This window comes from Triturus cristatus, chromosome 10 (assembly GCF_964204655.1).
Source record: "Triturus cristatus chromosome 10, aTriCri1.1, whole genome shotgun sequence".
NCBI lineage: Eukaryota > Metazoa > Chordata > Amphibia > Caudata > Salamandridae > Triturus > Triturus cristatus.
In genome coordinates, this window is record NC_140593.1 from 294,763,496 (window position 1) to 294,835,584 (window position 72,089).

A 72,089-nucleotide genomic window follows, 5' to 3' on the forward strand; every position below is an offset into this window, starting at 1 on the left:
CTTCAGCGTCATTCAGGAATTCACCAACCTGCGCAGCGAAGCCACAGACATCACCCTGTACCAAAACCTCTGCAATAATCTTGGAACATACTTCCACATCAAGATCAAAACCCTCTAAAAACAGCTTCACTGACCATCCTTGAGCCTTGAGACCCTCATGGGTGAGTAGCACGCTTTATAAACCCCCTGATTGATTGATTGAGTGATCCTTCAGATGCCACAGACACCCCACCACCCCCCAAGAACACCAGCCAACCCACCATCTCCAACTGGACACCCATCACAAGTCACGACCGAAGACACTTCCTCAATCATGAAAGGCATCCACTCAGGGGCCCCCACGGCCCCTGCCCTACGCACATCTACCACAGAGCCGTGGCCGCCATCACACCCGAACTGCAACGCACCGTCAACACCACCTTCAAAACTGGCACCTTCCCAGATATCTAGAAACGTGCAGAAGTCAGGCCCCTACTGAAGAAGCCCACAGCAGACCCCACCGACCTCAAAAACTACCGGCCCATCGCTCTTCCCCTTTGCAGCCAAAGTTGCAGAGAAAATGGTCAACAGGGAACTGACACGTTTCTTTAAAGAGAACTTCTTCTCGACCCATCCCATTCTGGATTCTGAAGCAACCACAGCACGGAGACCACCCTACTTGCCGCCACAGACGACATCCGCACCCTCCTGGACCAAGGCCACTCTGGATCACTCATCCTACTCGACCTATCAGCGGCCTTCGACACTGTCTCTCACAACACACTAGTCACCAGACTGCATGACTCCGGCATTCAAGGACCAGCCCTGGTCTGGATCTGATCGTTTCTCACCGGAAGGAGCCAGAGAATCAGACTACCACCCTTCCTCTCCGATCCTATGAAAATCACCTACGGTGTCCCACAGGGATTATCACTGAGCCCGACCCTCTTTAACATCTACATGGCCCCCATCATCTGACAATATGGCCTCAAGATCGTATCCTACGCTGACGATACCCAGCACATCCTCTCCCTCACCCGAGACCCCACCATGGCCAAACTCAACTTCCAGAAAGGAATGCAAGACATCGCAAACTGGATGACCAACAGCTGTCTGAAACTCAACGCTGAGAAGACAGAAGTCCTCATCCTTGGAACCACCCCTTCAGCATGGGAAAACACCTGGTGGCCAAACGCCCTTGGGAGACCACCTACCCCCTCAGACCACGCCGAGAACTTGGGCATCATACTCGACTCCTCATTCACCATGAACGGACGGTCAATTCCGTCACATCCAGCTGCTTCAATGGCCTCCGCATACTCTATAATACCTTCAAATGGATCCCCCCTGAGTCAAGGAAGACAGTCACCCACGCACTCATCACCAGCAGACTGGACTATGGAAATGCACTCTACGCCGGCATCAACAAGTCCCTACTCTACAAACTCCAGACCATACAGAACACCGCAGCCAGACTCGTCCTCAGCATCCCCCGGCAAGAACACATCAGCCAACACCGACGAAGATTCCACTGGCTCCCTGTGGAGAAAATTGTCACCTTTAAAATAGTAACCCACGCCTACAAATGCCTAAACAACAACGGACCGAATACCTCAATGACAGAATCAACTTCCACATACCCAAAAGAAGCCTCCGATCCTCCAACCTCGCACTGGCCAAAACCCCCACGCATCCACAGAGCCAGGGCAGGTGGAAGATCTTTCTCTCACATTGCAGCCAAGACCTGAAACGAGCTACTGTTAGACATCAGATGCGCACCCTCCCTGAACACCTTCAGAAAGACTCTCAAGACCTGGCTCATTGGCTAAACAGACCAGCGGACCCCCCCAGCGCCTTGTGACCCTCACGGGTGAGTAGCAACCTTACAATTCCCCTGATTGATTGATCGATTGATTGATTGATTGCCCAGTCAGTACATTTTCTTTAGAAAAGGAAATGTTCATTTATTATGCACAAACTATTAAATAATATGTATTAATTTACAAATACATACAGCGGACAGATAGAAATACCTTGGTGAGACTCTGAAATCACTTTTAACCCATAAAGATTAATTCCCCCTAAAAATCTTAGTACTCCCCTACATACACCGAAGAGAACATCCTATTACAGAGGGTGGGTGTCACATTAACGAAAACAGTCCTATTGGCCAAGGGGCCGCCACGATAACATATCTGGCAAGCCTGTAGGCCTTGTCAAAGCTTTACCATACTAAAAGACAAATAACCCTCATGTTAAAAATCCTCATTTTACTGTAATCAATAACGTGTATTTACAATCATTAATGTCAATAAAGTATTTTAACCTCTTAACTGCTGAGCCTTTTCTCCCCTGGTGCTTTTTTTGGCTATACAAGCTAGTTAGCACTTAGGGCTACATAACCTTTTCTCTAAATAAGGTATCCATAACAAATTTACATCCATTTTCCCACATCCTGGGGATTCTAAAGCTGCCCAGGGTATGTGGATTCACTGGCGGGGACTGCGAAAAATAGGCACAATTAACTACATTTTGATTTCGGGGGGGGGGGGAAGGGGAGTGTCTGTTTTTTCCCTAAACGGGCATCAACGAACGGTTTGCTGTGTTAAAGTCACCATCTTCCCAGCTTTTAGAAACATACAGAGCTGAATAAAAAAAAAAATATTTTTACCACCGTTTTGACATTTTTCAAAGAGACAGCCTATTTTTTCTACTTTTCGTGCTCTCAATATATTTCTAGTTTATAGTGGAAACTAGTGTGCAATCCATGGGTGAATCTAGGAAGGATACAGATTTCTGAAAAGTAGACAACATTTTAAATTAAATCAGCAAGGGGTCATTGTGTAAATCCCTCAAGGTTTTCCCAAAGAAACTAATATTGAAAATGAGTAGGAAGAAAAGGCCATTTGGGACAACATATTCATCTATAACTTTTTGTCATAATGTCTGATGTACAAAAGCAATATACCATTACATCTCCTAAACCTTTCTGGTTCTGGGGATATATAGGGTGATGTAGGTTCTCCAAGATCTTAAGGTACCCAAAGCTGACAACTGAGATGCACTGTACAATGGGTTTTATTTGTATACCAAGTATGAACCTATTCATATGGTGATATATGTAGAATGAAAAATAGGTATCAAGGAAACCTATGCTTTTCTGAAATGGGAATATGGAGTTAAGAAGGAATATTTATTTCTACATCTCCGAATAGGTGGGTATCCATACTAGCATACGATTTAGAGGGCATATTTCAAAATGTCTTTTTTCATACTCACAGGCTTACGTTTGGAAGTATCAAATGCATTGATATTTAATTGGTAATAGTGAACATTCTACTATTCTCACACGTTGTCCGATAAGAATGGTACCTCACTTGTGTAGGTAGGCCTTGTGTCTGTGGGGCACTGGGGATTTTGGGTCTAGCTAACTCAGCAACTAGGGAAAGTAGCAAACGTGCACATTTTTGAAAAACAGACACCTAGAGGAATCCTGGGTGGGGTTGACTTACGTGGCTTTCACCATGTTTTCATACCTAGAATCTGTTGTAAACCTCACACCTTGACTAAAAAAGACAAATGTTCCTCAAATTTCTGTGATGGAAAGTTTGGGAATATGTCAGGAGCCACAAACTTCCTTCCAAACAGCATTTCCCCAAGTCTCCAGATAAAAATGGTACCTCACTTGTATAGGTAGGCCTAGTGCCTGCAACAGGAAATATCCCACACATTTTTCTACTCAAACGTTGTTGGGAAAGTGGGTAGCTGTGGATTTTGGTCCATAGCTCAGCCGGAACCTAGCAAAACCTAGCAAATGTACACATTTCTGAAAAACAGACACCTGGAGAAATCCAGGGTGGGGTGACTTTTGTGGCTCTCACAAGTTTTTATTTTACCCAGAATCCCATGTAAACTTCAACCTTTGACCTAACATTTCTGTGATGAAAGTTCTGGAATCTGTGGGGAGCTACAAATTTCCTTCCACCCAGAAATCCCTCAGGACTCCCTGTAAAGATTGTACCTTACTTGTGTGGGTAGGCCTTGCGCCAGAAACAGGAAACCATGATAGATAGGCAAGAGAGGTAGCCACTCTCTGTAAGGACATGCTGTGGTGCCACCCAAACAGACCCATGAACCACAGACATTTCTGATAACAAGACAACCAGGGGATTCAAGGGTAGTGTTCCTTGCATGAATTCCATGAGGTTTGATTACCAACAACACCCTGCAAACCTTATACTTTGTCTCCAATCACACATTTTCCTTATATTTCTGTAAACGAAACTTCCAGAATTTTCAGAAATCCACAAAATTGCTACCACCCAACGTTATCCCACTTGTGCCGATAATAAGGCTGTGATACATATATGGCTGGGCCTAGCGCCCAGAACAGGAATTGATCAAACCAAGGTCAATGGGAGCCCTTGTGAGGGACTTCCATTGACCTCAGTTTGATTCAATAGGAAGGTGAGTTTAATTGACAAGCCAAGAATATTATAGTTTTGTGGTTACGCTCTAAAACTCTGCTTAGAGTCCCAGGGGATGATTTATGAACTTTTGTACAGTGTTGTGCAACAACCAAAGTTGGTGGACTGCATGAAAAAGGAGAGAGCAGATAAGGGCCATATCAAGTAAGATATGGCACTGTTTTCCTCTATCCCTGTGCTTCCATGCACCAACATACTTCATAGTGCTAGGGTGTGGGCGTTCTATCAAGTATAGGATTTCTTCTAGGTGGAGACCCATAACCCGGCCCCTTGATGGAAAGTAGCTGATAGTTTTGCATTATTTAAGCCTACTTTTCAACACAAATCTGGATTAGCATTGGAAAGTAAATACCACCACAACACTTTGTGCCTGGTTTGTGTTTGTAAATCTGGGTCCAGGTCTCAATTTTCAAGAGTCAGAAGTTTGGCCTAGTGATGCATCTTAAGGATCATTGGTTTCCTTGAAGATTTGCAGAATATAGTGATGTTGAACTCAGAGGAAGTGAAGTTAAATATGAGCCTGTAATTGATGCAAATTTCTTACACAAGTCATTGAGAATATGTTATTCACTAATATTATAAACAACAACTGAGGAGTAAATGCCCTAATTGACAATATGTCAAAATGAGCATGAATTACATTTTAAGCAAGTCTCCAGGTCATGTTCTTTCCAATATGCCTTTGTACTGGACCCTAAAATGTATCAAATAATTCAACTTCTTCACAATCGTATTAATTTAACATAATTAACACAGGTATGTTGCAAAAACGTAAGTCTAATCCTTCAAATCTTCTATTATTTCTTCACTTGATTTATGTTGTCCATACATCTTAATTAAGGCCCAATGCCTTTCTTGGAGCCCTTCTTTAGAGAGCAACATTAATTAGGATGGCTTACCAATTACTAAAAACCAAAACACAGAAAAAACTATGAAATGCTACCCACGTATAAACTTAGTAAACCCATGCATAACTTTATCATTATCTGTAATATTACAATACATTGCAGAAATGTCATCATGGAAAATAAAGATTTACACTTGAAATTGTAGTGCATTACCACCCATAATCCTCTGTACCCAAAAACGTTTGGATAACAGAAGCAACGGATAGCTTGAAATAAAGATAAGCTAACAGATGATAAACAATATTGGGCTTTGGGGATGTGGATTGAAGTAAACCCCACAAAAAAGCTAAAAGAAAACCTCTAAGGATTGATAGATGTGCTGCACAGCCTAACTGAATAATAATAAGCCGGGGTGCTGAAACAGTGCAATTTAATACCAAAAGTATCTTGAAAACCATGTTAGACTGTGTAGGAAAAGGGGTGAGACAGCCTCCACCAATAAAAAAGGCTCATGTTTTGTATCCTGCAAAATGATCCAAAAGTGCTCAATGGTATACAAGGGAGGTGTGCTAATATGGAGGGTGATTTTCTTTATTCCAATTAAAAACAATGGACATCCTGTAAAAGTACGTACAAGTTCACCCCTCTTAGATGGAAAAGAGCAAGATAAGAATTATATTTGGAGTGAGAAATATTCAAGATTATATGATGGACAAGAGTACTCCTGGAAGCCTGTGAGAGAAGTAGCAATTTGCGAATACGATGGGTATACTTTTATTCATACAAAGCTATTTCCACATGCGCAATCGGACACTGTGTACAAGTGCACTTGTGTGAAGAATCTCGTTGTTAAGCAATTGCGTTAGAAATGGCTGGTCTCTAGTTGGCAGAGGTAGGTACCTTTGTCCAAATAGGGACCCTTGCTTCTAGTCAGGGTAAAAGGGATAGACACGTTAGATAACCCCTGCTCACCTCCCTTGGTAGCTTGGCACGAGCAGACAGGCTTATGCCAAAGGTACTTTGTAAAGTAATTGTACCAACAAACCGAGTTACACAGTGAAAACACCACAAAAGGACACCACACAAGTTTAGAAAAATAAAGTATATTTATCTAAACTAAACAAGACCAAAATGACAAAAATCCATCATACACAGTTAAAAATATGACTTTCAAAAGGTTTCAAGAACTTGTACCATAGAAAACTTTGGATGCGCGACTTTTTACCAAAGTAACTGTATATGTGTCAAAGTTTGCCAAGCCAAACAGCTGCAGTATCGGAAAACAAAGAGATGCGACACTCCTGAGACTGTAAGGAGGTGTTACGACAGTCCCACTGCACGCAGAGGAAGGGTTGCGTCGATTCCAGTCTCTATGGGGAGTGATGCGTCGATTCTTATTGCCGGTTTTGGTCCACAGGTGATGCGTCGGGAAAGCGTGCCGCACATGTACAATGAGTTGATCTTTGGGATGCGTCGGCAATCGATGCGGCGGTGTTGTGCGGCACTGAGGCGGCCCTCTACAGCCACAATCCTTTGATTCCTTGATTCTTGCAGTGATGACAGGCGCAGTGACAGTTTTCGCAGCGGTGATGCGTGGACATTTTTCTTGCGCCGTGAAGGTGCATCAGAAAAACAGCTGCAAGAAGAGTGATGTGTCGATTTCTGTAGTTCTTTGAGGTTCTTCTCTCTTCCAACTCCCAAACAGCAGCAGCAACCTCCAGAGGTCCAAAACTGGCACAGGCACCTCAAGGCAGGTCAGAACTCACAACAGTAGAGTTCAGGGGAGCTTGGGGTGAAGTCTTTGTATCCCTGTGACTTCTGAACAGGAGGCCAGCTCACTTCAGGCCCTTGGAGATCCCCTTCAAGCACGGGACACAGCACACAGCAAAGTCATTCTCCTTTCCTTGGCAGAAACAGGAACTGCAGGCCAACCCCAGACACACAGCAAGGGCAGTACTTCTCCTCACTCTCTCCAGGTCTTTTCCTCGACAAAGGTTCCTCTTGAATTCCAGGAGTGATCTAAAGTTCAGGGGTTTTTGGTCTAATACTTAAACCCCAAAATGTCGCTGTTCTCTTTGTGCAAGGGGCTCTGAGCCCAGTTCAAACCAGTTCTGGGGAGCACTCTGCAAGTATACAGCAACATTCATTGTCAGTGTGTGCCTTGGCTCCAGACACACCACAGGGGGTGGAGCCAGCATCGTAGAAGGCAGACACAGCCCTATTCAGGTACAGGTGCTACTCCTCCCACCTCTCCAAATGCAGATCAGGCCTATTCAGCCTAGTGCTGACTCATCCAGACTCCAGGAGCCACTGCACCTCCCCAGTCCCTGTCACTCCAAAGCCAGACAGTCAATCCACAAACAGGCAGAGGCGCACAGGATGGTTGAACAAGAAAATAGCCACTTTCTAAAAGTAGTATTTTCAAACACACAATTAAAAAACATCTTTACTAAAAGATCTGTTATTAAATCCTGAGCTCAGGGATACCAAACTACATTTTTCCATAGTATTCCTATGGGAAGATATGCTTGTAAAATTTTACAAAGCATTCCCCATTCTGTCCTATGGGGCAAGAAAGCCTTTCAATAGTAAAATATGAAATTGGCAGCATTTCACTATCAGGACATGTTACACACACCAGTACATGACCTACCTTTCACATACACTGTACTCTTCCCATGGGGGTACCTTGGGCCTACCATAGAGGTGTCCAATGTGTAAGAGAAGGGAAGGGTAGGGCCGGGCAAGTGGGTGCACTTACCAAGTTGACATGGCAGTTAACAAACTGCAGACAGGCACCGCTTTGGCAGGCCTGAGACATCTTTTCATGGCTACTCATGTGGGTGTCACTATCAGTGCTGCAGGCCCACTAGTAGCATTTGATTTACCAGCCCTGGCACACTCAGTGCACTTTACTAGGGACCTACTGGTAAATCAAATATGCCAATCATGGATAACCAATCACAATAATAATTTATACAGAGAGCATATGCACTTTAGCACTGATTAGTAGTGGTAAAGTGCCCAGAGTCCTATAGCCAACAAATTCAAGTCAGGAGAAAATAGGAGGAAGAAGGAAAACGTTTGGGGATAACCCTGCAAAAAGGGCCATTTCCAACACATTGCAATTCCATTTCTTTCTTTTATTCTAATGTGTAGGATGTCCTTTTGAATAAACCCCATCCAACAGTACTCCGAGATATCTGTGTGGATTGCTGGTAATTTCACTTGGAAAAGGAATTTACTCCTGCCTATGACAGAATAGACCTCAGAAAGATTCGTGAAATACACTCAAAAAGGTTTGTTTATGAGTGTCCACAAACTTGAGATCACCTACTTCTTGACCAGTAGACCAGATTTACTCCAACGTAACATTACATCATTTTGGAATAATATTAAATGTGACTTAATCAATTGATGAGTGCAAATTGATTCTTTGTGAATTTTAAAGGTTTAGTTGGACTCAGATGCCAAGGCGTTTACACATATGATTTACACCCACAAGTGGGTTGGTGAATTGTTATGTGCTAACACAACAGAAAGCTTTGCGCAACTCAAAGTAAGTATATAAGTATATCAGTATGCAAATAGCAGATAGTGAGTCTAAAAATCAGTCGGCAGTTACATTTGCATCTGAGACCTACTGTTCCAAAAATCTTCCTCTGTGGTGGAATTGTTTCTACAGTGATTTTAGTGGAAAAGGTGGAAACATGACGTTTACCACAGTGGTGTTGAGGCCAGTGGTCTTTGGGAAGTACGAGAAAACTCACCCAGTCCTCACTTTATGACGATACATATAACTTTCCAAGTTGCTTGCTACCCAATTACACAGTCCACATAAAGGTAGAAAGGAAGGATTTAATATGGTGTCCATTTCTGTAATTAGCCATAACCTTTATCCCATTCTTCTTTCTATATGGTGCATACAATTTGAAAGGCAATCTTCACTCCACCAAGATTTATTCTAAAGCATTCTAAGCATGACTCACTTTTACACATTTATAGAGAGTAGGGCAAGGTCCAAGGGTGCCTTTTAGAGTTCCACAGACCAGTCGCTGTAATCAGAGACTCCACCTCTGTCAGCTGCTGCGGTACCACTCTACTTCAAGTTTCTTACTTGTTTGGTAGGGTATATGTCAAATGTGTTCCTGCAGACATAGTAAATAAAAGCTGTCACCTCTATCCCACAACATAATGGTGGAATGGGGGAAAGGTTTTCACTTATTTATTGGTTAAATTGGGATTGTGGTTTGGAAAACTACAGATATCTTTTTCTAATGTATTGGGACTTTATCTCCAAGAGCATGCTTCCATTTGAGTGCAATGTTCATCCTCAAGTTCCCAAGATATACATTGCTCCCATGTATATGAAAAAACCAACAGCAGGGATAGGAGGGAGGGTTTTTCCAAATGCCGAACCTGCTGATGATCTGCCACCAGAAATTAAACAGTTCTATCACACCCTAATGAAACAGAGGAAGTAAGCCAGGGCATCTACACATTTTTGGCAGATGAACATTACTCTTACTTCTAGGGAACGTCGATAAGTGCCAGAATTGTTCTCTTTGTTGTTTGTCAGTGAACCTCTTAGGACAATCTGCAAAGATGATATTGCAGTTAGCATGGTGCTCCATTACAAATGTTCTGGTTGTTCATGCATTTATCCAACTTAAGTAGTGGAAGAATTTTCTAAAGCTGGGAAGGTCTAATTGCCTGCCACTGTGTTAACCTGTGGTGTAAAGCAGGGTTTTGCAGCCAAAATAATCTTCCATGTCTTAACTTCTCTGAAAATTTCAAAGAGCTACATCTCGATTAGTAAGCAATTCAAACCAGATTAATTTTGGTGAATATATTCTCCTGCATTATGATTCTATTTCCGTTTTTTTACAAGTGCTCTACATCATCTATTTTTATATATTGTCAATGCACTCGGTGGCTCGGTGAAGTTTCATGCATATCCAAGATATTCGTAAACCAGAATAAAACCTCCATTTCAAAGTTCACCTAGCATTGCACCAACATCTGCAACATTGGGTATAAATAGATATCACTCAATGGTGATGACAAGGAAGAGCTCTGTGGACTGACACTTTTCACTTTTAAAGTAGACAGTGCCAGTGCAGCACACATAGAAGGAGCAAATCACCATTCAAGATTGTTTATGAGCAGGAAGGTGTCCCTTCCTGCACATAAAAAATCATCCCCCAGTGCAGGCACATGGAGCAAGGGTGCCTGCACTGGCTCTAGGCAGCTTTATTAGCGCCAGCGCTAGGGGTAAGACAGAGGTGCACCATATTTGTGTAAATACGGCACACCCCTGAGTTTTAAAAATTTCAGAGCGCAGAGTCACCTATTTTAGCATAACACTGTGCTCCGAGATTTTGTTGTATATATGCCCCTGAGTCTCAAAAGGCTTCCTGCAACATTCTCCTGTGCAAGCTTCTCCCCATAGAAATCCTTAGTGCAAGTTTGCTGGGTGGGAGGGAGGATAGGAGGAATAATAGGATCACTGGACGGGGTGTCCACTTAAATAAAAGAACACCAGGAGCCAAAGTCAAATACAAAATGCTAGATTGGAAGAAGAATCTCACAGTGCTGCTTTGTTGATAGAAAGATTGCTTTTAATGATGTTTTGTTAAAAAAAAAAACCTCAATGGAATTTGTATTGGAAATTGTAATTTGTTTACTAGCACTACTTTACTCATATATGTTGTGGCAGTTGTTGTTTTTGTTCAGTGTTTCGGAGCCAAAGTACGCAAGCTAGAGTCAAGATGGATATCTTCTCAAATAAAAGAGAAAACATTTAAAGAAAAGATATTTGACTTTTAAATATGTATGAGAGAACCTTCCCCTATTTTAAAATATTTAGATTATCAACATTTAGCAAAACAACTTTGACAATGAATAGTACTTTGCATAAACATTGTTATCTCTCTGCACAAAGCATTACATCTCTCACGTGCTTGTGAATTGTGATATGATTTCTGAACAATCTGCCTTTTTTAAAGGATTGTTTTTTTATTTTAGGCAGAGTTCTAATAATATACTTCCCATGCTGATGTGTGAATTACATCTTTAACTGATATTACACCTGTAGACTTTGTGCATCCATGCCAAGTGTTACCGAGCACTGCAGTAAGTACTCATTTCTAGGAGAATTATCTTGGTCGTCAACCCCTATCACAGTCACGGGCTAGGTCAAAAAGCAGCTCTGTAGATAGACCCTAGGTAGCCCAAGTTCACCATGCAGGGGGGGCAACACCTACTTATGTAGACCTGACCTCTTGAATCCGCCATCTAATGGCATTACTGTGGCGACTAGAGGGTTTTCAGCCCTACAAAAGAGGAATATAAGACCAAACTATTGTAGAATTAATCTCCCCCCAGAAGCTACCCCTTTGGTAGCTGTTCTAATAGGGGTGCCTCCACTTGGTGCCCATGACAATGAACCTACACCTGCTCTGATACGAAAAACCAAAAATTGGTGTGACCAATAATGCACCGGTAACCCAGAGATTTCATCTAACATCATAATGCTAGACGGGTGGGGTGGGTTGGTAATGGTCCCAAACAGGTTAACGGCGACTGTATTATTGTTAATTTTAACAAACGGGACATAGTCGACTGGCTGTTCTGGGATGCCTCTGATCTAGAGGAGGGGGGTATTAGGGCTTTGCCGCTGGGCTTTTTCTATCCTCCAGCAAGGAGACCATCAGTATTTGATAGACCTTACACTGAGCCTCACTTGAAGAGGACATACCAGAAAGGCCCTGTTGGAGAGATGTGACAGCCCCACAACTGCTATCCTCGTCATTAGGGCTCGAAGGAGACGGCTTAGCTCTAACAAACAGATTTCTCCCACTGTCCCAGTTGGATGTGAACGATTGACTGGAGGTTCCGGACGATTGTTCACCTGTATCTAGTCATAACGATCGGGTCAGACTTTTAGAAATTCCCTCCAAATGAAAAATTATCAGCTGGAACATTGCGGGTCTTAGAACTAAAAGAGTCGATCCAAGTTGGGTGAACTGTATAAAACAATATGATATAATCGCCCACCAGGAAACGTGTGACAGGGGGGATAATTTCTGGTTGGATGGTTCTATATCTTACTGTTTACCCGCACGCCCTGCCCCAGCAGGTAGAGTAAAGGGGGGTCTAGGGTTACTTTTTTCCTTAAAGCTAAATGGTTCACCAAAGAGGTTGGAGGCGCGCTCCCATAACTGTCTGATAATAGAATTAACCACCCCTAATTATCCCAAAATATTATTTGTTAATTTTTATAATTCCGGGGAATGTGATGTCATGAATCAAAATCTATGTTTCTTGAAATGTTTTTTAGAAGATTTCAGGTCGAAGCAATCTACTTTTTATCATATCGTACTTATGGGCAATTTTAATATTCATCTGTGTTATTTCAATTGTTATATTGATGATCATTTAGGGCATGCTCATTCAGTTACTCCCCACTTCGAGCATACGTATCAGGGGGAGGCCTTGGAGGACCTCCTGGCTGGAGCTGATCTTTTTGAACCTAGTTTTAATGATCGAACTGACCGGATCCCTACGTTTAAAGCCGGGGACAGTGACACCATTATTGACTATATATTTTTGTCCCCCTCGAAGCTAGCTAAGGTAGTGTTCTATAATGCTAGGTTCCCCCCCTTTAGTGATCACAATCCTGTAATTTTAGAGTTAGATAAAGATTGTGGTCTTCTGGGATCAGCGGGAAAGCAAGTGGTCGCTAACTCTGTGGCAATAAGCAACCAGGGTAGGAGGCTTAAATGGTCTAAAGTAATTCCTGATTCCTTTTTACAGATCTTTGTATGAAGGCCGAAAAACCATTGTAAAATGTGCTGATCATACCACCCCAAGGGTTGAGGTTCTTAGAGCCTTTTGAAGGTATTTGTGGCCAGATAGCATTTGACCTGACAGTTACAACCAAACCCAGACTAAAAAAGGGAGAAAGGTGGTTTGATAGCAACTGTTCACGGGCCCATCGTAACCTACTTCAGGCCCTGAAAAATACACCCCGAGATAGGGAATTGATATCCAGTCTACCAAAGCAATACAAGTCAGCGGTTCTCATACGGAAAAATGAGATTAAAGAAGAGGCTTGGAATGCACTTTTATCGGTTGAAGTCTTAAAGGATAGCTCGAGATTTTAGGCAATCGTTAATACCCCCTTTTTCACTGGCCTAGAAATTGACGCCCTGGAAAGTAACATCACAGAGGCACAGTGGCTTTCTCATTTTGAGGGAATTTATGGGTCTAATGTGGTTCTGGACCCTTGTCTTAGCTCAGTACCTCAGAGGGCTTCATTTCCGTTTGTTTTTAAGGAGGAGGACATCGAGAAGGCGATAATAGAGATTTCTAGTAATAAAGCAGCTGGTCCCGACTGTGTCCCAGCGGACTTGTATAAAAGCCACCCTAAATTTTGGGCGAAGATACTAACTAAAGTTTTTAATGCCTTGGGTGCTCCGGGGTTTCCTGCATCTTGGTCCCAGTCAACAATTATACCGGTTTTTAAAAAGGGTCAGAGAGTGGATCCACGGTGCTATAGACCAATATCATTTATTGATTCCGCTGTCAAAATACTAGGCGAAGCGATCTTAGCTAAAGTCATGGTTTGGATGAAGGACAATGAAGTTTTGTCCAACCTACAATATGGCTTTAGACAAGGCAGAAGCACAATGGACCAGTGCCTTAATCTATATTTATTAATAGGCAAATACACTATGGCTAAAGAAGGTTCACTACAGATGGCTTTTATGGACCTCTCTTCAGCGTTCGATCTGGTTAACAGATCGAAGCTGTGGACCATTTTGCTTGATATGGGCATTGATCTTTGCCTTGTTTACTTTTTGGCTGATTTACACCGGGATCTTTCAGCATCAGTTAGGGTCACTCAGGAAGTCAAATGCACAAGGCACTTTAAATCGGGCAGGGGCATCCGCCAGGGGTGTATACTGGCGTCACTGCTTTTTACCCTTTATATTAATGTGCTAGATACATCTTTAGCTGTGGCAACCCTGGACGTTCCGCATGTAGGAGAAAGGACTATTCCGGTTCTTCTATATGCGGACAACGCCATGTTACTAGCCCGTACTGCTGTAGGCCTTCAGAAGCTCTTGGATGCCTTTGGGGCCTACATGCAGTCCCTGGACCTGATGGTGAACCTCTCGAAATCACATGTTATGACAATGGGCCGAGGAAACAGAAAAGCTAGATCCTTTTTTTGTAATGGAGCAGAAGTGACCAGGGTGACGTCTTTTACTTATTTGAGGGTACTATTTGATGAAAGATGCACTTGGGTCCCCCAACAGAAAGTTTAAAAAAATGCAGTAGTCAGATCCACTTCAGCGTTATTAGGGTTTGCACAGCGTTTGGGGGCTAGGCCACTAGAGGCCATGCTTAACATCTATAGATCCAAATGTTTGGCTATTGCTATGTATGGTTCATCTATTTGGGGCTATAAACAACAGAAAGGGGTACAGATAGCAGAAAACAGATTTTTACGTGCCCTCCTGCCTGTACCACAATTATCCCCAAGCTTTGCTATTCACAAGGAACTGGGGCTGGGTTATGTGTCGGACTTGCTGAGACTAGCCCCGTTGGTCTGCTGGCTTAACACCTGGCTTAATCCAGATATAACACTGAATCATCAGATCTTGCGGGATTGTGTTAACCTTGATAAAGCCAGTAGCATCCCATGGCTGTCTTATGTTAAGCTTATGTCTTTTAAACTGGGGCATCCTGAACTTTTTAATGTTCCTGAAGGGATTAAAAAAGAAGATGTGAAATGGGTTAAATCCCAGTATTTGAATATATTGGTGATGGAACATGAGGAGCAGGAGTTACAGTAACCTCAGGTTAGGGCTCACTATTTTATAAAATCCTCCTTGTTAATTGAGCCCAATCTGAGAATTGTGACTAAGTCTTTCCATCAATGGCACCTGATCAGGTTTCGTTTTCATTTCATTCACTTCTAGCTGGGTAACTTGCCGGTGTGGTGTAAACCAGAGGATGCAGCCCTGTGCCAGTGTTTTAATCATTCACCACAGGACACACTGCATTTCATGATGTTTTGTGGTTATTATAATGAAATTCGCAGGAAGTTTAGTCCCTTTATTGAAGGGCAAAGGCTTTTTACAGGTAAGACCAGCATTGCTTTACCTTCAAATGCTTAGTAACACCTGGAATATTTATAATATTGCCTGTTTTTTGTTGTCGCTGCCGTACGTCTTAGGAAAAGGAGATACCCTATGATAGACTACGTATAAATCGCCTATTTTATAACTCAAGGAAATTTTATTTAATTTGATATATCATGTTTTAATTCAGATGAATTATATTAATGATGTTGTTGTTTTTTAATATCGCTCATATGTATTTATTGTTAATATGATAGTGTTTACTGTATATTGTGTCTTGTACTGTTATGATTTTAAATAATCGAATAAAGTGGATTGACTGACTAGTAAAAACTATCAAAACAGGGCTCACAGATAGATTCTAATTGAAAGTGTCTGCGAGGCTCGTTTTTGTAGTTAGAAAAGTGAACTTATCTATTTTGGGAATTTCTAAATTGTAGAACACAGAAAAGTTGCATTGATTTCAAACTGGTATTCCCAATGTAAAATAAAAATTAAGATAAATAAATTAAGATTAAATAATTTTATTCTAGGGAACGGGTTGTGAACTGGGACAACAGCACTTCCAAAAGCAAAAGTTCAATCCGTTGCATAATAGGTTGTAGGAAGGAAGCAGTGTTTGACATGTTCATGAATGAGCCAGGGCGGTTTTATAATTTTTAACTTGATTGTAATGTGTGACAAGCTAATTTGACAGGGTTATTAATAACTATATTTGTATGTGATTGCATTGCATCTTAAATGAGTTTGCCGTCACAGTGAAATATGTGCACAGTAATCTCGGTGATAATGGAATATGAATGCTTTTTTATTCAACTCATCTATGCTGATGGGAAGGTTAATATAAAAAACACACATAACTATTTAAACAAGGCCTTGTTGAGGGACAAACACACTGCATGTTTCCCTCACAAGAAATGGCTGCAGGGAATGGAGTATTGGTGACCACAACGAAGTGCAAGCTACGGTTTGAAAATTGGAAAGAAGGATTGATGTGATAAAAATTCAATTAATTGATATAATGTGAATGGATGTAGCATGTTTTCATCTCATATCACTATCACTTAGACATACTTTTGTAGATTTTTTCAGATACCCTAAGGAAGTTACACTTCAGCTCGAACATGAATATTTTAAAATCCACCAATAAGATGAAAATGAGAATAGAAGAGAAAAAAGGACGCTATTCCTGTGAAACACACATAACACACATAAGATAAAACTGTATGTGACATTTACTATACAGTGTTTACCAGAATGGACTTTAATACAGGAAAATATTTCTTTATAACATGATTTTTATGTCACTTACATAAAAAAAAGTGGTTTATAAAGGTCAAAGAATGGGTATTTAGCGGTCATAGGAGGATTGAGGAAAAGGGGGTCAGGAATTTTTAGGGTGCAGGTTAAAGAGGGTAAGGGGTATTTCGGGTTCAGGCATGGATATAGTGAAGGGAAGTAAGAGATTTTTAGGGTTCAGTTGCAGGTAGAGGTGAAAAAAGGTAAGGGTCTTTTGGAGTTATGGGGTGTGTAGAGCTAAAGGGTGGTAAGGTATTTTTGGGGTTGGTTTAAAAACAAATATATATATATATACATCCACACACACACTGACAAAAATGCACACACATATCTATCTATCTATCTATCTATCTATCTATCTATCTATCTATCTATCTATCTATCTATCTATCTATCTATCTATCTACATATAAATATGTATATATATATGTATTGTAACACTTTAAATGGTGTTTTTCACTGTGACTGGTGAGTGTGATTAAAGCCGTGAGGCAGTACTGCATTGCCTTCCTGAGTGTGCATTGTTGTACAATGCTGAAATGTGAAACTGGGTCTGTGCCAGGTAAAATATAATACCCCTACTATGGAAGTAAGCAGGAGCGGACTTATCATGATATTACCTACTGGCAGTCGCCAGTAGGTAGTTATAGTTAGGACCTATTTTCCATAGGAAATCCGCAACATTCTATTTGGAATAACGTTGGCGCCGATTGATGAATCTTCGCGAAATTTTCTAAACTTTTGGCCAGCTCCGGTCCGCTCCCATCCTGAAAGTCTCAGGATGATTCATATAGCGGCGGCGGAGAAAAAAGGGGGTCCCTAAATGTGTTTTCCCCATCAATTTCCCATAGGACCTTTAGCCGCAGCTACAGCCCGAACTGCTCAAAGGAATTAGACCACATTTGGCAGAAAGGTAGACCTTGGTTCAGAGTCGTGCCTTCTGTTTAAATGGTGTAAATTTGTTGTAGTTCTTGAGAAAATCAAAATCAAAATCACATATATATCTTGGCGGAGCCTAACCACACTTCTCATCGTGAGATCTGATTGGCTGTCAGTACTTCATCCAAGAAGTGTTGTCAGCCATCTTGGGACCAATATACATGATAGCACCTCATTAAAAAGCATTGCAGTTAATAAAAGGATTTAAGACTTTAGTTACATTATAAATCATTTGTTGATGGTATCATACTCATTTTGGGAATTGTGGTGTGTTCTAAGGGGATTTTACCATGTGAAAAAGCCTTCTGCTGTGATATCATGAATCATGTTTGAGAGAAAACTATTTTCTCATGCTTTTCCCACAGAGCTTTGAAAGGTGATCTATAAGCTAAACTGAGAGCATATTTTCTGTAAATTTACATTACCTTTCTCAGTCATGTGAGAATGAAGTCTGACATTCTCAGTAAAACATGTACATCCAACAAGGGCAGAGACTGTCAGTTTATTCCTTTGTGTTCTACTGCAGCTTCCCAGAGTGTTCTAAAGAACAACTAGAGCGCTAACAGTCCTACTTATGACAAACGTATGGCACAACTGAAGCCATCTTGATTGGAATAAAGTGGTAACTCTTAAAACATTTAATTTAAAAAGGAACAAAATGAGGGGGTTCATTTTGCCATAGAAAGTATGATTAGTGCTGCAGAAAGAAAAATTAGGGCACATTTTGAGTGACTTCTCAAATCCTCTTCTATTTCATTAAAAAATTCTGACATGCAGACTGAAACATGCACTTTCAATACCAGCAGCAGACTTCCCTGGTGAGCAGGAGCTTTACTACAGTGATCTAATAAGCAACTAGAGTGCTAACATTCTGAATTTATGGCAAATGTGTGACACATCTGAATGCCATCTTGATGGAATCAAAGTAAAAAACTGAACGTATTTCCTACTGAGGAGAATGTAGTAAAGGAGGAAATTAGGAAACTTCATAACAAATAAGTCTCCCAAAATGGCCACCAGAGACAAAAGAGCCCAAATGTAGCACAAATATCTACCAGATGTAGCCCAAGTATAGCCCAATGACAGAATGTCCCAGAGTGTTCTAACGAACAACTAGAGCGCTAACAGTCTTACTTATGACAAAAGTATGGCACACCTGAAGCCATCTTGATTGGAATAAAGTGGTAACACTTAAAACATTTAATTTACAAAGGAACAAAATGAGGGGGTTCATTTTGCCATTGAAATTATGATTAGTGCTGCAGAAAGAAAAATTAGGGCAAATTTTTACTTCTCAAATCCTCTTCTATTTCCTTAAAAAATTCTGACATGCAGACTGAAACATGCACTTTGAATTTCAGCAGCAGACTTCCCTGGTGAGCAGTAGCTTTACTACAGTGATCTAATGAGCAACTAGAGTGCTAACATTCAGAATTTATGGCAAATGTGTGACACATCTGAATGCCTTCTTGATGGAATCAAAGTAAAAAACTGAAAGCATTTCCTACTGAGGAGACTGCAGTAAATGAGGAAATTAGGAAACTTCCTAACAAATAAATCTCTGAAGATGGCCACCAGAGACAAAAGAGCCCAAATGCAGCCCAAATATCACCCAGATGTAGCCCACATGTAGCCCAATGACAGAAGTGTGCAAAACACTTATTTTTGTGTATTTGCAGTTTTATATAGTGCAGACTTGTCAGGTATTGGAGTGCTTTACATGAGCATTGGTTACATCACATAATTTTCTGCACATGGAAACAGAGGGCTGGGGGCAAGGGGGCAGGGCAGGAGCATCAAGATGACCATGGAGGTCAGGCAGGATGGGCACTAGAAACAAGACACACCATGGAGAGCAACAGTGAGACTATGATGGCATACACACAGACCATGGAGGGAAGGTGGGATGGCGTCAGTGGCAGCTAGCTGACCACACAGGGAAGGTGGGAGGGGCCATGGCAGCACAGAAGACCATGCATGGCAAGCAGGAGGGTTAGTGGCAGCACAATGGCTATGATGGGCAAGAAGGAGGGTGCAGGGGCATGCACAAAGGACCATGGAGGATAGAAGGGAGGGTCAGGACCTGGGCACAGACAAGAGAGTTCAGGGGAAGGGGCCTCACAACAGACCCCGCGGGGCAGGCAGGAGGAACAGTTGCAGCACAACAGACCAGGGAGGGCAGAAGGGTGTGGCAGTAAAATGGACCATGGAGGACAGGAGGAAGGGGATAGGGGCATGGCATGTGGACAGGCAGGGTGGAGGTGGCAGGGACAGGTTAGAGTCATCTGACAATGATAGGCAGGTGGGAGGGGAGTGGCAGCTCAACAGAACACTCAGAGTAGATAGGAGTGGCAGGTCCATGGAACATGGTGGGCAAAAAGGATGAAGCAGGGGCATGCACAAAGACATCGGAGGGCAGGGGGAAGGAGAATAGTGGCAGCAAGCTAAGCACAGAGGCTAAGCAGGAGGTAAATTATGGGCCATAGAATTGGGCAATGGAGGGCACGAGGAGTGGACTGGTACATCATGCTAAATGGAGGGCAGTGGCAGCACATCAAACCATGCATGGCAGGAGGGAGGAGGCTAGTCCATGGATTCAGACAACAGAGGATAGGGAGGAGGTGGATGGGGCAGCAAGCTAACCATTCAGAGAAGGTGGGAATTAGGAACTTTATTGTTTTTAAAATGTGTGTCTGTGCGAACTACTTAAAATATGAACAAGTATGCAGCATAATCTCACTTTTATTCAGTAGGAAGAGGACGTTTGTGACTGTGACTCCGGGCTCACTTGGCAGAAACACCCCCTGACCCTCCACCCCCATGGCAAAATGTAATGCCCGTGAAAAGGATAGGTGGACGCAGTGGTATATAGAACATAGTCCTGAGAGCACGATTGAAAATGAAAACTAGAGATAGTATATGGTATAAACTATGCACCAAAAATTTGATATAAGATGAACCGGGGTGTGAAATATAATATGCAATACATTGTGCGCAATGACAGATTCATTGGAGAGCGCGAGATAGCACAGGGACTAGCGCGTTCTATGCGATATGTGCCTTGGAGTGTAATAGGCAGTGTTGTGTAACCTTAACTAGTCTCTAAAGTTGTAATATAAATTATGTGTTGGGGAGTGTAACGTTGCATATGCACTGTGACAAAGATATGGATCCCAGATTGTAATATGTATGGCATAGCGCTGTGCATTATAACATAGGCACCGAGGAAGGCACGTTAGATGGGGCAATATAACCCGTGCGAAGGCAAGTGTGGCATGACATATTCACGGGGTCGTGTTACAGTGCACATGGGCTAGGGAGAGTCATAGCATACGCACTAGATGGTGGAATACAACACAGAGGTGTGTGGCACTCGGCGGACACTGGTGGGTGTAACACAGCATTGGGCTCAGCCAGGAGCACGCTGTGACTCTCAAGTGAGGTTCGTCTCCTTTCCAGAAAATAAAAAGTATTACACATCCGGCGGTGAATGTGTGTTTTATTAACCGTGAGGGGGGTTTCTTGCATAGTGTGGTCGAATTTTTGTCTAATCCCCTTTGAATGGCTTGGTGTGCGTGTGTACTAAATGTGCCCATCAATAGCTACCCATGTTTGTATAAATAAACGACAAGGGTGTCTACTTGGAGAGTACCCACCGGCAGGGGCGCCGGGATTAGGCACGGCAGGGCGTCAGACACGTCAGAGCTTCACTAGCGGTGTAAATACATTCCACGTGGATTCATTGTATGCATAGTCGCCTTTTAATGAATATCACGCAAATCGTCATGGTGATAGGTACATACGGTTTGTCCAGCATGTCCTAAGTGTTTCTATAAATATATATATTTTTTAAATAATAAAAAACAAAGGCCATTACCCGGGGGTTGGGGTCCCCGGGGCCATAAGTGGCCCGAGGAGGGGGGCAAATGTATTCTTTTCAACAAAAAAATTAGGGTGCAGGCCCTGGGGGATGGGGTCCCCAGGGCCAATACATTAGAAAAAGAAGGGGGGCCACACAGCCCTCCTTCTTCAAAAAATAAAATAAATAAAAGACAGGCATCGCTCGGAGGCCATGCCCCCTCCTTGCAGCACTCTGCAAACGCGCCCCCTGGCCAGTTGTAAGTTGGGGAATAAATTCCCCTTCAATACTGAGGGTCCCTAAGGGTCAACTAGCCCAACAAGTATCTCCAGTATGCACCAGGGAGCTGTGTTGCAGACAGGTGTTCTGAGGCCATGCCCTTTTTACACCTCTATGCAAACAAGCAGCTCTGTAGCGCTTACTGGAGGTACCTAGTGTGCTAGTTTGTCTCTAGGGACCCTTAGGATTCAAGGGGACTTAATCTCTCAACTTAGAACGGCCATAGGGCACGTTTACACAGTGGGGAAGGGAGGGGACGGTGTCTGAGGTGACGTGTGCAAACACGCCCTATGGCGTGTTTTAAGTTGGGGAAATAATTCCCCTTCAATCCTGAGGGCCCCTGGGGGCTAACTAGCCCACCAGGTGCTTCCAGTAAGCGCCACTGAACTGTGTTGCAGAGAGGTGGTCCAGACCGTGCCACTTTTTACACCTCTCTGCAACGCAGCTCTGTGGCGCTTACTGGAGGTACCTAGTGGGCTAGTTGGGACCTAGGGACCCTCAGGATTCAAATGAACTTAATCTCCCAACTAAAAAAGGCCACAGGGCGTGTTTACACAGTGGTGAAGGGTGGGGACGGGGCCTGAGTTAACGTGTGCAAACACGCCCTGTGGCGCGTTTTCAGTTGGGGAAATAATTCCCCTTCAATCCTGAGGGACCCTGGGGGCCAACTAGCCCACCAGGTGCTTCCAGTAAGCGCCACTGCGCTGCGTTGCAATGAGGTGGTCTAGGCCATACCCCTTTTTACATCTCTCTGCAACGCAGCTCTGTGGCACTTACTGGAGGTACCTCGTGGTCTAGTTGGACCCTAGGGACCCTCAGGATTCAAGGGGACTTAATCTCCCAACTTAAATCGGCCACAGGGCGTGTCTTCTGTGGCATTGCAACATTCTGTGTTATATTATTCACGATTATTTCTATATTCCTGCTTGCTAAAACACTCCATTCGAGCCTTCGGACCGGTAGGGGTGAGTAGTTTGCTTCCCACTCCCGCTATAGTCTAAACCCATACTAACACCACTTGCACAGCTATGCTACAGCGGCCAGTATGCTACAGCGCCCAGAGCACATCAGTTTACAGCAATCAGCTCACAGTTTCATCCCGAGTGTACTGACACCTCACCTCAGCATCATCTCACTCTGGTCAAAACAGCACTTTCACACCACTAGGGGTGAATACTTCACTTCACACTCCCTGTATAGCACACCCTAACCACCCCAGAGAGCTCACACCGCTATAATCTAGACTAAGATCGAGACGGTAGAAGGTATAAAGGTTCTGCCCCTGATTTATTTTTATTAGCCAAACTCTCTAAATCAGTACTCCCTTTAACAGCCCTGTAATAAAATGACTTACAACATAGTGGTGGCAAATAGATTTAGACGCCTCCAGTCTCTAGATGCGAACGATGGACTCCAGGATAGTGTTGACACCAGTATCTATTCAGATAGTGGTGTACATCGTAATCCCTGGGAGAATACGTTACTGACCATTGCTGGGAAGCCTAACTCGGCCCAAAAAGAGATAATGGTTACTAGGGACGAGATAGTGGTACCCCCAGCAGCAGAAATTGGTGAGGCAAGTATACACTACGCTATAGAAGGGGTTGAGATGCTTGGACACGTTCAGATTGATTATGTTGTTGACACAGGCTCAGGGAGAATTAGAACCCTTTTTGGGCATATTGCTGGCTTGCAATCAAAAGTAAATAATCCCATCTGGACCGACTTTATATACAGTTTTGATATTCTGTGCTTCCAGGAGGCATGGCTTTTGAATAAAATATATATAGATGGCTATAAGACCTTTTACACGCCAGCTGAACAGTCAGTACATGGGAGACATAAAGGTGGGATCTGTGTATACATTTCAAATTTGTTAGGGGTCAAAAAAATCAAAACGATAAAAACAACAACATATAATCAAATTGTGGCCATCCATCTGAATTTAAATGTAGCAGTGTGTGTAGTTAATTTCTATAACAACATTGAATTTTAATGCTAGTATTTGTTCACGTGCTGAATGTGGGTGGTGTGGTGTACACGAGGAAGAAAAAGATCCTAAGTTACATTTTGTGCATTCTGAGAGGGGGAAGAAGTTTAATGACTTAATGGCTCTACGCGACCTGGGATTTGCAAATATGTTGTGCTCCCCGCCTGTCAATTTCACTCATACATTTATTGGCAGAGAATTTGAATCATTCATTGATTTTATAATTGTACCTAATCACTAAGCATCATGGATTGATAGTTTTAAAATCCATTGTAATGTTTGAGTGACCATTTACCCTTGAGTATTGATTTAGTTATTCCGAAACAAGTTAATCATCTTAAAAATAACACTATAACATGGATGCAAAACATTGCCCTAGCTCGTTAAAATGGGTACTCCCTGCGATGGGGTAAGATAAATCCTGAGGATGTCAATAAACGTATAGTTGTTAATGCTTATGAACATAGAGTAGCATGTTTACAAGATAGTATAGATTATTATGATACCTTGAGGGCCTTTTCCCTTATTACGCTGGAGATTCAAAACTCCCTAAGATCCCAAAATAAGGTACCCCTGGTTCGGATTAATGGCGGGTTCGATTAAAATAAAAATGCACCAAAGCCTATACCCAACTGAAAGAAGCATTACATAAGACAGAGAGAAACCAAGAAGACATTAATGGGTGTAGGAAGGCGTATAATTTGGCCAGAAAAAATAGGAAAAATGAACTGAAAGACCAGACATGGGACACGCTCTATGAAGCATCATTGAGGAAGGATTGCACTTCATTCTGGTAGGCAGTTAATGGCCCATTTCTTTCTAATAATGACAGTGCTAGGGTTGAAGTTGCAATTGACGAAAAAGTATGGATTGACTTTTTTTCGAATGTATACGGTATCAAGGGGATTGAAGAATTATCTACTGACGCGGAACTAATAGAACAGGAAGGCGCGGTAGGCTTTACTCATATTGAGTTACATATAACAATGGATGAAGTTACAGGGGCAATTAATGTTAGCAAAGGAGGTAAAGCCCCGGGGCCGGATGGTGTACTGATGGACTTATTTAAATCCATCCCATCATTGTGGTCCCTGCTGTTGACTCGGGTTTTAAAAGCTTGCTGCGCGAAGGGCTTCATAAAGTCCTAGTCAGAATCGCTGATTATTACGATTTTTAAAAAAGGGGAACGTGGCAATCCTGCCTGTTACTGACCTATTTCCCTTTTAGATTCTCTAGTTAAGGTAGCAGGCAGGATTGTTCTGAATAGATTACAAATATGGGCTGAGGACAATAATATTTTAAGCATGGTACAATATGGTTTTAGACCGGTGTTAGGGACAATCGACCAGGTTTTACATTTTAATATTTTAATGGGAAAGTATACTCAAACCAAGGAGGGGAAACTGTATGTGGCATTTGTGGACCTCTCTGCCACATTTGACTGCGTTATACATAATAGATTCTGGGAAATCCTTTCGGATCTAAATGTTGACCCACTATTAGTGCAATTTTTGAGACAGATGTATACTGGGGCATCTGCTAAGGTGAGGTATGGATTGAAGAGCGAATGCACTGCGCCGTTCCCTGTGGAGAGGGGAGTGAGGCAGGGCTGCGTCCTGGCCCCATTTTTGTTCTCCTCATATATTAAAGACTTAGAGGAGGAAATGGTGGCCAGGACAAGAGATCCTCCACAGTATAAAAACAAGTCGATTATGTCCCTGCTCTATGTGGATGACGCAGTGCTTATGGCCAGGACCAAGATGGGCCTACAGAGTGCTCTTGTGGCATATATTGGTTTCATGGATGGTCGGGGGTTAATTTAATATTAAGAAAACCTTTGTAATTGACATGTGTGAAGGGGAGAAACAAATGTAAAAGTTTGGTACTGAGGAACGACAGGATAGATGCAACTGATACATTCTCCAATTTAGGCGTTTTATTGGAACACACTGGCTCCTGGCACCCGGTGGTCAAAAGTAGGACTCTCCTTTTTAAGAGGTCAATTGGGGCCATGGTTACCTTTACAAAAAATTTGGGCAAAAAACCTCTGGGGATCCTACTTAAAATTTACCAGGCGAAATGTATGAGTATCGCGTTGTATGGGGCAGGAGTCTGGGGTCACCTTGATGTAACCCCAATACAAATTGTGGAAAATATTTTCTTATGGTTTATTTTAGCAGTTCCGCAGAGCTCTTCAGTTTTTAGTTGCCACAATGAATTGGGGATCCCCTATATTTCTGACATGATTAAAATGCAACCCCTGCTATTATGGCATAGAGTCTGGACGTCCACGAATACAGGGTTGAATAGGGAAATCATTAGACACGCCATGAGTCTATGCTATGCAAATAAGATCACCTGGTTGAATTATATTAGAAGATTTTTAACAGATTTGGATAGACTTTATTATTATATTCATCCTGATACTATGAGCTCCATTTCCAGGAAGAACTTTAAATTGTTATGCCCGACGCACTTAGAATCTTTAAGAGCTGTAATGGAAATTAAGAAAAGCACTGTGATTCAGCACCAGCTAACCGTGGCAACTTCTAGTATATAACCATATTTGGCTTGGTGCACAGGAGGGTACGACAGGTATGTCCTTACCAGATTTAGGTTTGATAGTTTTCATTGGTTAGTTAGTTTCCCCATTGTAAATGATTGGACTAGAGATTTATGTCAATGCCCATGCGATGAGATGTCTACCCAATAACAATACATGTGATTTTATTTTGTAAATTTTACTACCGTGAAAGAGTAAGATAGATTTTACCAGTGTTGAAGAGAGGGAGGTGGAAGCAATGTCGTCCCGCTTTTTTATACTTACAAAAGTTGGAAAATGTTTACTGTGCGGGAGTTATGGCTGGATTTCTGAAAAGTGTATTGAGAAAAAAGAAAAGTATAACTGCCTAAACAGGAAGTTGGTCAATATACATTATTACTTCTATTTCCTACAAACTGATAGGATCGAGATCTCTGTATAGATGGAACTATTTGTATGTATATGCCTGAAAGTATTTTTTAACTATGCTACTTTTATGATTTTTAATGTGAAAAATCGAATAAAGTTTATTTTGATTTGATTTCATTTGTATAATGTCTCACAAATACTTTTTGAAATGTTTAAACTTTTATAAAAATAATGTGATGTTTTCTCTTTTCTAAAATATACATTTAATTATTTTAAAGTGGATTTACATACCAATCGTGTACCAGTCACGGTGGGTGCTCGAATCCAAGAATGTTGCCGCCAAATTGGTTAAGTCATGTACAATGCGCGTTCGGTATGCAAAGGGTGTGTGGTTCTCGGTCCCGCTTAACGTCACATACGTATTTCCTGGGATCGTGTCAGGTGCACGAATCCACCACAATTTTTTAAGTTTTAAAAGTATATGTATATCATTTTAATTTGTATTTTTTACCAAGAGATTAGTTAAAATATTTTAAACATCATATATTTGTAACTGGAATAAACATATATAATTGTTAAATATATTTTTCGGGAATCATGCCAGGTGGGTGTGCGAAGCCCATGTGACTTTAAAAGAAAGAATTTAATTGGTTAAAAAGCTTTTGATTCTAGGAATTGAAGTACCCCACCCATTTTTTTCATTCTTTCAAGTACATCTCAGGACACACACCTGTTGTGTTTTGCTCTTCCTCTTCGGCTTTATTTGGTAATTTTTTCTTCATCAGAAAATGGCTTCTTCCCGAAGCCATTTTCTGATGTAGAAAAAATTCATCATAGCAACTTCCACCTGAAGAAGAAGAAGACTTGGAGGAACCGGTGAAGCTGAGATATGAAAGTATCATTTGTGCTTTCTTCTCAATACCAACTGGGGAGAAAAAGGTAAACACACGAGAGGTTATGTGCACCATTTGTGAGAAGGTCCTCTCACGAGGATCTGAGAAGAAGTATTCCTGCAGCACGTCATCAATGCTCAAGCATTTGCAAACAATGCATCCACGGCGTCTCACGAGGGAACAGCAGTGATGAGACTAACAGAAGCAGGCAAGTGAGGACGACGTTGCTGGACCTAGTATTTCATCTGGTACCACAGCAACAACAACACCTCACATCGTCCCTGAATTTGCCAGATTGGAGCAGCACTGACTTTGTAATTGCATAATGTTTTGAAACTTTTCCCCATTGGTTCTGTTCATTTTTTCTTTATTTGTTTTTACAAAAGACCCAAAAAAATCCAAAAAAGAGTTGAAAAACAAAAAATATATAAAACAAAAGGGTTCTTTTTAGAACAGCCTATTTGGTTAAAAATAGACTCATTTGTAAGTGTTATATGAATTGTGGCAAGTGTAATATATGAAGAAGTGCATGTAGTGCCTGAGTGATTGTAAAAGTACATGGGTAATGCAAAAACAGGAAAGACATGGGCTGGACTGTTCCCAGGAGGCACAGAGTCAAGACTGATTTGCATAAAGCTCTGTCTGAACTGGGGTGGCAAAGTGAGCCAAAGAATGATGATGGATTCAACCCAGATCTATGACTGGGGGTGAGTGTTTGAAAAGGTTCGGCACTCTGTCCATCATTTCCTGTGTTTACATGGGTAATGCCTGGGTGATTGTAAGAGTGCATGGGTAGTGGCTTGATGATTGCATGAGTATAGAGATAGTGCGTGGGTGATTTTATAAGTGCATGGAGACTGCCTGAGTGATTGAAGGACTGCATGGCTAGGTGATTGCATCAGTGCAGGGGTATTGTCTGGGCCATTGGAGGAGCGCATGTGTAATGCCTAAGTGAATGCATGAATGCCGGGGTAATGTGTAGGTAATTGGAAGAATGCACGAGTAATGTGTGGCTGATTGAAAGAGTGCAAGAGTAATGTGTTGGTCATTGCATGACTGTCTTGGTAGTGCCTGGGTGATTGGAAAAGTGTATAAGTAGTGCCTGGCTGATTTTTTAAGTGCATGGGTACTGACTGCATGATTGGAGTAGTGCACGGATACTGCCTGGATGATTAATTAAGTATATGAGTAGTGACTTGATGATTGAAGAAGTGCATGAGTAATGGCTAGGTGATTGCATGAATGCAGGGGTAATGTCTGGGTCATTGGAGGGGTGCATGGATAGTGTTTGGGTGATTGGCAGAGTGCAAGTGTAGTGCTTGGTTGATTGGAGCCGTGCATAGCTAATGCATTGGTGACTGCATGAGTGCAGTGGTAATGTCTGGGGGATTAGAGGCGTGCATAGGTAATGCTTGGGTGATTGCATGAGTGTAGAGGTAATGTGTAGCTGATTGCATGAGTGTAGAGGTAGTGCCTGGGTGATTGGAGGAGTGGTAGGTAGTGCCTGGGGGATTTTATAACTGCAAGGGTTCCGTCTGGGTGATTGGAGAAGTACAGGGGTAGTGCCTCGGTGATTAGAGGAGTGCATAGGTAGTGCCTGGGTGATTTTATAAGTGCATCTGTCCTGCCTCAGTGATTGAATAAGTGCATGTGTAATGACTATGTGATTGAATGAGTGCAGGGGTAATGTCTGGGTGATTGGAGGAGTGCACAAGTAATGTCTGGGTGATTGGATGAGTGCAAGGGTAATGCCCAGTTGGTTGCATGAGTATAGTGGAACTGCCTGAAGTATTGGAGTAGTGCATAGGTAGTGTCTGGGTGATTTTATAAGTGCATGGGTACTGAATGAGGGATTAGAGGAGGGCATAGAGACTGCCTAGGTGATTGAAGGAGTGCAAGGGTAGTTCCTGGGTGATTGCATGAGCACAGGGGTAATGTTTAGGGGATTGGTGATGTGCATAGGCAATAACTGGGTGATTGCATGAGTGTACGGCTAATGTCTAGCTGAGTCCATAAATGTAGGAGTAGTGCCTGGGTAGTGTCTCGGTGATACTATAAGTGTATTAGTACTGGCTATACGATTACAGAAGTGCATGGATAGTGCCTGGGTGATTGGAGGAGTGTGGGAATACTGCCTAACTGTATAGATGAGAGCTGTGATAGTGTGTGAAGGAATGAATGTGGCTGTAAAGATTAGTTAACATTATCATGCATATTACATTATTTCATCTTACCTTTTTTACTAATGTAGATACAAAAACACAGTGGAACTACTTTAACTGTATTTTTCTTGTAAACTGAATTTAAAATCTTTTCGGACTTTACCATTACCTTCTGTAAAAAAGAACAAGAAGAACTGTTATTGAATATAATATTATAGTTTTAAGAACACAACATAATTTTAGAATTACATAACATATTCAGTTTCCCTTTTTTGCTGTTCTCAGATTCTACTGAATTTCACCATACACAGTGATTTCAATGTAGATCATCATACAACATTGGGGGGAAATAAAATCAATGAGATTGTGAAAAACAAAATAAATCTGCGTTGAAAATATTTACAACAAGTGTAACTATCTGTTTACTTATCTACAGTCTGTAAATTATATTCTTCAACTACATTAAACAATTTACTTCTCTCAAGTACATTTTGTAAAATATACACTCTCATTTACATCGCAAATAATATAAAGATAAAATGTACCAACTACTGCTTCCAAACACAATTTTGCAGGTGCAATAAAAATTAGCACAAACAATAATCCAAACAGTATTTGTTCACATCTTCCCAATAGGCTGAATAATGTTTACAAATCCATTTGCATTCAAAATATCCAAACTAAACTCATTAATTCGTGTTCACATCTTCCCAATAGGCCGAATGATGTTTTCAAAACTTTGGCATCAAAAATATCAGATTTGAATTTGGTAATTCGTAAGGCAACCTACATTTGAATTCAAAATGGGCATCATTGCAATGTGTCCATCCTTTATTGCACTTTAAATACACAGTATAGTGTCCAGATGTTGTAGTAGGTCCATCATGGAAAGTAATAGCCACTGCCCTAAAATGTTCTTCCTGAAATTGATACTTGACTTGCCACAAACGTTTTAATTTTGGTTTCCAATTTTCTTCCATCTGCTCTACAACGTTGTAGCATCAAAATCACATATTTTCCAAATCTTTCTGATTTACAATGAGAACATTTCATATTTTGATAATCGTTTTTTACTAATTTGTTAAAAGACATTGATTTGCAATCTGGTATCGTCAAATATATGAATCGTTCAGGGTCTATTTCAGTGGTAGAAGAAAATGAACGTTCTTCACCTTTATGATCCCATCTGTAACTTAGTCCCACATTTTTTTTCAATTTCTATTCCTTCATCTTCCAATACTGCAAGCATAAACATAAGAAATGCTTGTGCATCTTCTTGTAGATTGCAATGAACGAGTACATATATCTAAAAGATGCCGTATGCCAGAAGCAGTATGGATTTTATTCTATCAGTTACCCACTTTTGAAAAATATAATGTAATAAAGAACAGAATCTTTTTTCTCTATTTTCCATAATTTCAGGATGAAGATCTTCTTGATAAAAGATAACATTCACAATTACATTCGCATAGCAGTTGATACCAGAACTATTTTCTAACTGGTATCCTACAATATCATCAACAGTGTCCAATCCATTTTCATTTTCTTTGCACCTCATAATTCTCTTGAATTGTTTTCTTTTTGTTGAATCTCAGTAGAATGATTGTTATATTTCTGTTTTGTACACACTACAAGTTTCTCATATACAGGATATTTACCTAAGTTAGGAGCATAAAGTCTTGTTATCCAATTGTACTCTCTTATACAATTTCCATCAGCAATAATCTTTTTCTCATCAAAATCAATCAAATACAAACAAGATAATGTTGTTAATCGAGACATTGCAACATAAACCATGCCTTCTTTAAAAACTGTACTTCCAATATTTACCAAAGCACTGTCTACACTTAAACCTTGGTTACTGCATATGCTAAAGAAAGAGGAAACTGTTTTCTACGAACATATAAGTCTCTTACAAGCAAAAAACGAACAGCACAATGGCTAATCTGTTTACCTCTTCAATCTGATCAAATTTAATCTTCAAAAATTCAATTCCATCTCTGTTCTGATAATTAACAAAATCAACAACTTTTCCCATTGCTCCATTTAATAAACCTTTTTCTACATCCAAATTACACTGTTAAATTACCCAACAGTTTACACATACATATGAAGTCTTTTCTAAACCAACAGTCATAGATACAGACTTTTCCAAAGAATCCAATTTTGGCTGTTTTTCTCTGAGAGAAGAATAGTAACTCCTTCGTGTTCCATTTTATCAATGGCTTCCATTTTCACTATTGGTTGTTTTTCCAATTTCAAAAGTTCTTGATGTAGAACACTCTTGCAGTGTTGGCATTAGGGAAACTATAGACTTCTTTTCTCCATTTTTTTGTACATTACTTCAGGTGCTATGTTTTCATTTGCAAACTAGTTCATTAATAGCAGACTTTGTAAAGCTTCTTTACCATGTTTTGTCAAAACATCAATTCTTATATCTTGAAGAATGTTTCCATAATATTCATCACTTGCTTGTCGCACATTCTTAATAAGTTCTTTATATTCAAAATGAGACCAAAGGTTCACATTTCAAATTCTTCCCAAAGATTTCCTAGTGTCTTCATGGACAAGTGTTTTAAAAACTGGTTGTCCTTTTCACAGGAGTAAGTTGTAGTAGATCACTTAAAACAATTACATGCTTTCCTCCAAATAGAACATAATAATCTGTTTTTAAAATCTGTTGCATTCTTAAATGTACAAAGGCAAGCATTAGGTTTGAGAATATGCTCACCTCATCAATGATTAGAAGTTCTTTTTCTTCAGTACATTTGAGACTTCATAACAAGCTTCTCCAGATAGCTTGTGATAGTCTAATTTATTTTCATGTTCAACTGGTAGCATGAGTAATCGATGTAACGTAATCCCTTTAATGTTGTGTGCTGCTAATCCAGTTGGAGCTGTTACAACACAAGATAAATGTGATTCAGCCATTTGGTGTAGATAACTGGTCAAAACTTTAATTTAGAAACTGTTTCATGTTCCAGCTTGACCACTGATGTACATTCGAATAGGTTTAAAGTATGACTGGCATTCTTTTTTTCATGCAGTAAACCATGCTGTATCTGTTGTGTCACTTGCTAATATACTTCTTTCTGTTCAATATTTAGTATTGCTGCTTCATTTTCAATAATTGGTTGTCCTAGTGGATCTTGACTTAGTGGAGCAGAGCTTTGACTATCTTGAGAACTGTCTCTAGATGTTTCAGCTGCAATAGAAGTATTTTGTTCAATCTCTTCATTTAACATTTGTAGATAAGTTGGGAAAATTGTGCATTGAATGCTATCTTTACATGCATTAAAAGAATCTTCATGGCAGTCAAATTCTCCAAGTAATTCCATTTCACTACGCCAAGGATTGAAGAGTTGCTAAATAGAAAGATGCCCTTTTATCTGGAGTTTCGCAACTGAGTTTCCTGTGGTTAATAAGACTTCCTTTGGCATGTTTTACCAAACACCCATCACATCCAATTACTGCATATTTTTCTTCATTTATATTTTCTGTAACATTTCTCTTAAATCTGTAATGTTGCAGTACTTAATAGAATATATGTTTTCCAGATGTGGACTCCTTTTGGGATAGTACATATCCAACATATTAGCTTCAACATTATCTGTACTTTCTGGTTCATTCAAAGCTAAGTATTCAATTTCTTGTAGAGATTTCAAAACTCAATTTCGTGTTGCAGCAAGACCTAGACTTACCCAAATGATTTGTCTTGACTTTGAATATAAACTTGCAGAGGTCAACAGATCCAAACATTCGTAGAATCCAATCTCGATGGAGAACCTTCTTCAAACTAAAGCTGTACAAATTGTTACTAAGATTCTTCTCTTGTGAAATTTCTTCCCACAATTCTTTCAACTCCGTCTTTTCAGATTTGGTTATATATGACGTAACATTGCGAGCAACAGCAATTGAATTATCTATAACATACTGGACATCCATGTTAGAATTCCACGTTGTCAAAATCACTGGATTGTAGTCATTAATATACTTTGAATCTTCAGTTCTTTTTATGTTGTAAGTATTCTTTGGAGATTTTTGAGTTATAGTATGCCTTACTTCTGACATGAAACTATTGACTCTTCATTTTGAAATTATTGGATGTGGGAATCCAAAACAACATTTTGTATAAAACTTTCCCTTTGAAGTGTATTTTTGTTGACAATATTTTCCACATTGATGACTTTCAAACTGTTAAACTTGTTGTCTTAAGCTGTTTTCTCCTCCTTTTTCTGGAATGGCACAGGTAACAGAGCCTTCAATGAAAGACAAAACAGTTTCATCAGAATATTCCAAATTTAGGTGCATTCTTGATCCATAATAGCATGTGTATATGAGGAGCACCTCTGGCTTGGTACTCCTTTCTCTAAGAGAAATCAATAACTTCTCCAAGAGGTGGATTATTTTTATTGCAGATAAAAGGCATCATAGCTTGAAACCTATGATTAAAATATCTGCAGACATTTACAGGATCCAAGGAACACAGTTCTCCAGCTGGATTCTATTCATCGTTTTTTACATTTGAATTTGCTTGCTGTAGAAATTCAAGTAAATCGTCCCATGCGTATACAGCACTGCTAAGCCTAACAAACCACATAGGGGTACCTATGTTTCTTAACAAACTTTTAAGTTCTCCGTAATGATGATACCACTACTCATTAGTACCACGTTGACACGCTATCAAATTAATTAACTGAGATTCTAAATGATCGTCTCTTTGTTGAGCTTTGTCCAAGAATTCCTTTGCAGAAACATGTGTACTGTGAACTTCTCTTTTTCATATGTGGCTAACTGCATATGAAATTCCAGACAGGTCACTTTCAAAGAGTATATGAAATAATAATGGAATACATTGTCGAAATCTTGGATCTTCTCAGTACAATCTTGTCGTACGATATTCTGAAGCTAGAATCTGTACTGGTCATTCATCGTATATTCCAGCTTTTCCAGAGGGGAACAGCTGTGAAAAACAACGAGCTTCCAAACTTTTTTCTCATAAAATCCTGGGAGTTCCCTGTGCTTTCTTTATTTGAAATAATTTAATAGTGTTTCCTATCACTTCTTTTGAATATAGAGGATATATACTGTAATGTTCATAAATTTCTTCTCTCCTGGAGTTCTTCACTTTTTCTATTTGGCCAGTTGAAATTTCTGTTTCATCTTCTAAACATATTTCTTGTTCTTCCATATTTCCAGTTTTATAGTATATATTGTTCTGTAGAAAATATAATTTAGCCTTTTTAATTTTGGTGACATCTATTAACTCTTGCCATATTTTCCGACTCTTTGTTGGTACACCATTACCTAGAATAACTGGAGGTTCACTTTCCTCTCTGTCTGTACCAACAGTTTCAATATTTTTCATCAAATCTAAAGGTAAATACACAACTCTTCCTTTTAGACCTCTTTGTAAATCTGTTGGAGGCAGCTTGCCTATTTTAGGCTCCATACGAACTATAGCCTGAAATGGGTGCACAGATTGAATAAGAATGGACTCATATATATTTAAACCTACCAGTTTTGGAGGAATAGCTACCAACTCCAAGTTGTTATTTACTGCTCTAGCTGCCAATTTGTTCTCTTCTAATTTATTGTAACAATATTTACAAAGACGTTGATTACTACCCAACTCAAAACAACCTTCCTCCAAAAAATAAACACCAAATTGCTCCCACGTATTGTTTTCCTTTTCACTTTTTAAATACAGATCTACATTCCTAGTTTGACTTCTATAATGAGTACATCAACAACAAAAACAAAAATAGTTTGGTTTTTCACAAGCAAGTACATTAAACTTTGTAATTTCTTCTGCAAACTTCTCAGTAGTAATATCTTCCACCTCTTCGTCAACACCTACACTTATCGAACTCTCACATTCTCAACACTTCTCTTGAGAATCAAAGAAACGAAACTGTATATCATCAGAAACTTTTTTTACATCCGATACTGAGCCATGCAAAAGAGCTGTGTTTATTTCACTTAAAGATAATGCAGGACTTTTTTGTATAGTACAATCTTAATATTAACTTCTGCATTTCTGAATGATGTACTGCTAACATTCTTAAATGATGAAAAGTACTTTGACACTTTTCTAGAAAGACAAGCCCAAGAATCACCCTGCAAGTTAGTATATTTTCTCACTTTACAAGGATCTAGTCCTTGCACCATCTTAATTTTCTGTTGAACACTTTTTTTACCATAAGCTCGTAAGAAAATTCATAATATATCAATAGATTCCTGTTGTATATTACAAATACTATTACAATCTCACTTAACACTGGAGCTTGTGTATGTCTCCCTTGAATTTCATCAGCTATTACTTCTTCTACATTTCCAGGAACCATCTTTTATTTTTTAATTGGACAACCATATTTTACCTCATAGCAACAACCACTGGTATCAATTGCATGGACTGATGTATTTTTTTGAAAATAGCTTTCCTCATTAAAAAAAGGTTCAGTACTAGAAGTGTGCGTCCATTCACCAAAATTTTGTTTGCAAAAGTTACTTCTATTAACAAGTCTTTTTCTTTTGCTTTTCTCCTTCATAAACTGCTTTGTTTTATTCAATGTTTCATTCTCTTCAATACCAATATAAACAATTTTCTTTTCAATTCAAAAACCTTCTCAACTACACTTTGAATCTGTTGTTTCTTCTTGTAAAATGCGGATCTTCTTTTACATTTTTTACATTGTTTGAATACATTTTGTAGAACTCTACTTTTATACATTCTCTTTCTAATGCTTTTATATTCTTTCATCCTTCTTTCAATATAGATTGTTTTCCCATAACCAGATTTTCAATTAACTTGTCTTTTTTCATTTCCTTCTGATTAGTCGTACAACTTTTCTTTCTCTTTTCCCCAGTTTGAAAATTCATTACGTTCTTTAAAAGTCTTTTAACAAATTCTTTAGTTCTCTTACCAGAAGTGTTTTCTTCAATGTCACATGTTGTACTTCATATAATTTCTGCTTTTCTCTCTCCTTTAAATAGTACTGTTTTTGTTGTTGTCTTTTCTTTTCAACTTTTCTTGTCATACAGAATCTTTCCTAAAAATAATGGAGAATATCTGAAAAAAAAAGAAATGTTTAAAAACTTTCCAAAATGTATTTAATATTATTAAAATAATTATATAGAAATATTCTCATCTATTATCAAAGAAATACCTTCAATTTAATAGGTAGAGACATATGCATATATGGTTTTCGGAATATGCTGAGACTTACACCTGAGACATGTCATAGGTTTTTCCTTTATATTTGTCTAGGCCTAACACCCTGAACATTACTAGAATGGTGAAGCACCAGGACAAAAGTGACGTTTAAGGCATGTTAGGAGATGGATTAGTTATTACACTACTTTGTATATGTCTGTGGAAAGGAACACTTCGAATATACCAAATAATTTTCATTATCTGCTTCAAATATGAAGTACATTCTGTTAACTTTTAAGATCTATATGTTGTTGTGACTAAGGTATATCTTTGCTTCAGCATGTATTCTGATATGTATTATGCATATGAACATGCTAGACGTATAAAACACAAGGATACCTCTAACTGGACGTTTATTTTATATATGATGCTCCTAAGAAAAGGTACAGACATATGAATGCATACTTTCAGTAATATGGTGAGACTTATATCTGAGATACGTGCTACATTTCTACTATAAATTTGGCTAGGCCCAACTCCATAACGAGTCACAGAATGATGAAGCTCCAGCACAAAAGTGAGGTTTAACACATATTAGGAAATGGATTAATGATTAAGCTAATTTGTATGAGTGAGGGGAAAGGTACTCTTAAACTACAGTGCATAAATGTAATTGTGTGTTTAAAAGTGTAAGGTCTCTATGGTATTCTAACTGAAGTATATGTCTGTGTACACATCTATACTAATATGTGTTATGCATCTTCAGATGCAGCATGTGTATTAAACTGTTATACACCCATTTTTATACTTCTTTTTTATATGAAATCACTAAAAAAGTTACGGATACATGCAAGCACAGTTTGAGGAACATGGTAAGACTTACAGCAGACAAAGGTGAAAGGTTACACCTTTGTCCATAGCTATGCTCAATACTTGAATAGTAGTACAATAGTGAAGCAGCAGCAGTCGAAAAGTGAGGTTTAAGATAAGTTTGGTGAGAAATTAGTAATTATGCTACTTTGTATGAGTCTGTAGAAAACTTCACTTGAAGTATGCCACATGAATACATAGGTGTGAAATGTAAAGTGCAATCTGTCAAGTTTTAAAACATTTATACTCTTGTGACTGAGGTATGTCTCTACTTGTATAGACATTTTGATACATATCAGGCATGTGAAATTGATAGACGTATAAAACACAGGTATACATCTATTTGTATACTACTTTATATATGAATTTGCTAGGAAAAGAAACAAAGATATGTATACATTATTTCAGGAATGTGGGGAGACCTACAGCTGAGACATGGGATAGTCTATGTGTGATTGGAAGACTCTGAGGGTATTGCCTGGGTTATTGCATGTGTGCATAGGTAGTGCCTCGGTGATTGAATGAGTGCAGGGGTACTGCCTGAGTGACTAGAGGAGTGCATAGGTAGTGCCTGGGTGGTTTTATAACTGCATGGGCACTGCCTAAGTCATTGAAGACTGCATGGGTAATGCTAGGTGATTGCATGAATGCAGGGGCAATCTCTGGGAGGTTGTATGAGTGTATTGGTAGTGCCTGGGTGATTGGATGGGTGCATAGGTAGTGCCTGGGTGATTTTATAAGTGCATAGGTACTGGTTGGGTGATTGGAAGAGTACAGGCATAGTGCCTGGATGATTTGAAGAGTGCAAGGGTAGTGCCTGGGTCATTACATAAGTGCATGTGTAATGGCTGGATGACTGAAGAAGTGCTTTGGTAATGCCTGTCTGATTGCATGAGTGCAGGGGTAGTGCCTGTGTGATTGTATGAGAACAAGAGCAGTACCAGGGTGATCCGGGGAGTACTAGGGTAGTCTCTGGGTGATTGCATTTGTGTATACGTAGTGCCTGAGTGATTTTATAAGTGAATGGGTACTGGCTGAGTGATTGGAGGAGTGCGTAAATACTGTTAGGGTGATTGGAGGAGTGAAAGGGTAGTGCCTGGCACTGTATAGCTAATGCATTGGTGATTTCATGAGTGCAGGGTAATGTCTGGGGGATTAGAGGAGTATATAGGTAATGCCTGGGTGATTGCATGAGTGCAGGGGTAATGTCTGGGAGATGAGAGTAGATAAGAAGTGCCTGGGTGATTTTATAAGTGCATGAGTGCTGCCTGGGTGATTTCTGCACTATTGTTGTAGTGGCTGGGTGATTGGAGGAGTGCAGTGGTAGTACCTGGGTGATTGCATTAGTGCATAGGTAGTGCCTGATATACTTTATAAGTGCATGGGTACTGCCTGGGTGATTGGAGGAGTACTGTTGTAGTGCCCGAGTGATTGAAGGACTGTAAAGGTAGTGCCTGGGTGATTTTATAAGTGCATAGCTACTGGCTGAGTGATTACATAATTACAGGGATAGTGCTTGCGTGATTGGAGGAGTGCAAGGGCAGTGCCTGAGAGATTATATAAGTGCATGGCTAGTGGCTAGGTGATTGAAGGAGTGCAAAGGTAGTGCCTGGGTGATTGCATGAGTGCAACGGTAGTGCCTGAGTGGTTGTATGAGAACAAGGTTAGTGCCTGGATGATTGGAGGAGTACTAGGGTAGTACCTACATGATTGCATAAGTGCATAGGCAGTGCCTGAATGATTTTATAAGAGCATGGGTACGGGCTATGTGATTGGAGGAGTGCATAGATACTGACAGGGTGATTGGAGGAGTGCAAGGGTAGTGCGTGGGGGATTGAATCAGTGTATAGCTAATGCATTGGTGATTGCATGAGTGAAAAGGTAATGTCTGGAGGATTAAAGGAGTACATAGGTAATGCCTGGGTGATTGTATGAGTGCATAGGTAATGTCTGGGGGATTAAAGAAGTACATAGGAAGTTCCTGGGTGAATTTATAAGTGCATCGGTACTGCCTGGGTGATTGGAGTAGTACTGTGGTAGTGCCTCAGTGATTGGTGGAGTGTAAAGGTAGTGCCTGGGTGATTTTATAAGTGCATGGGTACTGCTTGGGTGATTGGAGGAGTACTGTTGCAGTGCCAGAGTGATTGAAGGAGTGTAAAGGTAGTGCCTAGGTGATTTATAAGTGCATGGTTACTGGCTGAGTGATTACATAATTACAGGGATAGTGCTTGTGTGATTGGAGGAGTGCAAGGGTAGTGCCTGATTGATTATATAAGTGGATGGGTAGTGTCTGGGTGACTGAAGGAGTGTAAGGGTAGTGCCTGTGTGATTACATGAGTGCAGGGGTAGTGCCTGGGTGATTACATGAGAACAAGGGTAGTGCCTGATTGATTACATAAGTGCATAGCTGTTGTGGGGATTCTTCACCTACACAGAACTATGCGCAGGAAAACAGGACCTCGGTCTATAGGGGTGTACCAATCTACCACCTTAGTACCCAAAATCCCCAAACAGACTAGCTTTAGTGTCTCATTCATTCTCCTCCAAAATCACAAAGCTACAAATGATTAGACAACCCGGGACACAACACTCCTGACTCTCTCAGGAATCATGGTAGCAAGACAAAGGAGTTGGCATAAGGGCTATGGCGGTTGACCTTGAATCTGGGGAACTGGGTTTAAGTCTCAGCAATGACGCTGAACATTCTGTGATTCTGGGCAAATCACTTAAGCTCCCCGTGCCTAACAAAAATGAATGTGTCCTCATGTAATGCAACTGGTGCTATGTAAAGCACTCTGATACCCAATCCGGATCAAGTTCGCACTATATTAAACTCTGTAAAAAAAAAAATACCCTTTCGCTCGCTCACTCATACTTGTCCACAATAAGAATTGGCAGAGTCACTGTAATAGTTTAAAATATTTATTTTAACTATTGTGCTCTATAATGCAGTATTCGAGCCACTACCAGCAGCTAAATGCATAAACTCAGAACAATTATTATTGTTACAATTCCATAGAATATGGAGGGGCATGTCATTATATGCAGACAGTGGAAAATGGACTATAAGGCCTAACCACCCTCCCCTTGACTGGAAAAAGTTTATTGTATAAAAGAAGATCTCTGGGCTTTGTCAGCAGACCTCATACCTTAAAGCCTAGCTGGAAGGTTTACATCATAGGAACAACATAGCTCTTCTCCATAGAAAGGGCTCTCTCCAAGTGTGTGCTAAAACAACATGTATCCCCGTAATATCAAAGCACGAGTCTCCAGCAGTGCAGCTGTGTTTAGTATATTTTGTCTAGGTTCTAGGGACTGACCAGAACAGAATAACAAGGGGCATTGTTTAGCAACCTTGCACATTGTGTTCAGACTAAACTCCAGGAACTTAGCAGAGAATACGAAAAGCAGACAGTTCTCATGTGAAAGGCATAAAAAGAGTCTTGCAAAATAAAGTCATGTAGTAACGTGTGCAAAAGCAGTAACATGGCAGCAAAGCTCATGCTAACTTAGTATTGTCGACAATGAACCTAACGGCCATATAACACCCTCCCCTTGGTAAGGTCATAGTATATAGACAAAGGACCAAAACAGAGTTCAGAAGCCAAGCAGAATTCAAAGGTGTTAAAAAAAAAAATATATATATATATATATATATATATATATATTTTTTTTTTTTTTTTTTTGATGAGCAAAAAAGTGTCGTCTCTAGGAAAATGTGGTTATAAAGGAAGTGGTGAATCCATCAAAGTACGCAAACTTAAGAACGCAATTACCTCCAAAAGATTATCCCTATCGTTGGTAGAACGAAGGGATGCCACCAGCTCAAGTAGGTCATAGGAACAAACGTGCTCCTCGTAATCTGATGCTTCCAAAAGCATAACCGGGCAACTTTTCTGATATTCGATGAAACTCTGATGCAAGAGGTTATGTGCAGCCGCACAGATATCCCATTCTGCCAATACTCCAAGTGCTGCTGCATGCGCCATACAGCCACCCCCAGAACAAGTCTGGTCATGGGCCTCTAAGGGACCCATTAACTGATTAAAATCCGGGACTGGTCATGACGTATTGGAGAGGCATAAATGCATAGCCCAATAGTAGGGGCACCGTCGACAGTAGAACACAGGTTGCACACAAGTAAAGTAGGCAAAGCGGAAAGTTAATCTATAACTCACACAAAGCGTTGCTAATGGCAAGCATCGAAAAGCCTGTGGCATTCGATCACGGTACAGTTGCAATTGGCCCGGTCTGTGCATTACCACGAGATGAGCAGCCATTGTGCAACAGGAACAGAAGAAGCAGGATTTCACCAGCTAACGCTACTAATAAAGGGAATCCTCCGAAGACGCTGGAAAAAATAGAATGAATAAAAGCCGGTATTACTCCAAATATCGTCTGAAAAGAAGTCACACGTTTAAAAAAATGTGCAAGGCCTTTGGTGTCAGACGCATTAAATATTTGATCTATAAGCTCCCCAAAGTGAAGTGGGAGGTTAGTATTCAGAATTGACTGAATCTCGCTAGATGTTCTAGCTACCTGTAACTCGAAGGTCTCTCGAGCCAAAGTGAGAGCCCCTTATTGTTGGAACAGTAGCGCTTTGAGCCTGCTTAATTTGTTGAAATCTGTTTTCAAAGTCAGAATGGAAGGCCAAATGGAACTATCTACATTCCCATGCGGGACAGAAAAAGCATAATTCTACAACAAGTAATGCATTGTGAAACTGTTACTAAATATGGGATTCCTACCCATACACCACAGCAGTCGTGGTTGTTCAAAATAAGATAACTGCTTTTAGTAAGCAAGGCAAAAGCTGGAATTATTGCTGGCACTGGAGTTCCTTTTTAAAAAAGAAGCAAGGTTAGGCGCGAACACATTACAAGCGCCATGCAATTTAACGTGGTTACAAACCAGGGAATGTCCTACCGTGGAATAGCAGTCCTCCCCCGTTAGGAAAACTTCCTTATCCTCCCACTGATATCTGTAAGTGAAAGGTAGGGACCATAATTACCATAATTACCATAATTCATGGAGAAATGCGCTACCCAGGGGTTCAAAACGGCCAATTGGAAAATTTTGCATGCATGATCTAAATTGAAACAGCGAGATTTGGAGAGAGAGGACCCCAGGAATTAACCAAACAGCTGAATCCATCTCCGCCACAGAGAATGGCATGTGCTCCAATTGTTCAATGTGCAACAGTGTGTATGCCACATCTTTCATGGACATAAATCTCTGTTTATCAGTCCGATTGAATGGTAAAAACAAAGCAGAAGCATTCAAATAATCCCAAGGGACTTTTCCCATTTTGAGGGTCTGTAACGTCCATGCAAACTGCATAACTGATTTTGACCATGAAATAACACAGATGCATCACTCTGAACAATATCAATAACAGAAGAAACAATATTATCCAATGTATAGATGCATGAAGAAAGTGCATTAATGCTATTATCAACCACGGCAAGGACCTTTTCTAAATTGGCTTGATCAATTTGGGGCAGACAAAGCACTGCTTCTATCTGCGATAGTTTCCAAACTTCATTGTAAGCTGCATAGATAAACCGCTTAGATTTAGGAATCCTAGGTCCTAAGATAAAATCAGCCAAATTAATGGTGATAGACAAGAGAGAGAGGTGTTGTTTTATTGACGACTAAGTGGAATGCTCCAACCATTGTTGGCATCATTTACCCACTGAGTATGTGGTGACCGAATGTGAACGTGGATAACGAGGATCCGGTCTAGTCTGTGTGAGACCAGGTGTTACATTATAAAAATGTAGTTGACATGCGTTTGAATTTGTTTACCACACCAACCACCCGGATTAATCAATTGAAAGAGTCATTACGAAAAAAAAGCTTGCAATGCATCTATAGTATAATTTGTTTGAGCACGCCATTTGTCATATTCCGCCAATGACAGATTGGATGGGATATTCAAATTTTTTACAGTTCCCAAGCTAAAGCAAGTGGTTTGGTATACTGTGTCATTTAAAAATAAAATTTGAGTAGGGATTAGGCAGGCATGATGCAGAGCTTCAGTTCCCTGTACCTGCCACGGCTTAGTACCGCAAAGTGATTTTAAACCAATGGTATCTTTCCAGTGATCATAACCTAGTGTCGCCAAATTAGTTCTGTAAGAATTTGAATAGATCAATTTGGTGTGAGTCAAAAGAAATTTGGAGTGAAATGACAAGTGCAAATTAAAGGAATAGGATTTCTGATTAGACGTGTCATAATCTGTGAAATAGGTGAACTTATCTCTAAGAGTTTTAGAACTCTCCTGTACGGGAGTAGGACAATGTTCCCATTGAGTGTAAGGTCTTAACGTGTTAGTTTTATGCAAGAAATAATGTCCATAGTGTTGATAACAGAATAAATCAGCATAATTGGCAGAAGTTAAATAGAAACCCTCTGCATCAAAGGCATCATAATACTTTAAATCAGAAAACAAAGAATATACTACTTGCACATCCCAACCCTCAGAATGTAGGTCCTGTGTCACCATATCTCTTAATGAGATGCGAAACACGTGTGGTATCTTGAGTACTTCCGTTGGGCCATGAATTTTGAAAGCTACTTTATACCAAATGATGCCATCTGCAACCAGGAAAGCTGAAATGTTCACAAGAGTCTGATCACATTTCATGATATGGGACAATGTGTAAGGGGCCAGAATTCCATGGACTAAGTTCACAGCAGAGCGTTCTGGCAAATAATGACAATTGATAAGTAAGAAGAATACTGTCACAAATCCATTTGACATGAAGAGGAAAATCAGGATAAGCACCAACCAGATGTAGGTCCACGGGGGACCAGGTAAGTCTCTTTGAACCAAGAGATGAAAACACTTAATTTTGTCAGTGGAAGCGCCAAACTGGAAGACGAGGAGGATGAGTCATAAGAGAAGCTGGCATGGTCCCCAAAATAACCGCTTGCACCCATAGTTATTAGAAGTAGGTGTGATGTATCAGTGTGATGTTGTCGAGGACTGTTCGGCAATTACCTTTGGGACTCATCTGTAGGGTATGTGTACTTGACATCTGCGGTGTAAGAAGATGGAGACAGAACAGGCAAAAGGTCAATAGTAGTTTCCATCTCACCCTCACCCGTACAGGCATTAGTTGTAGAGGTGCAGGTTACCGGATTCAAAGAGTTAGCATTGCATGAAACTGCAGGTGTTACACTATTCATAATCGGCCAGACGGTGTAACTTGACATTGTCCACTGAGATGTATCTGTTGTCTTTGTGACCAGGTAAAAGTGGTAAAATTACTGTACGAGTACCCTTCAATCCAAGTACTGGAACTGGTGCATGATAAGAGGGACCAAATTCTTTTTTGTTCTCTATCTTTTCTCGTACCTGATCTCCAATCTTGGGAAGCCAGCCGGCAACCGGAATCACCAGTGCTGCATCATTGGAAGAGGGAAAATGTTCAGTTACATAGCTGTCTTAGGTCTTTTTTAGATCCTGTAACACTATAGAATGATTATCTACGTCAAAGGTTGCAGCTGCCGCCACAGCGTCTAGACCATCAAGGTCTGGCACAAACATTTTAATGCCAAAGAGCATTTCGTATGGGGTCCACCCACCCAGAGACCTTCTAGGGATATTATTGAGTGCCCGTTGAACACCATACAAATGGACCAGTCAGTTCCTGTAAGTACCTAAGACTCTAGCTGTCAAAGATTCCTTTAAGTCACGGTTAATTTGCTCCACTATAGAATTGCCCTCAGGCCTGTATGGAGAAGAAAACTGCACCAGCACCCCCATTGACATCATCACGTCCTTGTATGCCTTAGAGGCAAACGCGGGAACTTTGTCCGAATGGCAGGGGGCACAGGCAAACATTCCGACAACGACACAAAAATCCCTGATGGCATTTAGAGAGTCAGAACTGCGTTGTGGCCAAACCCAAAGGAATCTAGTACATGAATCAACTGCAACAAATATATATTTATACGCAGTAGCAGAAGAGACTAGACCGCAGTGATCAAGATACACACAGCCAAATGGTCAATTAGAAATACATAGCTTTGTTTGAGATGTGCGTGCGACCACAGACAGTTTAATTTGTTAACAAATGTCACAAGAAAGGACATTATTATGGGTTTGTTTATAATAACGTTGCTGTAAAATCTAGACACATGCTGACACTCTGGCAAAGGCAGAAGCCATGCCCTCATGCACGACTTTGATCAAAGCAAGTGTGCGGTCCATGTTGGAAATCAGCCGATCCTCAACAGATGGAATTTTAGCATAAGGAACTTGTTCGGGAGACATATGATAAGAGTATTTAGATGTGAAACCCTGAGGATAAACAATTCCCTGCCTCATAGCAGCTACTGGTGCCAGAATATAATTATCTATTTTAGTCATGGACCTTGTAACTGCTGCTATGGAATGACTGGCTACTGCAGATTTGGACGCTTCTTCAGCCAAAGAATTACCAAAAGCATGTGCTCCCACATGCTGATGCCAAGAGTATGTATAACTTGCGTGCGGGCAAGACGTTATTTAAGGTCTGCCACTCGAACACAAAGTGTTTTATCCTTATTTGCACTGCATGTAAAGTCTCGATAGTCATTCTAAGACCAAAAGAATAAGTTATCATTAGAATATTGAACAAAGTAATAGGAATCGCATATAATGAGAGTATTCACATTATGTCGGCAAACTCAAGGGCTAGAACAAGAGCACGCAGCTCCGCCAATTGTGATTGAGAATGCATTATGGAAGACTTAAATTCTCCATTGACAATCAAACCAGACACAATAGCGCAAGCCACTGAATAAGCGTGTTTAGAGCCGGTGGCCGGTTGAGCCGAGCCGTCGGTATAAATGATATATTTGTAATCATCTAAAGGAAGCAATGACAGTGGTGGTGGATGAACGTGTTCATACTGTAAAAACTCATGTGTCTGAAGTGCAGGGTCAAAGATAAACGTGACATCAGATGATGTCAAAGAAGTAGCCCATTGTATCGAACGGGGATGTTGGTCACACTTGCCTTAGTGACTGCCTCCAAAGCAGGGAACGGCAATCCCATAAGAATACGTTTACCTTGCGCTAGTGAGCGTTCTTTCAGAATCGCCATTTGGACGCTGTCAAAAAACTTTCAACATTTGAAAAACGCATTTCAGCTGCATTGTACAAATGTGATTTGTATGCAATGGCTACTGTGTCCCCCTCATTGAATGTCAGGTAAGTGATACCCACCTTCCGTGGCACTATACGTATCACCAGGTTCATGGTGGTGTCACGTGTCACCAAGTAGTTAGTTGCAAGCATATCAGAATGCAAAGATTGTAGGATAGTGGTATGTTCCTGAAGCCAGCTGGCAGAAGACTATGTTGGTTGTATCAACGCATAAAGCGATTTGATACACTGGGCATAATCGGGAATGTATGTCCTCCTGAAATTCAAAAATCCTAGCAAAGACTGAAGTTTCTTTAGCGTAGAGGGAGGTTGCAACTGTGCACATTTCTCCAGGAAGTGGGTGGCTAACCTCCTACCTTCATTATTGAGATCATAGCCCAAAAAGAGCATCGCCAAATGAGTGATGTGTGATGTTCCAAAATGGAATTTATATCCATATTCGGCAAACGATAAAATGATGTGGTTACTCGGACAAGATGCGGCATAAGTTCGTCGTCCGTCAGATAAATGTCATCAATGTACGAGAACCCATCTGGATCTATGTTGTGCAACAAAGGCACAGTATATGGAGCAACTGCCCCGGGGCTGTTTTTATAACGCAAACGGGTAAATTTTCTCTGATTTCCGATGGCGGTAAATGCTTTCAAGTCACGGCTCTCAGGAGCCAGATTATGACTGTCGAAATGTCCAGCGTAGTTTTGTATTTTTTACGAACAAGGTTGTTCACCAGCACAGAGCCGGTTGTGTTTTGTACTGCAAAAGTACGACAATGACTATTCAAATTTCGATAATCCAATACAATGTGATATGAACCGTCAGGTTTTGATACCGAAAAAAGAGGATTATTCATCAGTGATATACAGGATTCAATCACTCCTGGATACTCTAACTGTGTTAGAATATCACAAACGTGAGCCTTAGCTTCACGTTTGATTGGATTTTGCAGTTGTGGCTGTGGCATAGATTTTAAAGGTATCTCATGTTCCGGTGAATCAATATCCCAGCCTGCCTGATTACGGTACACCGCTGAGGCAAGGGCCAAAGCCCACTCAACTGCATAAGCTTTGCTTGTTCCTCAGGGACATAACGTGAAAAACTCTGAAGTATCATGTCCTCTCCTCGAGAAGCAGCTTGCACAAAGAGTGGAGGCCAATCTGCCTCCACCAACAAAATGTTATATGAGGAGGTTAGATTTCCCCAGAAAACCGCTCTGATTGGATGCTGTATATCACCTTCAATTTGGAAGACAATCTCATAGAGTCTATCCGGTGGGGCAACCCAGGTATCCACTGTTTCTACTGTAATTAATGTATCAGTTGCTGTTGCCTCCAGACAGGGACGCAGTGCCTCCCGCACTATGGTAATATCGGCTGCGCTGTTCTCATCATCTGAGGCATACTTCACTGTTAAAGCGGCAACTTTTTTCTTCTGATACAGGGGTCAAAAATGAGGCAGTTCCTCCTGTTTGGCTTTAACATCAAACTGCCGAGGTAGATCTCGTCTTTGTTGATTTGTTGGACCTTTGCCACGATCCTGGCGCTCCCCTCCACTGACTTGAGAGTCTGATGTGTCCTGTAAAGAACGAGGAGAGCGCTGATCAGGGACCTAAAAACTATCAGGAATCTTAGGTTTCGCCCGGTCACCAAAGTCAAAAGTACGCTCAGAAGACTCAGGTGTCGGTGAACCAGCACGTGAACCTTGCTTCTGCTGTTGCTGCCCCCTTTTTTTATTTTTACAGTTCTTTTTAGGAAAGAACAGGTGCCCATCTTTATCAGTCTGGGCTTTTTGTTGAGTTTGAGATTGCGTCTGCGGTTGAGTAAAAGGCTTAACTCCCAGACTAATGCGGCCTAAGGTTTTATAAGCCTTAGCAATAATCTTCGGTAATTTGCGCGGCATGTCTGCATTTGCCACCGCCTCCAAGCGGTTAGCCACTTGTAAGCTCACAGCATCACCCTTAACATTAGCAAGGATCATATCAGCAACCACGCCGAACAACCCCCCAGTCTCATCCCCAACTCCAGAGCCGCTTCGGCTCCGTGTTCTTCCTGAAAACACTTTATCAAAGACGGGAGTACGGTCATGGAGGGGGTGCCGAAACACATGGAATATACAGCTGCAAACACTTTACCCCAAGTGTTACAATCAGCTAATTTGGAAACTAAGTCTTAAGGTAAACCTATGGTTAAGATCCTGTGTTTCTCTACAGGATTGGTATTCGGAAAAAACAGCCTTGATTTGTCAAACTTTTTCAGCAAGGCAATAAGGGAATTCATCCTTTTTCTGTGGATGCTTGCCCATCACTGAATTAACCATAAGAGAACTGATGGTTACACTACCAGGTCCAGATGGTTACGCAGCAATGCCAGGAGGTCCCACCTGAATGTTGCGCAACATGAACTGTATAACAGCACTAGGCACACGTATCAAGGAAGTTTGTAATACGCGGAGTTCTCCGATCCCTGCAGTTGCTAGATAATGTGAGTGTGGGGTATACCCAGCAAAAAAGGGCCACATGGCCTCATCTATCGATAATGGGCCTAAATGGACCGGCGTGATTGGGTGAGGAAGGGCACCATTAAACCATACTTGGTGTTGCCAGGCCGTTAGTGGAACTTCGAGAGCCCTATAAGGCTGATAAATAAGGGTGGGCGTAGTGGGCGTAGTGGGGCTACGTGAAGCAGCACGTAGTGTGCCCAAATCTACGCACACTACGCGCTTCGCGTAGCCCCACTACGCGCCACCCGCCACCCACCCACCCTACTTTTAAAAGATAAAATGAATTTGTAATAAAGCAAATTAAAGGCACTTACCTGACGCGCGGCGTCTCCCGGGGCTCCCTCTTCTTGTTTTTCAATTTTCCTGACAAATGCGCATGCGCGGACGCCCGCGCATGCGCATTTCTTGCGAGAAATGAGCATGCGCGGGCGTCCGCGCATGCGCATTTGTCAGGAAAATTGAAAAACAGGAAGAGGGAGCCCCGGGAGACGCCGCGCGTCAGGTAAGTGCCTAATTTGCTTTATTACAAATTTATTTTACCTTTTAAAAGTACGGCGGGCGGGAGGCGGGTGGTGGGCGGCAGGCAGCTACGCTTCGCCCACGTAGTGTACGTAGGCGCTGCCTGCTTCGCCTACTTCGAAAACTGCGAAGCAGGCAGCACTACGTACACTACGTGGGCGAAGCGTAGTGTCGCGCCCAGGGTTACTGATAAATCTGAGGAAGGGCTGAAGCAGTATATTAGTGAAACAAATTATCTGTTCCATCTACCGCCGGAAAGGTGACGCAAGAATAAAACACCTCAAAGAGGTAAGCAACATCCGCTTCTACAACAAAAATGAGCGCATCCCCAGCATTAGGGACTGCATTTTGAGTTAAATAAGCTGTGACTGTAGCCCGATTAGGCAACGTAATGGCAACCGCCATATTGAATAACAAACAATAACAACTTAAAGCTTTGCAGTGCAATAACAGGTTAATTAAAAAGATAAATAAGCTTTTAAAATTCAAACTTGAAAGAACCTATACAACCGTCTCTGGAAACAGATGGGAGGGGATTGTGGACAAGCACAAACACTACCTAAGAGTCTCACAGATAAGAACCAGACCAAACGTTGGTTGCACCATGTTGCGGGGATTCTGCACCTACACAGAACTATGTGCAGGAAAACAGGACCTCAGTGTATAGGGGTGCACCGACCTTCCACCTTAGTACCCAAAACCCTAAAACCGACTAGCTATAGTGTCTCATTCGTTCTCCTCCAAAATCACAAAGCTACAAATGATTAGACAACCCAGAACACAACACTCCCGACTCTCTCAGGAATCATGGTAGTAAGACATACCCTTTCGCTTGCTCACTCGTACTTGTCCACAATAAGAATTGGCAGGGTCACTGTAATAGTTTAAAATATTTATTTTAACTATCATGCTCTATAATGCAGTATAGAAGCCTCTACCAGCAGCAAAATGCATAAACTCAGCACAATTAGCATTGTTACAAGTCCATAGAATATGCGGGGGATGTCATTATATACAGATAGTGGAAAAAGGATGATAAGGCCTAACCACCCTCCCCTTGACTGGAAGAAGTTTAATATGTAAAAGAAGATCTCTGGGCTTTATTAGCAGACCCCATACCTTTAAGCCTTGATGGAAAGTTTACAGGAGCAGCATAATTCTTCTCCTTGGAAAGGGCTCTCTCGAAGTGGGTGTTAAAACAACATGCATCCTCGTAATATCAAAGCATGAGTCTCCAGACTGTCCAGAACAGAATAACAAGGGGCATTGTGTATCGATCTTGCACATTGTCTTGCAAAATAAAGTCATGTAGTAACGTGTGCAAAAGCAGTATCATGGTAGCAAAGCTCATGCTAATTTAGCAATGTAGACAATGACCCTGACTGCATGAGCGCAAGAGTAGTGCCTGGGTGATTTCATGAGAACAAGGGTAGTGCCTGGGTGATTGGAGGAGTACTAGGGTAGGGCCTGTGTGATTGCATAAGTGCATAGGTAGTGCCTGAGTGATTTTATAAGTGCATGGGTACTGGCTAAGTGATCAGAGGAGTGCATAGATCCTGACAGGGTGATTGAAGAAGTGCAAGGGTAGTGCCTGGGTGATTGAATCCGTGCGTAGCTAATACATTAGTGATTACATGAGTGCAAGGGTAATGTCTGGGGGATTAGAGGAGTACAGATGTAATGCCTGGGTGATTGCTTGATTGCAGAGGAAATGTCTGGGGGATTACAGATTAGGAAGTGCCTGGGTGATTTTATAAGTGCATGGGTACTGCCTGGGTGATTGGAGTAGTACTGTGATAGTGCCTGAGTGATTGGAGGAGTGTAAATGTAGAGCCTGGGTGATTTTAAAAGTGCATGTGCACTGGCTGAGTGGTAGATAATTACAGGGATAGTGCCTGCGTGATTGGAAGAGTGCAAAGGTAGTGCCTGAGTAATTATATAAGTGCATAGGTAGTGGCTGGGTGATCGAAGGACTGCAGGCGTAGTGACTGGGTAATTAGACGAGTACTATGGTAGTGCCTGGTTGATTGCTTAAGTGCATGGGTTGTGCCTGAATAATTTTATAAGTGCATGAGTACTGCCTGAATTATTGGAAGAGTGCATAGATACTGACGGGGTGATTGGAGGAGTTCAAGGATAATGCCTGGGTGATTGAACCAGTGTATAGCTAATGCATTGGTGATTGCATGAGTGCAGGGTTAATATATGGGGATTACAGGAGTACATAGGAAGTGCCTGGGTGATTTTATAAGTACATGGGTACTGCCTGGGTGATTGGAGTAGTACTGTGTTAGTGCCTGAGTGATTGGAGGAGTGCAAGGGTAGTGCCTGGGTGATTTTATAAGTGCATGGTTACTGGCTGAGTGATTACATAAGTACAGGGATAGTGCATGGGTGATTGTATACGTGTATGAGTAGTGGCTGGGTGAGTGTATGGGTAATGCCTGGGTGATTGCATGAGTGCATATGTAGTGTCTAGGTTATTGCTTGAGTGCAGAGGTATTGCCTGGGTGATTGCAGCAGTGCATAGGTAGTGACTGGATGATTGGAAGACTGCATGGATAGTGCTTGGGTGATTTTATAACTTGTATGGGTGTTCGGCCTATCCAAATATAAACCAGCAGTCTATTACATGACAACTGTAACTCTCTCCATATTGTAAAAAGCATGCATGCACATGTCTCTACCTTTTCAAATCCTCTTCATATCTAAAAGAAATATACAAATAGATGTATACCTCTATTTTATTCATCTAGTATCTTTACACGCATAGCAGACATGAGAATACATGTGAAAGTACAGACATACAACAATCACAAGACCATTCAGACCTTAAACGTAAAACTTGACAGACTGCACTTTATAATTCAACGAGAGACCTACATTTCTGCGCTGTACTTCTAGTATGCATTTCCCCAGACTCATAGAAAGTAGCCTAATCACTAATCCCTCTCCCAACATATCTTAAAACTCACTTCTGTGCTGCAGCTTCACCATTCTACACATACTCAGAATGTTGTGCCTAGCCAAATATAAAACAGCAACATATCGGATATCTCTGCCATAAGTCTCACCATATTCCTAAAACCATGCATGCTTGTATCTGTACCTATTGCCAAAACCATAACAGTACATGTGTAAGTAGAAACGTACCTCACTCTCAAGACCATAAAGGCTTTAAAACTTGTCAGACTACACTTACATCTAAGATATATGATAGGTGTGTCTCAGTGATTGCATGCCTCCATGGGTAGTGCCTGGGTGATTGTATGAGGGCAAGGGTAATATCTGTATAATTGGAGGAGAATTTGGATACTGATTGACTGTTGCATAAGTGCAGACAAAGAGATTGTGTGCATGGATAAGTGCATAAAAAGTCCCTGATTGCATAGATGAATGTATAAGTAGTGGCTACATGAATGAATGAGTGCAAGAGTAGTGTCTAGGTGTTTGTATGAGTGCAAAAATACTAGCTGGGAAATTGGAGAAGAGGATGAATAGTAACTGGCTGATTACATGAGTGCATAAGTACTGCCTGAGTGATTTGCTGAGTGCATCAATAAATGGGATGAGTGCACAAGTCGTGACTGAGAGCATGGATAACTGCATGGATAGTGTCTGAGTGATAACATGAGTGCAGGGGTAGTGCCTATGAAATTAGAGAACTGCGTGAGTACTACCTGAATGATTGAATAAGTGAATAGATAATGCCTGGGTGACTAAATTAGTGCATGGCTAGTGCCTGGGTGATTGGAGGAGCACATGGGTACTGTCTGGTCTGAGGGATTGAAGAAGTGCCTGGGTGATTGCATGAGTGCCAGGGTAATGCTTGCGTGATTGGAGGACTGCATGGGTGCTGCCTTTGTACATGGAGGAATGCATGGGTTATTTATGCCTGACTGATTGGAACAATGCCTAGGTAGTACCTGGGTGATTGCATGAGTGCAAGGGTTGTGCCTGGATGATTGGAGAACTGAGCAAGTGAGAAGGTAAGCAAGCGAGCAGCTGAGCAGTTGAGTAGCCGAGCCAGCGGTGGGCACAGGAATTCTCTGGCCGGGAGCACTGAGGCTGGGGAGGTCATGCAATAGACGGTTTGAGGGGGTTGAGCGTAAAGCAGGCTTTCCTGCAGTTCCGCAGCTCACAGCCTGCTGTTCGCTGCCCTGCTCGCGACCCTGCTGCTGGTTATCAGCGGCAGCAATAGCAAGGAGGACCACTGCAGCCCTCAGCACAACCAGGATCAATGAGGTAATCGCTGGGGTAATTGCTGGGGGGGCATCCACTAGAGCCTCGGCTCCGCCCGCCCGATTGACCGACTGACTGACTGCCTAACTCGGTGGAAATGGTGGAAAGGGTGGAAACGGTTTGGGTCAGTCGGCGTGGGTGTTGTGTGGCATGGTGTGGCCCTTTGCCTGCTCCCCTGCTACCCTGTTCCCCACTTCTTTGACTGTCTTGAGCGGATTTCGCACTTACTTAGCCATTACTCTGCTTTGATTGTCTGCTTGGATACATTGATAAAGTACCCCCTCCCCTCCAACAGCTAGTCCCTACAACTTGGTTCAGAGGAGGCTTAGAGGAGTAAAGGAGAGGGGAGGAGCAGAGAGGAGAAGAGAGGAGCACAGGAGCTTCAGCGGGTACAGCCAAACAGTTCTCCTCTCTCTAGTGTGTTACAATCAGGACTGGTCCTCGTTTGCCTGCAGAGGAAATTGCCACTTGAGAATTTGCTGAAGGATCCTTGGAGGGGAGTACAGCCGCACAGTTGGTAGATTAAATAGGGTCAAATCAGACAAAATTAGGCTGCTCTAATATCCCGGCCCGAGACCCAGATTATTCAGAGAAGCCACTACTTCCAAAGAGCAGCCATGGGTCCCAATTATGAAGCAACCAGGAAGGCTTATCCTTTCCTCCAAGGATGGAAATCACCTCACAGAGTATTTGACCAATGGCCAACCAACGCCTTTGAAAAGTGGAAGGCTCAAAAATCCAAGACACACAGCTCAAGACAAAAAAGATCCAAAGTAACTGAAGTGCAGAAGATAACTCACGATGGACCTTGCACTTCCCTTTCCTTTGGTGCAGTGTCCAACCTTAGCCTCAATCAGCCAAACCAATCGACCTTGGAGTCTCTGAAGCCCACCAAAGATGCAGACCATGAAACTCTACTTATATCAAAACCCACATATGCATCTATAGTAAGGGCCCGCATGGACAGTAAAAGGGGCAGCTATATTAGTAGTGGAAGCCCCTCAGAAATGAAAAAATCTCAGTAACTGACTTTTTCTCAAAAAAATCTTCTCAGTCAGTCTAGTTTGACGCTTCAGATTTACCAAAGAAAGAATAACTCAATGGAGCCCCAGTAGCCACCCCTGCCCCCACCGTGGATATAATATCACTTATAACACCGCCCCCAGACCAAAAAGTAAGATAACCAGGTGCAACCACACGTAATAAACAGCACAGTATGTTGGTAGACATTGATTTAACAACAACCACGATGGATAAAGAACTAGGAGACAAAAAGAGCTCTTGCCTTTCAACCCTCAAGGTTAGCCTGGAGAGGGCATCACCTCATTTTAAACCAAACTGTATAACTATGGCTGCACAGATTCACAGTCATAGGGAAACAGGAGTAGGAGGCATTGGACAACAGAGCATTGCAGGCCATAGCCCCTGACCAACTGACCAAGTAGCCTATGTCATTTTTACAGGTGGCCAAAGGGGAATTAACATTTCCAGGAATTGTCCAGGGCTCCTTCTCAAACCACGGTCAAGGATACAATGAACTCCACAGAGACATGGCAAGCACCCGAGCAGCATGAGTTCCATCTTCCAGCTGTCTACAGTTCCATGTTAAGCTTGAGCATCATGGAAAGCCTAATGTTACCTGCTTCCAAAAAGCTCACAAACAATATCGAACAAGACTCCCTACTAGCTTCCATAAATGCAACTGTAGCCAACAAAGTAAAGGCCTTGACATGGCAGTCCCATCAGCTGGAATTGCCACTTGATTTAGTCCAAACCCTGGCCATTTCAATTCTAAAGATTGAGGAAAATTCCAGTTCCTTGCAAGAGAGGCCAAAAAATGCTGAAGGCAAAAAAGGCAACGAAACCCCTTGTGCATCATGCTCCTGTCATGTGATTGCGAAGAAATTATGCACCTTGACAGATGCTTTGAATCTAATGTTAACGGACATAAAGTTGGCCTTACAGCAACAATTAAGCACCAACTTTAGCAGGCCTGACCAAAAACCAACAGACAAAGAATCTGCCCACAATGTGGAGACAGTGACCACCCCATTGGATAAAGCCAACAGGGAAACCTCACAGCTGGGTGCGACACCACCAAAGTTAGATTTTGCAAAATTTTCATCATGTGTCGTGGAAAGGAAACTACAACCAGGAGGTTGGCCCTACAGTGCACAAACTGGGCGTAGAATCAAAGGATAATAAATTGCCTGGCCTTCAACACAGAAAAAATTCAACTAACAATAACAAATGGCCTGTCACTCTATCTAAAAGAGAAAAAAAAGACAAAAAAAGGCCAGAAAAAAGCAGAGAGAGAACGTTTGTCAAACCAGCTGTTGCGGTCTGATAGCCCGTACATTGTTCCTGCATGTGTGGTGTGCTGCTTTCTGCTTGTTTGTGTTCGTGGGTGTGGATGGGGTTTTCTGTTTCCTTTTTACCCTCCCCTTCTTGCTCAATAGTACTGTTCCATCCCTATTCCAGCACAGCCACATTGGGCTAGGAGGCGTTACAGGGCATATTTAGAGCTCTCTCCCCTCCGCCTCCTTGCTTGGGTTTGTTTCCGGTTCCTTGCCCCGGCTAAACATCGCAGTGTTTATTTCTCCTGAAAGAATCCTCGCTGCTTTGGACCTGTGGAGAATAAGGTTTGTTTCCAGCTGGAGCAAACAAACAGAAATTTTGTTGTCTGGACCTCCGGACATTTATTTTGGTTGGGTTGGTGAGGAGTTATCGCCTTATCATACATCCCGGATTGTTTTCCTTGCCCCCTTTTCGCCTTTTGTCTTTTTTGCTTTTCCTCCCAGTGCACTGGTGGTTTCCCTATGTTAGCACGGACATGCTTTCCATCTCTGCTGGTATTAGGTAGAGAAAAGCGGTACAAAAGAGGGTGGTGATGGACGGAGCATCAGAACCAATCAAACACTCACACCCAGTCAACAGATCAGGGTTTGATCCATCACCGTTCTTTAGCCCACTCTGACACCCCAGTTCAGACATGGCCATATGCAAATCAGTCTGACCCTGTGCCTCATGGGAACAGTCCAGCCCGAACTGCCAAGCCATGCCTTCCCTGGACCAGAAACAAGCTTCCTAGGACCGGTTTCTGGCATTTCAGCCGTCTTCAGCCAGGCTTGCTTGAATCCAGTGGCAAAGTGAGCAAGGGACTCACGTCTAAGCATACCCTGCCAACTTATGGTGGAGAAAGCGGCACAAAAGAGGGTGGTGATTGACGGAGCATCAGAACCAATCAAACACTCACACCCAGTCAACAGATCAGGGTTTGATCCATCACCGTTCTTTAGCCCACTCTGCCACCCCAGTTCAGACATGGCCATATGCAAATCAGTCTGACCCTGTGCCTCATGGGAACAGTCCAGCCCGAACTGCCAAGCCATGCCTTCCCTGGACCGGAAACAAGCTTCCTAGGACCGGTTTTTGGCATTTCAGCCGTCTTCAGCCAGGCTTGCTTCAATCCAGTGGCAAAGTGAGCAAGGGACTCACGTCTGAGCATACCCTGCCAACTTATGGCGAACAAAGCGGAGAATCAGAACCAATCAAACACTCACACCCAGTCAACAGATCTGGGTTTGACCCATCACCGTTCTTTAGCCCACTCTGCCACCCCAGTTCAGGTATGGCGGTCATTGGGCAGGATATGCTGAAATGACATTGTGTGCATATTAACACTTGTTTTCTTTTCTTTATTGTATCAATTCCTGAATTTTCACATCGTGACCAGGCCAATATGGCCGCCAGCTTTTTGGATTAAACTAATGCACTGCTGATGTTGTCACATATTACATCACTCATGACATGGTCAGTGACATCACTGATGACATCACTGATGACATCTCAAATGACATAACTGATGACATCATCTATGTGATAATCTGATACACCTCCTCCCACCCTAAAATACAAACTACCATTCTCGAAACCATAGACACACCAATACTAGTACAGCTGCAATATTCTGTGCACTTCTCCATTCAACCATCCAGCACTATCTACGTATCCTATCACTCTGCCAATACCTAAGCACTAATAAATGTAGCATGCACTCTCTTTGCAACACTGAAATTACTCCAGTTATTAGTCATATACTTAAGGAATGGCCTAGCCACTAACACAAGTGCAGGTACAATATTATTTTGTACACTATGCATGCAGACCTCTAACCAGCTACAAACTATTGATACGCTCTTCTAAATACCCAGTTAGTACATATGCAGTGTAGGAATCCTCCTGTCTGTCTCATGCATTTCTCCAATCACCCATCCAGCATGATCTACTTATCCTATTACTCCACCAATACCTAAGCACTTATAAATTCACTATACACTCTGTTTGTAATACTGTAATTATTCTAGTTACTAGTCATGAACTTATGGAATGGCCGAACTACTAACACAAGTACATCTATAATATTTTGTGCACTATCCAAGCAGACCTCTAACTAGCTACATACTATTGATACACTCTTCTAAATACCCAGTTAGTACTCATGCAGTGTAGGAATCGCCCAGTCTGTCCCATACACTTCTTTAATCACTTATCTACCACTATCTACTTATCCTATCACTCCACCAATACGTAAGCACTTATAAATTAAGTGTTCACTCTGTTTGTAGCACTGTCATCATTCCAGTTACTAGTGGTATTCTTATAAAATGACCTAGGCACCAACACAAGTACACATAACATATTCTGTGCATAATTCTTACAGATCTCTAAGCAGATACATACTTTTGGTCCACTCCATTAAATACTGAAGTAGTACGTACCCATGCAGCATAGGATACCTCCTGTCAGTCTCATGCAATTCTTTAATCACCCATCCAGCAATATGTTCTTATTGTATCAGTCTGCCAATACCTAAGCACTTATGGGGCAGATTTACAAGCACCCTGCGCCACCAGTAGATCACTTTTTGTAACGTAGTGATGGCGCCAGGCACTCCTTCATATTTACAAGGAGAGGAAAAGCCACCCTGCGTGGTTTTTCCTCTCCTTGTAAATACGACACCTTCATACACAGAACTTTGCATTGAAGGGACGTCACATAGGTGTTGCTGTGGGTGTTCCTACGCAACACCCATAGAACAAGACACATCTCCAGATTTATGAGAAATCGTAAATCTGGAGATGTGTGTGAATGCTGCACCATCCTAGAGTTGGTGTAGCAAGGTGCAACGAGGAGAATTGTTTTCATTTCTCCTCATTTTTTCCTCTTTCAGCATGCTGCATTCCACAGTATACATTGAAAGAGGAAAATGCCTTTACTGATTGTTTTGTGCAGGAAGGTGTCCCTTCCTGCACAAAAACAATCTCCACACGACACAGACATCCTTGCACCATGGTGCAAGGGTGCCTGTGTCACCGCATAGCTGTAGTTTGTGCAGCAGTGCGGAGGGAAGCACAGAGTTGCAACATATTCATGTACATATGTCACATCCCTGTGCTTCGGAAGTGCCACAGTGCAGTGCAACTAAAGAGCTTGCAGTGTCACGCTGCAGTACTTACTCATACATCTTCACCTATAAATTCACCATACACTACTAATGCATTCTTTCAGTCAATCATGCTGTATACATATATTCAACCAAACTTTCACACATTACCTTGCAATTATAGTTCTTTCTTTAACCAGATAAGGCAGTTCTTTTCTTCTTTTTTCTTTTGTATTTCGATTTTTTTTTAACAATTTTGTATTTTTTTTTGTTTTTTCAAAAAATGAACAAAAAAGAGAATGAATAAAACAGGAAACATTTGAAATTACTTATCATTCCAAAAACAAAAAACAAAAAAAATTAACAACGATTGTTGCGTTGCGCAGCACAAACTGCATCCACCGACTGCTCACCGAAGCATATAAGTTTCTTACACCTCACGCAGTGTTGCTCGAGAAAGGCGAATTCTGGCCTTATGTCCATTGCAGGTGTTCCTGAGGACGCTCCAGATGTACTTGCCACAGCAGGTGCGGGGTTCAAAGCAGCTCGCCTCATTTCCTCCCGAGCAAGCTTGAGAGGATGTGTGGTCCGGAGATGCTTGTACATAGACGCAGTGCCACAAGAGTCTTTTTTTTCACTGCCTCTTGACAGGACTCGGTCACAAATTTTGCACGTCACCTTTCTCGCATTTACTTTCTTCTCTCCAGGTGGAAAAGTGAAGAATTTCCACACAACAGATTCTGGCCTCTGTGGACGTGGTGCTTCCTGCAAGACTTCTTCTTCAGAAGATACTTCCTCCTGCTGCTGCTGCTGTCCAGATGCCATTTTGTTTGATATTTTTTGAAAAACACCCCAAAAAACAAGCAAAAAGGGTTCTTGTAGGAAAAAAGATGTCTCTCTAAAGATGCTCCAGCAAGAATGATTAAAATGGGTGGGGTCCTTCAATAGTTACAGTGGGAAATGTTATGAACCAATGAAATCTTTTTTTTTAAGGTCACATGGGAACTGCGCACTCTGCGCTCATGAAGCACCCACCCGACGCGACTACGCGAAAATATATTTAAAAATAATATAAGTTTATTATAAGTCAAATATCTTATTTTTATGAATATCTTAGATAGTCTCTTGCCCTAATATGTATATTAAACACACATACATATCATTTTAGAACATAAAAAATGTTTGCGATAGTCACGCACCCAGCGCGCCCCAGCACGTATATATGACATCATGCGGGACCCGCAACCGCGCAAGCGTTGCGAACCGTAACACGCATGTGTCGCGAATGCGCAGGAGCAGGAGTCGCGGACTGGTCGCATACCAATCGCGCACATCACGTAATATTAAATGTATATGATGTAACTGAAAAACATGCAGCCATCGCACACCGTACGCGGATCATTCACGACATTTCTAAAATGGCGGCTAGAATCCACGCACCCACTGTGATGTGTACGCTTTGGATGCGCGACTCCGAAAAAAATTAGGAAAAAAAAATCACAAAAAGAAAATAATATAAATATATTAACATAAAAAATAAAACCAAAAAATTAAACAATATTTTAGTTTTAAATATAGAAAATCAGTACAAAAATAGGTATAACTACTATTACACTTAAAAATTAGCATTTAAAAAACATTTGAAATTCACTGAAAAAACTATAGGTTTCAGAGACGTTCTAGTTAGAAATTAGCATTTAAAAAACCTTAGAAATTCACAGAAAAACCATAGGTTTCAGGGGTGTTATAGTTAGCTGGACATTTCACTTGTACAAAGCCATCATAAATTCCTCCGTTATAGTTAGTTCTGCTAACTATAACTCACACGCCCGCAATGCACTGCTGATGATGTCACATATTACATCATTCATGACATGGCCAGTGACATCACTGATGACATCTCAAATGACATCACTGATGACATCACTGAATACATCATCCATGTGACAATCTGATACACCTCTTCACACACTAGTAAAACCTTTCATCACTCACTGTAAAATACAGAGTACCATATTTGAAACCATTGACACACCAATACCAGTTACTACATACCCACTCACTTATTCCTAAGTCTACACACATAACTACCCATTCAACAACAGAATCACTTATACATGCAGTCACTAATTAATAGAACACTATCAAATGCACTTATACACAGATATAGACATTGACACATCAGTAGTAATCTTAGTCGGTTATGCAGTCATCCTACTCACTCATGAAAAAAATGAATCACACGTACATTCAATCACTTACACAATTATACACACAACACCTCATTTATTCAAACACATAGTAACTCATAGTTAATGTGTTAAAAAATCACCATTACATTATACACTCATTCATATAGTTACTCTCACAATCACTGATGTACAACTAAAAGATATATTCACTAGGGGTGGGCGAAATTTGCGAAATCCACTTTCGCAAATTATCGCGAAAATGTTAAAAATTATCGCAAACACGCGGAAATATCGCGAAGATGCGGAAGTGTTTTTTCCCGCATGTTCGCGAGATTTTCTGCATGGTTGCGGCTCGCCAACTTACCCATGTGGTTGCTCGCGGGTGCGGCCATCTTGTTTTCAGTTGTCTCGCGGTGCATGATCGCGAGAAGAAAGACGTGATCGCGCGACGCATGACGTCACTGCGGGCGCGAACTGTCGCGAGACAGCGCAAATGGCGAAAAACAATACAACATCTCATGGAGAACGCGACCGGATCAAGAAAACGTGTCGGCGAACGCAGGGATTCATGTAAGGCGATCGCGCGAGAATGTATTATTTTACAGCGCGAGCAAGAAACAAATTATCGCCAAGCTGCGGAATGCGGAAATTTTGACATTTTCGCGCTCTCCGCGGAACGCGAAAATGTCAATTTATCACAATTTCCGCGAACAAAATTTTCGCCCAGGCCTAATATTCACTCACCAACACAAAAATAAATACACTCAGTCACCCAAACAACTGTTTCCACTCTTAAACCTATACACCTAGACAATCAACCATTCACACACCTATGCATAGAGTTACACACACCCCATTCAACCACACACAAACTCAGTGTCCCATACAAATACTCACCCAACTAATCAATAACTAATATACACACTCATGTAGTTAGTGACCAACTGATGCAGCATGTTATACAACAACAGAGACAGTGATGCACACATTCACATAGTTTAGTTACTAATCCATGTATTAAGTGAGACACTTTTAATTACTCACTTAAACAGACAGTCAGACAGCTACTAAATCCTCCATCCAGACAGTTATATAAACACACCGATCGCGTACTGGAGATACCGTCGCCGAGGCTTTCCACACACAGACCGCTACGACTCGATACAAGAAACCTTTAATCCTTACACAAGGACTCACCCATAGGAGGCACTTTTACCCCCTTTTTGTTCTCCGACACCTGGGACATATTTCAGACAAACTCATGAGAGGTTTCTCTACCTCGCACATTTCAAGCGATAGTACAGATTAGACTTTATTCTCTGTCATCATAGATGATCCGTCTTACACTTATTTTGCCCTGAAGAAGCCCATGCTTGGGCGAAACGCGTTGGCTGTATTGAACCTCACCAACAACACGAATAAAGCACAACTCGAATAATACAAGCGACAACGTGGACTCACTTTTTACTCTATTTCTGTTGTACATACTCAATGTTACGCGTCATAATATATTGCCTCTCATGCCCCTTTTTTCTAAATTCTCTATTCCATGGTCATATAGCAGCTGGCCATCTGAGGTGGGCAATATTTTAAATACGTTACTGTGACTTGTCTAGGCGGTGCAGTGGTCTACAACTCGGCTGCTAGTTTTCTTATATAAGAAAAGTTATATATCCACTCAATCTTCAATAAAGATTGGTATATATATATAATACATATTTAAATTTCAAACTAAACCACATTCACTGGATGATGTAATCAGTGATGTCATCAGTGATGTCATTTGAGATGTCATCAGTGATGTCATCAGTGAAGTCACTGACCATGTCATGAATGATGGAATATGTGACATCATCAGCAGTGCATTGCGGGCGCGCGAGTTATAGTTAGCACAACTAACTATAACGGAGGAATTTCTATGGGTTTGTAAGAGTGAAATGTCCAGCTAACTGTAACACCCCTGAAACCTATGTTTTTTTATGCGAATTTCTAAGGTTTTTTACATGCTAATTTCTAACTATAACGTCTCTGAAACCTATGGTTTTTTCAGTGAATATATATATATAAAAGGGGAGTCCCAAAACGCGTTTTTACCAAGCATTTTCCCATAGGACCTTTTGACGCAGCTACAGTCCGAACTGCTGAACGGAGTCACACCAAATTAGGCAAAGAGGTAGTCCTCAGTTCAGACTCGTGCCTTTTGCTTAAATGGTGTCAATCCGTTCAGTAGTTCCTGAGAAAATAAGAGGTAAAAGTACAGACATATCTATGGCCTCGGAGGATCCGCGCACCCTCCCCGCACCATCCCGAGCACGAGCTGTATTCTAATTGGCTGTCAACACTCCAAATCAGGAAGTGTTGGCAGCCATGTTGTGCCTCGGTAGAACCGAGGCACAAGAAACCTAAAAAGCAAATGCGAAAAACGCAAAAAGGGGGCAGGATAGAAACACCCTGACCCCCTAGGCCTGCTCAGGGCCCAAATAAATTGGCGAGATTCACGCACCCAGAGCGAATTTCGGCCAAAAATAAAAAAAAAAAGCGCGGGGCTCCCGCGCTTCTTTGATAATTGGCCCCCGGGGGGCGCCAAATCCCGGGGACAGAATTAAAAAAAAGTGTGGGGGGTCCCAATCCCCCCACACTGCCCCGGGGACCGCCACCCCCTGGGCCCGAATATGCCCCGGGGACCGCCACCCCCGGGGCTTCTTGAAAATGGGTGGGGGGGCTTGCAGCCCCCCCAGCACTGGCAACCGCCACACCCAGGGCTTGAAATAATTTGGGATGGGGGGCTCTCAGGCCACCCCAGCCCCGGGGACTGCCACGCCCCGGGGCAACTTGTCAATGTGGGAGGGGGGCCCCCCTCCTGGAGCCTTGAATAGGCCCTGGTGACCGCCACCCCCCAGGGCCAGCTCCTGCAGTGTCCCGGGGTGCCCACCCCCGGGACACTATAGTTTGCAATGCCAGGGCCCTGTAATTGCAAACTGCTTTGCTTCATTGAAGCGAGAGCAGGGAAACCTGCTCTCACTTCAATGAAGCAAAGCTGATTGCTTTTCCACATGGGGAGCAGCCTGTTAGCTGTTCCCCTTGTGGAAAAGCAATGCTGGCTCCCGCAGGATGCAGGGAGCCGGCTGGGAGCGTGGGGGGATTGGGGTCCCCAGGGCCAAAAAAATGGAAAAAGAAGGAGGGCTACACAGCCCCCCTTCTAAAAAAAAAGAAGAAAAAAAAAGACAGGGATCGGGCCGGAGTCCACGCCCCCTCCTTATACCACTCTGCAAACACGCCCCCTGGCGCGTTTGCAGAGGGGGAACTAATTCCCCTTGAAAACTGGGGGTCCCTGGGGGCCAACAAGCCCACCAGGAACCCCCAGTATGCGCCAGGGGGCTGCATTGCAAAGAGGTGTAATGAGGCCACGCCGCTTTTTACACCTCTCTGCAATGCAGCTCCGTGGCACTTACTGGAGGTACCTGGTGGCCTAGTTGGCCGCCAGGGGACCACAGGATTCAAGGGGACTTAATCCCCCAACTTAAAACGTGCCACAGGGCACGTTTGCACAGTGGTGAAGGTAGGGCGCGGGGCCTGAGGTGATACTGTGCAAACACGCCCTGTGGCACGTTTTAAGTTGGGGAATTAATCCCTCTTCAATCCAGAGTTCCCTTAGGGGGCAACTAGCCCACCAGGTACCTCCAGTAAGCACCACGGAGCTGCTTTGCAGAGTGTTGTAAAAAGGGGCGTGGCCTCTGAACACCTCTCTGCAATGCAGCTCCCTGGCGCATATGTCGGTACCTGGTGGGCTAGTTGGCCGCCAGGGGACCTCAGGATTCAAGGGGACTTAATCCCCCGACTTAAAACACGCCACGGGCGCGTTTGCACAGTGGTGAAGGTAGAGGGCGGAGCCTGATGTGATATGTGCGCAAACACGCCCTCAGGTGCGTTTTAAGTTGGGGAATTAATTCCTCTTCAATCCAGAGGTCCCCTAGGGGCCAACTAGCCCACCAGGTACCTCCAGTAAGCGCCACGGAGCTGCGTTGCAGAGTGTTGTAAAAAGGGGCGTGGCCTCTGAACACCTCTCTGCAACGCAGCTCCCTATGGTTTTTTCAGTGAATATAGTATATATATATACACCTACATATACATTTGAAAAACATATTAACAATTAACGTGATGTGGAAACAAATTAATAATTAATTATCAATGTAAGAATTTGTTTATTTATTTATCACTTAATTAACTTACCCCACTATGCCTCACAAACTTACCGTCCCACACTTAAAATATAACTAAAATAAGTAAATAACATCATTAATAACCAATTGATATGAATAAAAATGTAATGATTCATTATTAATGAACTCCACACCCAACACCCCTACATACCCAGCAGCCTGCACCTAATATATAACTTAAAAAATATAATTATTACACAAATGGCACATTTACTCATCAATTAACTAAATAATTATACACAAATTATTAATTAATTCAAATTAATTAACTTCCCACTCTACACCCTTACAAACCTAGCTACCTGCTACAAAAATATAAATAACTAATAGCAATTAAATAAAATATGTATGAATCACTTGAAATTACAATCTATATTTCAAAATATTATTTACAATTACTCAAACAATAACACATACAGATAATATATATACTAACACACATAAAGATAATTTAAGAACTATGGGGATATTCTCAAGAAAGTGTGTTAATTATCGCAAAATTAGCTTAACACAACTTTGCATATCGCAGTCTAGCGTGGGAAAATAACGCCGTGTTAACGTTGCATTCTCAACCCGGCAGCACTATGTGATAGTCTCACGATAACGTGACAAATGACAGCGTTAAAACAAACGCGACGCAGGAAAAACGTGAAACACGAACGTGAAAAAAAGTTGCGATGTGGCCAATCGCGTTACAAAAATCAGCAATAACCATCGACAGGCCTGCAATTCCCACGCGTCATGTGGGAAAATGCACTATTAATACACCGAAAAACATAAACAAAATAATACAAACTGCGTAGCAGCATGGAGGAAGCAGGAACAAGTACAGAGGATGACCAGAACCCCACAAGCCCAACAACTGTTCGTCATCCCCAACGTGCTATTGGCTAACAAAAACGCAATATGGCAGGACATCCTCGACAAGGTGAATGCAGTCAGAGTGAGGAAGAGGACAATTGGAAAGGTCAAGAGGCGCTGGAATGATGCGAAGCGCAAAACCAAGATGAAACTCGCTGACAACCATCAGGCAGCAATGCAGACTGGAGGTGGAAGCCCAGCGGAACACCAGGAGCTGGATGAGATGGAGGAAATGGTGTCCACAGTCATCAGTGGGGAGACGGTGGCAGGACTTGGGGGTTGGGACACTGCTCGACATGACCTGACACAGCAGCACCAGGGTGATCACCAAACAGGGACAGGGGACAGAGGGAGATGGGCACAATGTTACACATGCACAATTAAGTACAGCACACTGCACACCCACATGTCCCTGATCCCCTTGGCACACTGCAGCACACATACAAACACCAAGTAGGCCCACGTCTACTATGGGCATAAAGGTCCCCCCCACGAATCCCACAACCAACCCATGCACACGTGTGAAAACCAGGAGATCTGCATGTCTGTGAGCCACACTGACAATACAAGTGACACTGCATGACAAATAGCATGACTGCAGTCCAATTATCATGACATGCTGCACGCCACAACACTGAGGTGGCTGAGTGCGGAACACATCTGGAAAGGAGCAGGTCACACCTTGACACATCCACGTGCACACACAAACCCTGACGGCAACAACACATCTGCGGAAAAACCATGCCCAAGAACCCAAATCAGCCAGGCCTGCAACATCTCAGCACGGTAGAGGCACAAAAGTCAGAGGCACAAAATCACAGCTGCAGGGGCGACTCACCCACAATGCAGCACACACACGTAGCAATAACAGCACATTAACATTGACGACAATGTGGTACGAAGTGCAACACTTTCACTGCAGAACAGAGGACACAACTGGTTCCGCTCGTGCGTAGAAACTGATCAATCACAACAGGTATAGCAGGAAACTATTTGATGAGAGTGTACGCATACAACCTCACATCCCTGATATAGTTCAAATGTTCACTGTCCTGCATGAAATAGCCAGCTACTCCCGACCAGTCACAATGCACAGTGTCATGCAGTCTGTATGTAAACATGTATAATGCATCAACATACATGGAACACACTGTCAATAAGCATCTCCCCTTTACATTGCAGTGGGACAATCAACACCTCCTGCAGAGCAGAGCAGACATCTCTTCAGTGATGAAGAGGACCCCCTGGACATTTGCCCCGACACCCTCCAACAGCTTGTGGTCAGCCTCTGCATCTTACCCCCAAGAGCAGGGCAGCCCAGCTGCATCCAGGAGACCCCACCCCCTGCACAGACCACACAGCAGGAAGCACACACCACCACGAATGGCTCCTAGTACCTCTCCCAAGAACAAATGGCATTCCAAGGCCAGGTGTGGGACTGCCAGAAGGAGGTGGCTAAACAGTTGCGGTGGGACCGAACTCATGGCAGCCGAACTCGATTACATACGTGGGTGTCCAATTCTCATCAGGGACCACTTACACTCACCAACGTACACACGCACTGCGACATAGCCACATGCATTTGCACATTTCCAGTACAGAACCACTCCCAGAGCACCAGGACAAACAATCACACCCCTACGCTGAACTTGCCTACCCCGAACCAGTCCACTCCTCTTACGTATGAAGGGGGGACAACAGAGCTGCATGTACAAGGCCTTACCCACAGCCTGGGGTGACATGTTTCAGTCCGCTGTACAACACACAATGTAATGTGGTAGGGCCTGGGCCATCATGCATATGTAATGAGCACACAGACACACTTTGATAGTCAGTTAAACTGGCTACTGGCACGTGTGCCCGGCCACTCTTTATTACCAGGGTCACCTGACCAGTGACACCTTTGGTGGATGGGTGTGGGGTGAGTGTAAGCCAGCCCTCAGGGAGTGGTTGGTGCTGGCAACAACTTGAACAGTGTTCACCATTAAAGCAGAAACAGAAAACCCCAACATAACACAAACAACTGCGAAGCATCATGTTAGTAGCCGGAGCAAGTACAGAGGTCACCCAAAAATCAATTAGAAGGGTCAGAGAGTCACAGTGCACTGAGGTAGGGGCACCAGAGCTGATCGTGCTCATGTGAAGAAATTCTCTAGGATTGTGTTCCGTCGGGAAATTCCTGCTGCAGCTGCAATAGGGTGTGTTACACCTACCACATCTTCCCCATCATCGTCCCAGCTCCTCCCCACTGCCTGAGGTGACATGGTTGCGTCCGCAGTCCACAGCACGTACCTCAGTCATAGCTCCTGGTGTGTAGCTGGACTACCACCTCCGGTCTGCATTGCTGTCTTCTCGTTGTTGCCTCCTGCCCTCCTATTGTCCTTGTCTTCACACCTCCGCACACCAGCCACATCTTCCCCATAATCACCCCAGGTTATTGTAGTATTAGCTGTCCACATCAAAAGAGATCTAATGGAAAGGGTCCATGAGTTGTGGTGCTCTGAGTTGGTGGCACCTGAAGAGCTAAGCAGGGTACCAAGCTGATGACTGCATTCAAGACATGTGTGAGCAACTCGGATAGTCTGGCTGTAAGACTCATCCGACTATGGCAGTTGTTGGTTGGAAGGTCCCAGAGGCCAACATGTGTAGCACAGCCAGCAGCTTTGTCTGCGGAGGGATGTTGGTTGTCCGGTGTGTTGGTACGGTCAGCCTGTGGGCAATGATGGTCAGGATGCGTCGAATGGTTGTCATTATGAGCCTGTAGTGGGCAATGACATCCTCTGGTGTTCAGTCTGTGAGACTGGTGCGTTTTCTGAAAGTCCGCTGTCTTTGTCTGGGGCTCCAATCTGCATGATGAGTAGCTCCATGGCATCTGTTGTTCTTCAGGTGTGGCTGTGGGCTGGGTTCCCTTCATGGTGCAGGGTGTCATCAGACTTAACACCAGGTCGGAGCGGGTGTTAAATCCCTGCTGCTAACGTGCCTTATCGCATGTTTTGTGCACTTATCGCCGATCTGCCTGGTCGTTGATAATGTTGGGAAGCGGTGTTGTCGCGGCTTTTAGCACGGAAACGCCTACTCTGCATCTCATTAGCGTTAGATGCCGTGTCATCTGTGGCAATGTTTTTTGTGGCTGCTATCGCCGGAAAAGTGTTGATATGGGCTGTTAGCACCAGCTTGTGAATAGTGCGATGAATTTATCGCCACTTTGCCAGCAATAAAGTGCTGCTAACTTCGCGATAGGTCCTTGAGAATATGCCCCTATATTTTTTACAACTATATTAGTGAAAATGATATTTATAACAATGATATTATTTAAAACGATAGTACTTACCAAACAAATCTATATTCTTGCTAACAATTTTTTTGCATCACAATATTGTTTCTGATATTTCTGGAACACAATATTTTTAATCCGATATTTTGTCCAAATACCATACTATTAAATTAGGATGGCTAGATTCAGAATTACATAAATTGCTAGATTATTATAGTATGTCACATGTATTTTTACCTCCTCAGTGTAGAATATGTGTAAGGAACGCAACAGTTAATTTTGTGACTAGGAAATAACAGACAAGATGTCACTGTTCAGCCAATCATGCATTTTGAACAATAAGGACTGAATTCTTGATTTATTATTTGTTCGTTCTCAAAATGCACCTTTACCGTAAATACCAGAGTCTACGTTTGGTTATTCAGTGCAATGCTGTAGCAGCAGTGGGAAACAAAAAATTTTTCCCACTGTTTCTATGTCATAAAGAAATTCCAGGCCACTTCTACAGCCTTTTAGCGTAGCATGGGCTCTCTGTTCCCATGGAGAGCAAAGAACACAGTTTCTAGAGTGGGGAGAGAAAATGTACATAGGGTGGTGGGATGAGCAGCAGGATGCCAATTTGGGCAGGATGGGGAGGTTGTGTTATACTTGGCTCTCTCATAACTTCTCTGCCCTTAGTAGCTGATTTTCGGTGCCAATCATAGCATGTGAATAAGTGAAGTTTTTCACCTCGAGGTTCTGAGTGATTTTATCAATAACCGGAACTTCCTTCTCTTTGCTCTATGCCACTTAGATGCCCTTGATGAAAGACAGCCCCGTAATTCACTGTGTTTTTTTTAAAATCTATAATTCACTATATTACTCGGACACTTGGGCGACTAAAACCCTTTACAGCTTTTTTTTTGTTGAGTGTGATTCGTGGTCAAGTATAATTTATACATTGAAAATGTAGAGAAACTACTGCATAATCATCAAATAAATGGGAAAAAAGTTATTAAAAAAATTAAGTTTAATATAGAACTTTAACAATGCCACCGGTAAAATGTAACTGAACCATCCTACTGATGAGTTGGATATATATTTATAAAATTATCTGGAATGATTGATAACATTGGAGTGCTTAATTGTTGTTGCCGCCTATCGTTTGGTAACTGAAGTTGAAGCACTGTGCGTGGAGGGCATCCAAATGTTGGGCCAGATGTATCAAGGATTTTTCGGCTCACAAATAGCCCAATTTGCAGAATCGGGACGTTTGTTTCCGGAAAAATGCATTTTGGTATGTATTATTCGCATTTTGGAATTCGGTAACATGTTACCAAATCGCAATTTGGAATTGCGAATACATACCGATTCAGTATTAGGAAGAGGCATGTTTACGTCATCCCTTCCGAATACCAAATCGCAGTGGTATGTAAGAATGGTTAGCGACTGAAATGAGGTCTCTAAACAGTCGTAGTGGCCCGCCTACTTCAAGAAGGTGGTCACCCATTGGCAAAAGGGAAGGGGTCCCCAAGGGACATCTTCCCCTTTGTGAATGTTCGTAAAAACTTTTTTAAAGAGCAGGCAGTGGTTCCAGGGACCACTACGTACTGTTAAAAATGAAAACAAAACTATAATTTTTCTTTTTTAAATGAATCCCATTTTTGCTCACCTCAGTAGTCTACCATCCCTGTGATTTAGCGACTCCTAATGGGTAGCAAAGTGACACCTACCTCATTATTATTCATAAAGAAGGTTGATTTGCGAATCACTAGGAATCGCTAAACGAAATTCTATGAGATTCATACAATATGATTGGTAATTTCCTTATTGCAATTCGCAGAGAATCGCAATTAGATACTCGCTATTCCTAAT